The 72,089-nt window shown below is 37.1% G+C and overlaps 2 protein-coding genes and 1 non-coding gene across 3 annotated transcripts; 1 reads left to right on the top strand and 2 right to left on the bottom strand.

The window, feature by feature from the left end:
• Positions 1 to 10,317: 10,317 nt before the first annotated feature.
• On the top strand, positions 10,318 to 12,117 carry LOC142550213 (uncharacterized). The gene is made up of 3 exons (XM_075659451.1): positions 10,318 to 10,584; positions 11,483 to 11,714; positions 11,798 to 12,117. Exons 1-3 carry the CDS (start codon positions 10,318 to 10,320, stop codon positions 12,115 to 12,117), a joined length of 819 nt encoding a protein of 272 aa, XP_075515566.1.
• Positions 12,118 to 30,480: 18,363 nt separating this feature from the next.
• Positions 30,481 to 40,029, bottom strand: LOC142549291 (pleiotropic drug resistance protein 1-like). The gene is made up of 24 exons (XM_075658156.1): positions 39,516 to 40,029; positions 39,285 to 39,405; positions 36,992 to 37,080; positions 36,819 to 36,903; positions 36,564 to 36,723; positions 36,402 to 36,478; positions 36,241 to 36,294; positions 36,069 to 36,159; positions 35,269 to 35,570; positions 34,905 to 35,186; positions 34,126 to 34,442; positions 33,880 to 34,040; positions 33,666 to 33,769; positions 33,417 to 33,573; positions 33,258 to 33,338; positions 33,078 to 33,175; positions 32,663 to 32,995; positions 32,286 to 32,576; positions 32,111 to 32,194; positions 31,899 to 32,032; positions 31,580 to 31,807; positions 31,323 to 31,494; positions 30,983 to 31,237; positions 30,481 to 30,871 (listed from the first exon to the last, which is right to left on the bottom strand). Exons 1-24 carry the CDS (start codon positions 39,845 to 39,847, stop codon positions 30,614 to 30,616), a joined length of 4,266 nt encoding a protein of 1,421 aa, XP_075514271.1. The 5' UTR covers positions 39,848 to 40,029; the 3' UTR covers positions 30,481 to 30,613.
• A 14,956-nt stretch (positions 40,030 to 54,985) lies between these two features.
• Positions 54,986 to 55,092, bottom strand: LOC142550365 (small nucleolar RNA R71). Its single transcript, XR_012821329.1, has one exon. It is a non-coding gene; the product is annotated as a small nucleolar RNA R71 (small nucleolar RNA).
• Positions 55,093 to 72,089: the final 16,997 nt, after the last annotated feature.

Genomic DNA, 72,089 nt, shown 5'->3' on the forward strand with positions numbered 1-72,089 from the left:
GGTCTTCTTTCCATCAGTCTAAAAGGTATGTGTCTTAATAGTAGAATTTCAGGGAGTTCTTCCATAGAGATGGGTATCTCAACCTCTTAAATTGTTGATTCCATAGAAGTATCAGGATCCGAATTTTATTGTTGTATATTAATAGGCTTCAGTTGGTGTACTTCTTCAAACTCTGGTTGCTGACCAGCCTGACTTCCTCCTAGTTCAAAGACAACAAATATTCTTTTTCTTCTTCAGTCTTTGGCATCTAATACCCTTTCCTCTTCAGCTTCATGTTCATGGACCAAAAGAGCGTGTCCATTAAAATTTCTTATGATAGCTGCGTCATATTTGTCAGTCAGGCTATGAACCACAAAATTATCTCTTTTTTATCAGATAAAGAATAGTTTTTTTTAGTTCCATCTCAATGAAATCTCGCCGCTGGAGGGCTTCAGAGATAACTTTTATTTCTGCCCATTTCAGCATATTTTGCTCTTATGCAGCAACCTCCTTCACTTTCTTATCATTTCTAATGACTTCAAAATTAACGACCATTCAGAAGTCCACTCATATTTCAAATTCTGTCAATTTCTCCTTGGCACTTTGATTTACTCACTCCAAGGCGAGATTTATATCATCTTGAAAATTGTCAATTTTTGTTATGTCACAACGATTTCTTTTCCTTTGGCCTTGGAATCTATCAGCGACAATCCAGATTTAACATATGAGATGTCAAGTTCTTTGATTGTGACACCTTTTTATAGTACTAAGATGGGAACGAATGGGATTGGAGCAGGGACATGCGGCGTGTCCACATGTTTAATCAGCTTGATTCTTTTAATCTTAGGCTTTGCAACCTTTTCTTTGGGTTTTGCCGATGGCTTGAACTTGGATTATTTCTTGGATGCACTGAACACTTGAGTAAAATGGACCCTATCCCCTGCAACATTCGCGTCAATATCTTATACCTTTTTTTTATTTTGCTGGAGTTTTTGTCTTGGAAGCCTTGACAGTTTGATTATTGATTTCATTCTTCTTTTTTTTCTCGTTCCTAGTCCTCCTCAATCTCGAGAAAAAAGAGTTCCTCAGCTATCGGAACATTTTCTTTGAATAAGCTTCCAATGTATTCTAGTCCAACAGTTTTACTTTGTGGAGCTTCGTAGCAACCTCCAGCTTGACTTTCATGTGCTCCAGGAGATAGCACAATTGGATGGAAACATTGATATTGGACTTCTTTCTTCACCATGGTTATGAAGATCTTAAAGAGTATATCTGACCAGTAGTTGACATTGAGTTTCAAGACAATGGTCGCATTGGCCATAAAATTTTTTGTAGTAGTTTCATCGGATGCCTCAGCCTTATATAGTAGTGGCTTGCTCACTGTGTATGCCAGCAATCTGTTTTCTGGTTTGAGATCCTACTTCTGAGTAATGGGTTTATCTAGAGGAAAACTAGAAATGGTGAAACTTTTCCTCCAGTGATAATCATTATTGGAAGGCTGAGCAGGAAAAAAATTATGCCCGACCGTTGGCTGGTCGAACAATTTAGCAAACAGCTTATGTGTGATGCAGATGTTTGAATCGCTAACAGTGCACAAAATTGATCCTTGTCCATCTTAGCAGTCCAAAATAACTAGTTCAGAGAAGTTTTGGAGAATTGGAAATTGTAATCAAGAAACTTGTGGAGCCCCGATGGTTCAAGCATTCTGAACATCTTTACCATGGCCTCATCCTTCATGGCTAATGCAGATGCGAAGTTGATAGCAAGAGTGTTTGAAGAGTATGAAGTCATCTGGAAGTAATTTTGGTTACTATTAGAACATAAGAAGACAAGACTGCAAGAAAGCTAAGGAAGATGAAAGCTAGAAGATAATTGAAATGAAATAAAGTTGTAAACTAAGAAACATATATATGATCTGATTTCATAGCCATGACAATCCATGTGTCTGTATATCATTTGTTAATGTTTGAAATTTGAAAGGTCAAAAAGTGATTTTAGACGATTCATATATCCTGATAAAAATAAATATATTTTGGAAGTAGATAATAACCATCAGAACAATAACTACATAATTAATTCAAAATTTTGAATAGATATAAATAATGAAATTTTGGACCGTTATAAAATGAATAGAGTTGACGATAAATTCAAGTTTTCACAATTTGAGACCGGGGCAGTCAGAATTATATACTAGTTTAATTAATTATTTTATCAACTTGACTTTTATTCTCCCTAAATATATGCATAATTTAAATCAATTAAGCCAAGAATATTATGAAAATAAGATAACTTAATGTCGGGTAGTGGCTTAGTAAAATTTTTTGCGGCTTGTTGACCCGTTGAAATGTACTCCAGCTGGATGAACTTTTTCATTACATGATCTCAGATGAAATGATGTCTTATATCAATATTCTTGGTCAAAAAATGAAGAACGGGGTTGTAGGTGATTGTTATTGCACTTGTATTGGCATAGAATACTGAGGATTCAACGGCTTGAATTTCATAATCTCTTAATTGTTGCTGAATTTATAGTAGTTGTGTACAGAATCTCTCAGCGGCTAGGCATTCTGCTTCAACCATTGATATGCCAATTGAAGTTTGTTTCTTACTGAACCAAGAAACAAATTTGTCTCCTAGAAACTTACAGAACCAATAAATCAATCTGTCTCCTAGAAACTTACATGTTCCACTTGTGATTTTCCGATCGATTTTGCAACCTGCATAATATGAATCTAAATTTCCAATAAAGTTAAGAGACTTGAGCCTTTGGAATACCAAAAAGCCACACATTTGAGTATATGTATAGTGACATTATGTGATATTTCTTAGGATTATCTTGAAATCAAGCACAAAAACAAACTACAAGCGTAATATTTGGCCGACTGGCATCTAGATACTAAAGTGAGCCAATCAAGCCTCTATCCATTGTGATGTCTATGGAGAGTCCTCCTTCATCATTGTCTAATTTGATTGATGAACTAATTGGAGTGGCAGCCATAACACAATTATTTATGCCAAACTTCTTTAATAAGTCATTTATATAGTTGGCTTGGTTTATAAAAATGTCTGTATCGAGCTGCTTCCCTAGAAATCCAAAGAAGAATGTTAATTCTCCCATCATGCTCATCTTAACTATTTCTGCTTGATCTTAGAGAATCTCTCATAGTTTAGGATTAGTGGAACCAAATATAATTTCATGAACAAATATTTGCACGAACAAATATTGACCACCTTTAGTGAATCTAAACAATGTTTTGTCTACAGTTTCAATCATAAAATTGCGCTCAAGCAATAATTTAGTTAAAGTATCATAAAATGCACAAGATGCTTGCTTAAGGTTATACAATGATTTATGCAGTTTAAATACATAACTAGAATGAGTATGACTAACAAAGCCTGGAGACTGTTCAACATATATTTTTTCATAAAGCCAACCTTTAAGAATTACTGACATTACATTCATTTGATAGGTCTTAAAGTCTGTTTTTGCACAAAATGCAAGAAATATTATAATGGCCTTAAGTCTAGCTACATGAGCGAATGATTCATCAAATTCTATGCATTGTTCCTCTCTATAGCCATGAGCTACAAGTCTAGATTTATTTCTTACAACAAATCCATTCTCATCCATTTTATTTCTAAACACCGATCTAGTTCCAATAACATGTAGATTAGCCGGTCGAGAACTAGATGTCAAAATTTTCATCTCTCAAACTGAATAAGTTCTTCTTGAATAGCATATATCCTGTTTGAATCACCTAAGGGCTTCATCAATCTTCTTATGTTCAAGTTCTGAAACAAATGCAGCATGAAAATTCATTTATCACTTGTTTTTTAGTTCTAAGACTTAACCTGATGACCAGCTCCACTGGATGATTCTTGTTCCATCGAAAATTTGGTCCAAATGTATATGGATATGGTTGTTGAATAGTTGGATTCTTCATTTGTTTCAGCAAAGTATTCCATTTCACGTATCTCTAGTTGTATATTTTTCAACGGTTCAATTTTTTCACGGGCTTGATTTTGAGAAGCTTCTGCATTGCCGGGTGGACTTGATTTAGGAGTGATTTCAGTCGTTCTTCTCAAATCTACATCATGGTCACTAGTAGAATCAAAATTATTAGAATCCAATATATTGCTTAAATTATGTGTATTGTTACTATTATTATCATGATAGATAGATGATCCATCAAATATTATATGCATGTATCTTCAGCGGTTAGAGTGTTATAATTATAAACTCTACAAGATTTGCTAAGTGAAGAATAACGTAAAAATACACGATCATCATATTTAGCACCGAAAGTGGTTAAGTGTGTTTTACCATTATTATGAATGAAACACTTATAACCGAATATGCGGAAATATTATATTTCTAGTTCTTTGCATTTCCAGATCTCATAGGAAGTCTTTCAATATTTTTTGTTGATCATTGATTTTTTCTGTGTGTAGCATGCAGTGTAGATAGTTTCTGACAAAAACCTTTGAGAAATATCATATTCTACTAGCATATCTCAAGCCAACTCTTCGAGTGTTCTGTTTCTTCTCTCAGCAATATCATTTTGTTAAGGTGATCTTGAGGCTAAAAGCTCATGCTTGATGTCATTATCTTATAGATAGGTGATAAGAGTATGTTGGTAAACTTAGTGCTTCCGTCACTCCTGATCCTATCCATTACAACAAGTTCTCTTAGTTTGTAAACTCCATAGGAGCTTGATTAGCTGGGCAGCGGTCTGATCTTTAGAACTCAAGAATATAACTGATAAGCCTGAATCTTTTATAGATTTTAAGGGTTTTATTTTATCATATTCGTCCTTATTTGATATATTTATTCCTTATTTTGTTCTTATCTGGAGTCTTATATCTTATCTTGTACTTACTTGAATTAATTTTATAATATTTGTAGATTTGAACAAAAGAGGGAAAAAATAATTTTGGAGATAACGTGATTGTACCATAATTTCAAGGGTAACAAAATATTACAAATAAGGAAATAAAAGAATAAATTTTTATTTTACTTCCTTGTAAAACACAATGGAAGAAAGGATAATTAATGGTGAATTTTGAAAATTATGAATTCATTCACGTGGGAATCTACAGTTTATTAAAAGAGATTTTGTGGAAAATTTCTTAGGGTTTCACATGGAAAGTTTTGGGTTTTTAAAAATATTGACTCATTAAGGACACGTGACTAGAGGAGAGAAAAACAATACATGAATAGAGAAGGCAGAATACTACAAAGAAGACAACAAGAGAGATAAAGAGAGAAACTTGGAGGAAGAAATAAGCTGCTAGGGTTTGAGAGAGGAGGAAGACAACTTCAAAGGAGGAGTCACTTCAACAACGCTGAGATTTTCTTAGTTTTAATTTTATGGAATAAATTTTTTAGACTAAGACCATGATAGGGCAAAACAAAACTTTATTTGTGATATGTCTTTTTTATGTGTTTTATTACATTATTTTTGTATGTATTTGCATTGTGTGTGTGTGTGTGTGCATTTCATTTACATTTTTCTCATTTTAGCAATATCATATGCATATGATCGTGGCTCACTCTTATTTGATGAATTTGTAGGCAAAATGGCCGGGAAAGTGAAATCGGATGAAAAGTATTAAAGAAAGAAGAAAAGGATGAGAACTTGAAGCAGACTAGTTGGCGCTCGAGCGGTATAATCTTACCGTACGAGCAGGAAAAGTAATTTCTCAAACCTGGAGACAGTGTTGTTGGCGCTCGGGTGGTAGAATTTTATCGTTCGAGCGGGATTCACATTTGGACAATTTTATGCGCATGATTTCTTTCCATCCGCGCGATGCTCTTACCAATTATGGGGGGATAACTGGAATATGGGCGAGATTAGGGTGGGAGGAACTGAACTTTTTAGCAACCATTGAAGCTTGGAGGAGAGGATTTGCGTGGAGTTGAAGAATTTCGAGATTTTCAAGCACCGTTCTTCTCGTTTTTATCTAGTGTTTATAGTTTAGAACTTCTAGTTTAAATTGTTTTTCATATTTTGTCACGAATTCTAGGAGCTAACTTGTCAAATTTGTTGGGAAATTTAAGGGGATCCTATTCAAAAACCGTGGTTTTAGTTAATTTAACTCTCGACTTTTAATTTATTATTGAGTACGCTATTATTTTCATTGCATTATTAAAGCGTAGTTAACTTTAATAATAATTTTTTATTGCCAGTGAGTTCGAGAGAATAACTTGTGATAGGAATAAGTAGCATGGTCTGTGGATTTACAATTTACATAAAGATATGAAATTAGATACACGTTGATAGTCATATTCTAATTGGTCGAAAGCTAGGGATTTCATAGAACGACATGCAATTCACCTTCGATAAATAATTAAAGAAATTTAACTACTTCACTGTGTTGAATTAGTTTGGCATAGCTCGAGATGGCGTGTTCAATTTTTTAGGAAATCCTGTCAAAAGCATGGATCATTGTCGAGATTAATTAATTAAATTAACAAACGATATGTGAACCAAGATTCCCAACAAATTCATTTTTCATTAAATCCTTAATTAATCATCTTAGATTGTTCATTTCATCATCTAATCCTTGAATCATTGAGTTAATTATTTATTTAATCATTATAGTATCAGTACTCATTCAAATCATCATTGTTAAAGGTTTAATAGTTGGAAATAAAAATTGTGTAATACAGTCCTTGTGGAACATATCCGTATATTTTTATACACTTTACTATTACTTGTCATCGTACACTTGCGATTGTTTTTTAGCATGCAAAATCATATTTTTATTAAGGAATTTACATTGCAAGTTTTGCTCGACCAAATTTTTGACACCGTTGTCGCAGACTGTTAATCCACAATTTTATTTTCATTTATTTACTTTAGCATTATTTATTTTATATTATTTGAATTTACATCTTCACTTTCTTTGCAGATATCTTTTTCAGTGCATGCCAAAGTCCCTTGAATTTGAACTAGATATTCGATCCTGAGATTGAAAGAACTTTTCGTGAGAGAAGACAGCAACAACAAATCAAAGAAAGAATAAAAGGACCTAGACAAGAAGAGGAGCAGAGAGAAGAGGAGAGGCGAGTCGAGGTGCCAAGACGCATACCAATGCTGGAGTATGCGCAACCATCTCTAGATGGAACACGTCCAAGCATAGTGATACCAACCATCAGGACGAACTAGTTTGAGATCAAGCCAGCCATTATTCAAATGATCTAGAATACTGTCTAGTTTGGGGGAACTGTGCTAGATGACCCAAACACTCACATCGCAGACTTTCTTGAAATTTGCGTTACTTTTAAGTTTAATGGAGTTTCTGATGATGTTGTTAGATTGTGTTTGTTTCCTTTTTTTTACGTGACAAAGTTAAAGCCTGGTTAAACTATTTGACTGTAGGTTCCATCACTACTTGGAAGGACATGGCAAAAACGTTTCTCATCAAATACTTCCCTCCATCTAAGACCATGAAGTTGCGGGCATACATCACTACCTTCGCCCAATTCGAGCAAGAGTCCTTATATGGGGCATGGTAGCGCTACAAAGATTTACTACGGACATGCCCACATCACGTTTTGTTTCTTGGGTTAGTAATTCAAACTTTTTATTATGGCTTGCTCACCGCCAATCATACTATGATATATGCGGCTGCCTGCGAGAATTTATTGAGAAGGACCACCGAAGAAGGATATGAATTGTTGGAGGAGATGGCTGCCAGCAGTTATCATCCTCAATCTGAGAAAAACAATCAGAGAAAGAGTGCAGGATTTCACCGTGTAAGTGATTTTTCTTCGGTTGCAATACAATTAGAGGCTTTGAGTTGGAAAATAGATAATATGAATGTTGATGATACGGCCATGAGACTGCAAGAGATTTTCTGTAATGATTGTGAAAGTGAGCACTTCACAAAGGATTCTCAGGCTAGGAATCCTAATTATGTGCAAAATGAGGCACCGGTGAACCATGTGGGGACTCAGAACCGACATAGGAATGACCTATATTCCAACACATTTAATGTTGGATGGAAGCAGCACCTCATGGGGTGGTCAAAACAGTCAGGGTCACCCACAAAGAGGACATTAGTAACTGAAGCAACCGGTGTATTGATCTAAGCCTTGAGAGGAGAATCCACCTTAGAGCATATGATGACTCAATTTATGTCCACGGCTGAAACTAGAGTACAAATTCAAGATGCAGCTCTCAAAGGCTTGGAAACTCAGATAGGACAGCTGACCAAGGTAATTTCGAGCAGAGATCCAGACACCTTGCCAAGAAACACCGAGACTAATCCTAAAGAGCACGTGAATGCCATTGAGTTAAGGAGACGGAAGACTTTATAGTAAAATGAGGACGCAAAAATCCACTCGCAAGAGGAACAAGTAGAAACATCCACTGATCCAAGTGTAAGTCTTCTAAATCTACACCTTTACCCATTACACAATATAGAATTTTTAATCCTCCACCTTTTCCTGCAGCATTGAAAAAACCTAAAATTGATGCGCAATTCTGTAAGTTACTTGAATTATCTAAGAAGTTGTACATTAATATCCATTTTTCTGATGATTTGATGCAAATGCCTAGTATGCTAAATTTTTGAAAGACATCTTAGCAAATAAGAGGAAGTTTGAAGATCATATGACTGTAAATTTAACTGAAAACTGATATGTATTGGTGCAAAACAAGATCCCACAAAAACACAAGGATCCGGAGAGTTTTCCTATTCTTTGCATGATTGGTGATGTTGTTTTTCATGAAGTTTTATGTGATCTTGGTGTAAGTATTAACCTTATGTCTTTGTCTGTATTTAGGAAACTTGGATTGGCAGAGCCTAAGCCAACGAGGATGTCTTTGCAGCTAGCAGACAGATCTATCAAGTATCCACGAGGAGTCATAGAGGATGTATTGGTGAAAGTGGAAATTTTTATATTTCCTGAAGAATTTTGTGGTGCTTGATATGGAGGAGGATATGAAGATACTTTTGATTTAGGGAGATCGTGTCTTGCAACTAGCAAGACCCTAGTTGATGTGTAAGAAGGGAAGCTGAGATTGAGAGTGAGATAGGAAGAAGTCATTTTGATTTTTTTAATGCTCTTAAGCACACACTGCATGCTGATAATTGTTTTAGAGTTGATTCTTTGGATTCACTTGTGTGTAATTTTGTGCAGGATGCTATGAATATCCATTGGAAGTCACCCTTACTACTGAATTGAAGGCGGATGAACTGGATGAATAAAATATGAAATAATGACACACTTTAATGCCAATCATCCATGAAAGAAGCCAGTAAGGATGAGATTAGAGGATTTGGGAGATCGAAGAGACTTGACCCCTTAGTATTCAAGCATTGAGGAACCACCAACACTTGATCTCAAACCACTGAGTTCACACCTAAAGTACGTATAATTAGGCGAGAATAACAATTTGCCTATCATTACTTCTGTCGTTTTGACAGATGCAATGGAGGTCAAATTGTTGAAAGTCCTTAAAGAGCACAAGATTGCATTTGTCTGGGAGGTGGAAGACATCAAGGGAATGAATCCATAGATCTGCATGCACAAAATCCTGATGGAAAAGAAGTATTCACCCCTCGTGCAACCTCAGAGGAGACTCAACCCAAAGATGCAAGAGGTAGTAAAGGGTGAGACTATCAAACTTCTTAATGCATGTATTATCTATCCTATTTCCGATAGTGCATGGGTAAGTCCTGTTCAGTGTGTATCTAAGAAAGGTGTGATTACTGTGATCACTAATGAGAAAAATGAACGTATTCCTACTAGGAATGTTACGGGGTGGACAGTGTGAATTGATTATAGAAAGCTGAATGATGCCACCCGTAAAGACCACTTTCCCCTTCCTTTTATCGATCAGATGTTAGAAAGATTAGCAAGTCATGAATTTTAATGTTTCCTAGATGGGTATTCAGGGTACAATCAGATCACTATTGCACTTGAGGACCAAGAGAAAACCACCTTCACTTGTCCTTTTGGCACCTTTGCTTTCAGACGTATGCCTTTGGTCTTCGTAATTCCCCTGTCATGGATGACTTCTCTATTTTTGATGCAATGTTTGATGAGTGTAGCAGAATCTTAACTTGGTGTTGATGAGGTGTGAGGAGACAAACCTGGTGCTGAATTGGGAGGATTTTCATTTCATGGTACAAGAAGGGATTGTGCTAGGACATAAAATTTCTGAACAAGGGATTGAGCTGGATAAGACAAAAGTGGAAGTCATCAAGAATCTACTACCAACGACATCAATAAATGGAGTTAAAAGTTTTTTAGGGCATGCCGGTTTTTACCGGCGTTCTATTAAAGATTTTTCTAAAATTGCTAAAACCATATCTTCTTTACTTATGAATGATGTGTCGTTTGGTTTCAATTCTAACTGTCTACGGGCATATGAAAATTTAAAGGAGCGCTTGGTGACAGCTAATGTTTTGGTGGCACCTGATTGGGATCTGCCTTTTGAGATAATGTGCGATGCTAGTGATACTGTTGTTGGTGATGTTCTAGGCCAAAGGAAGAACAAGGTATTTCACACCATATACCATGCAAGTATGACTTTAGATGAAGCACAATTGAATTATGAAACAAATGAAAAAAAATTACTTGGAGTACTGGTATTTGATCTTGATAAGTTCCATTCATACCTTGTTTTGTCAAAAGTCATTGTTTTTATTGATCACTCTACACTTAAGTACTTGCTTGCTTAGAAATAGGTCAAACCACGATTGCTTAGGTGGATTTTACTTCTTCAAGAGTTTGACCTTGAAATAAAAGATAAAAAGTGTGTAGAGAATGTTGTAGCTGATCATCTTTCTAATCTTGAGCATATTATCAAAGAATGTGTAAATCACGAGATAGATGATTGGTTTCCTGATGAACATTGTTGGTGATGCAAAATTGTCCATGGTATGCATATTTCGCTAATTTTCTTGTTACAAACTCACACCCCCAAATCTAACATTTAACCAAAGAAAGAAATTTTTTCGGACGTGAAATATTATTTTTGAGAGGAACCATTCTTGTTCAAAATTTGTGCAGATGCCATGATAAAGTGGTGTGTGGCGGCGTAAGAGATATGGAAGATTTTTAGTCATTGTCATGACCGTGAGGTAAATGGTCATTTTGGGCCAACACGAACGATATCCATGGTACTTGAATGTGGTTTTTACTGGACAACTCTTTTCAAAGATGCACGTTCGTTTGTACTTGCTTGTGATAGATGCCAGCGCACATGTAACATTTCTAATCGCCATGAAATGCCTTTGAATAATATTACGAAGTTCGAGTTTTTTGATGTTTGGGGGATATATTTCATGGGACCGTTTCCAACATATTTAAAAACAAATTACATTTTTGTTGTGGTTGAATATGTCTCCAAATTGGTAGAGTCAGAGCCATATGTCCCTAACGATGCTCAAGTGGTACCGATATTTTTGAAGAAAAAATATTTTTAATATATTTGGAACACGACGAGCAATCATTAGTGATGGTGTTACCCATTTTTTCAATAAGCTTTTTGAAAAAAATTTGGGCAAATATGGTGTCACTCATAAGATCTCTACTATCTATTACCCCCAAACAAGTGGTCAAGTTGAGGTGTCAAATCGCAAGATCAAGAGAATTTTGGAAAATGTCGTGGGAGTAAGTCGTAAAGACTCGTCTTTGAGGTTAGATGACGTGCTTTGGACGTATAGAACTGCTTTTAAGACACCTATAGGCATTATACCTTATAGGCTGCTTTTTGGTAAGGCTTGTCATCTACTTGTGGAGTTAGAGCACCGAGCATATTGGGCAACAAAACACTGAATTTCAATTTTACTGGTGCAGGTGAAAGAAGATTGCTGCAATTGGACCAGCTAGAGGAGTTCAGAAATCTAGCTAATGATCTAGCACTTTCATACTATAAAAAGGCAAAAAAAGCTCATGACAGATGCATTGTTGCAAGAGAATTCAAGGAAGGTGAGGCGGTGCTCCTATACAATTCAAGACTAAGGTTGTTTCCTGGAAAGCTCAAATCAAGGTGGACTGGACCATATATGATTATCAAGGTGTTCCTCTCGGGAGCCATAACTTTGAAAGATGGGAATAATGAACCTTTCACAGTCAATGCCCAAAGATTGAAGCACTACTTGGGTGGCGCAGTGTAGCCACAAATTGGAGTCATTCAATTCCAAGACAATCAAAACTGAGAGAGGATATAGTCTAGCTCTAGACTATAAATTGAGAACCAATTTATGTCCCTTCCAAATAATAATAATAATAATTTTTGTGTTTGTGATCGAGTGGTATAACTTTATCGCTCGAGCACGATTGCCTTTAAGTAATATTTTTCCTTTTTCTTTTTCTTACTCTGTGTGAAAACCTACCCAAATTGTTTTTGCTCATATCGCCTACTTCATCTTTACAGCTTAAATCACTCCAAACTTGGCTGCAATCGACGTTTCCCTCACTAATAGATAGGTTTGGCTCGGATTCTACTCTAAAGTACACAATACTCCGGCGAGTAAACCATTCTCAGGCCATTGGCGCACCATCTTTGCCCATTCCCAGCCATCTCAGGTCATTTTTTGTGAATTTCTTGCAAGGATTAAGGAGGAAACATCATTATTCATCATTTTTGGCTTATTTGGCACACTTCTTGTCATCCCCACAGGCTCCAGTTTATGTTTGGCCGTCATTCATCATTTTCCGACGACAGTCTTCACTCTCCAGCACCGCCACTTCATATCTGGTAATCATGCCTCCAAAGAAATGGAAAGGCACTCCCGGTTCTTCCTCGTCATCGTCATTTGATAGAAGTTGTTTTTGAATGAGGCCACAAGAAAACAATTTGATGATGTTAAGATCCATCAAAATCCGATAGCCGAGAAGTATTTTCGTAATCAGTTAGAGGAAAAAAATCTAGGTCTTGTTGTGGGTTTGATTCGGAGGGGATGGGTGAATTTTGGAAGGCAACCCAATGCAGCTGTGGTATCTGTTGTGAGATAATTTACGATAATGCGGTAGAAAGGACAGATGGTAAAGAATTCGTTCAGGGTAAACTCGTATCATTTGATTTTGTTACTAAATACGTTGTTAGAAATGGCCGAGGTAGATGATTCTCGATTTGAGTCATTGGTAGCTGCTCCCGATTATAATACGATTCTCGAGACACTGTATCATCCGGGAGCGATCTGAAAACCATTAGGGGGGCCTCCAAGTTGCTTCAATGAAAAATATTTGAAGGCCAAAAATTCTTTATGGTATCAATTTTTGTCAAGGCGGATGATGTCTGACTCGCATAAGAGCGACGTACAAATAAGGGCGATGCTGATTTTTCCTATAACCGAGTGTTATAACATAAATATGGGAAAACTCATCAATTCTCTTGTTCAAGTGAGTATTCACAATAGTCACATTGGCTTATTTTTTCCCACTATTATCTCTGAGTTTTGTGCAAGAGCGGGAGTTGTCTTCCGAGATGACGAGGAATGGCTACAGCCGATGAAAGACATTTTTGCGGGGGACTCTCAAAATAAGAGTACGAAGCGACAGTATGATTTTCCCACTCGTGAGGGAGATAAAGGTGGATCGAGGACAGCTACACCATGACCACTACATCCACAACCCCGAAGACGGTCTCAAAATGATAATATGAATGATTCTCTAGCTTTCACGGCACATCATGACCACGTCAATGCTCACTTCAATGACCATTTTGCCTACGTGGAGTCTCTGATGCTCACCATGCTCATCCAAGGGGGCGTTGACCCATCGACCATACCACCACCGTCATTGTTCATTTGTCTGTTCCAGTTCCAATATGACTATCAGCAACACGATGAAGTATCCGGGGTACCACCACCAGAAGTTGAAGAGGATGAGCCTTGATCAGGGGAGCTTACTGTTTCCCCTTTCTTTTTGTCGTCTTTGTTTCATTGTGTCGTATGCTCTGCATTAGTTTCTGTGATATGCTTATATGATTAGTTTTTGTTCGTTTAAGTCATATGTTGCAATGAGGACATTGCACACACTTAGTATGAGGGGATCAAGGATTAGTCAGCTGTGTTTATTGCATGTTGTCTTTTTATGGTGAAGCAATAATTTTGTTGATCGATGATGATTTGGATTGATGAATTATAGGTTTATTTGTTTTGTTACTCGTTATTGATACCCCATTTGGTAAAAGCATGAATTTTGGTTTGAATATTGAATTTTCTTATGCACATACAGTGTTTTTCGGTAGTTGTATGAAGGATAGTTGAGTTAAAAATTTTGTGAGGGCAATTAGACAGACATGAAATGTGAGTAAAACTTGAATGAATATCTATGGAAATGAGTGACTAACTAGTAGCATGCATTTGAGTAGAAAGTCTTTGTGAACCTGAAGCTGGAATAACATTTTCTTAAATGTGCATAGAGCCTAAATATTTTTCCCTGGGCCAAATGAACTTACATGCCATATATTCAGAACCTAGGGAGTACACATGAGAAAATTACGCACAAAAAAAGAGGAGACGTAAGGTGAGAGGAGCCAAAAAAGGGAATGAAATTCCATCCCTAGGCTATAAAGGTGGAGATGTACGGAGTTGAGGAGTGTCATATTAAAATTCTGACAAGTGCATAATAAAATTGATGGGTGTACTCCCAATATTAATGATCACTTGATCGTATTTTGACAATACCCCTCTAAACATTATTGTGCAAACATGAAATTCTATTGCATCGTGTTTACTGGTTGCTCACAAATGGAAATGCAACTCAGGAGAGTGAAAACTGACATTGAAATCTTGATTTGGTGACTCACATGATTTGAGAATGTATTTATCTAAAGTGCAAGCTATCAGAACCCACATACTGCATACACGCACATGTTTATATTCAATTAAAAATGTGATGTGGTGATTTAAAGGGGTGTTAATGGATGTTGTGATTTGACTGATGTGATGTACATCAAAGACCCATAAAGGCATGAGACACAAGCTTGTTGCTTCATTATCGAGTTGGTTGTTTTAGTATCTTTACTTTATTTGGTGTCTTGTTTCGTGTCGTTGTCATGTTCCATAACCCATTTTTCTTGAGGGCAAGCAAAAGGTTAGTATGAGTGGGTTGATATATGTCGTTTTTACGTGTTCTATTGCATTAGTTTTGTATGTGTTTGCATTGTGTGTGTGTGTGTGTGCATTTCATTTACATTTTGCTCATTTTAACAATTTCATATGCATATGATCGTGGCTCACTCGTATTTGATGAATTTGTAGGCGAAATGGCCGAGAAAGTGAAATAGTGTGAAAAGCATCAAAGAAAGAAGAAAAGGATGAGAACTTGAGGCAGATCAGTTGGCGCTAGAGCAGTAGAATTTCAATGTTCGAGCGGGAAAAGTCATTTCTCAAACCTGGAGAGAGAGTTGTTGGCGCTACTACCGCCCGAGTAGGATTCACATTTGGAAAATTTTATGCGTGTGGTTTCTTTCCATCCGAACGAGGCTCTTACTGGTATATGGCGAAGATTAAGGTGGGGGGAACCGAAATTTTTAGTAGCAATTGAAGCTTGAAGGAGAGGATTTGCGTGGAGTTGAAGAATTTCGAGATTTCCAAGCACGTTCTTCTCGTTTTTATCAAGTCTAGTGTTTATAGTTTAGAACTTCTAGTTTAAACATTGTTTCACATATTTTTATCATGAATTATACGAGCTAACTTGTCATATTTGTTGGAATTTCAAGGGATCCTACCCCAAAACCATGGTTTTAGTTAATTTAACTCTCGACTCTTGATTTATTCCTGAGTATGCTATTGTTTTTCATTGTATTATTAAAGCGTATCTAACTTTACTATTTTTTTATTGCGAGTGAGTTCGAGAGAATAACTTTAGATAGAACGAATAGCATAGTTCATTGATTTACAATTTGCATATATATATGAAATTAGATAGACATTGATAGTATTAGTAACAGCGTGCATGTTTATGTGCGCTGCTAAAAGAAAATCATTTTAAAAAAAATCGTGTCTAGACATTAACGGCGTACATTAATCTCACGCCGTCAATATTATTATTCACTGCATGCATATTAGCACGCTGCGAAAAATAGGCGCAATTTTTAAATTAGCGACGGTTTTGGATAATCCGTCTTTAATTTAAAAGTTGCGACGGTTTAGAAAAACCGTCACTAAACATAGCGACGGTTTTTCTAAACCGTCGCTGATTTCATATCCGCGACGGTTATAAATAAATTGTCTCTAATAGTCGTATTAACAACTGTCGCTCATTTTAAATCGCTCATTTTTCTAAACCAACAATAAAAAACCGTCGCTATTAGCAATAGCGACGATTTCTACTGTCGCTAATAGCGATAGTTAAACCAAAAACTGTCGCAAATTGTCTATAAATATCCGTATTTTTGACCCATTTTCCTCCACACCACTTCACAATACTTAAAATTTTTCTCTCTTAAAATATTTTAGTTTCGATTATGGGTACGTTTTTTCGTTTCAGTTTTTGGTTAATTTTTTAAGTGTTAGTTAAGATCATGAGTATTGTTATCATAGTCAATTTGTAAGTTTTTTTAAAAAAACTTATTAAACTATAAAAGTAATTTTTTTATTTTAACGAAAAAATTAGCGACGGTTTTTGAACTGTCGCGAAATGTAATCGTCGCTAAATTTAAACCTCGTCGCTAAATTAGCAACGGATTTTAAACCGTCGCTAATTAGCGACGGCGGCAACGGTTTTTTACCATCGCTAATTACCGCCGCTAATTTTATATGTTTTATTAATATTAATGGCGTACATTGTACGTTGCGGATTATTGTATTAACAGCGTATATATGTACGCTGTGGATAATAGTATTAACAGCGTGCACATGTACGCCGCGGATAATCTTGAACTTTCAACAAATTGCAGTTGTGCAGCGTGCAATGTGCGCCGCGGAAAGAGACTTTGCGCACTGCGAAAAGTCATTTTTGTTGTAGTGGGGTTTCATAGAGCGACATGCAATTCAGATTTGATAAATAATTAAAGAAATTTAATTACCTCACTGTGTTGAATTAGTTTGACATAGCTCGAGAAGGTGTGTTTAATTGTTATCAAAAGCGTGGATCATTGTCGAGAATAATTAATTAAATTAACGAGGAGTAGGTTAACCAAGATTCCCAACAAATTCATTTTTCATTGAATCCTTAATTGATCATCTTAGTTTGTTCATTTCATCATCTAATCCTTGAATCATTGAGTTAATTATTTATTTAATCATTCTAGTAGTCAATAATCATTCAAATCATCGTTGCTAATTTATTAGTTGGAAATAAAATTTGTGTAATATAGTCTGTATGGAACGATATCCGTATATTTTTATACAGTTTACTATTACTTTTCATCGTGCACTTGCGAATATTTTTAAGCATACAAAATCATATTTTTAGTGAGGAATTTATACCGGAAGTTTTTCTCGACCAATTTGATATTTGTTTTATTTTCAATATATTATTTTTCTTGATTTTAATTATTGATTGTTGTTAGTTTAATATTTCTTGTTAATAACTCGATCATTATTTACATGTCTATTGATTAATCACGAATTAGAAGATGATTGGTTAAATATAGCAACAAAGACGTCAATCAACACATGATTAAACTGATTAGAAATAATATTCAGTTTCAGTATGCGGTTTTAGGTGAAAACTGAAATTATACAAAGATTTAATGCATTTATATATAACTAAATTCAATTAGAAATAATTTCGTTGTTATATATTTAAATAGGTTTATTAACTCGATGAATCATTTAATAAAAAATTGGGGATTTCGCCATTATTGTTAAGAATTTAATAATTAATTGAATTTTAACACGCATCAATATAGTAGAGTTCGGCACCGTTGTGTATCTTAGTTCTTTATTTGAAGTTGAATCTCTCTTTAATCTTTGAATCTGTCGTTTTTTATTGCAATTGTTTTATTTAATAGTTTAGATTAATATTTCATATATCCTCTTTTTATTTATTTTGTTAACTTAAATTAAGTGATAAAGTCTAGTAATTAAATATTAGTTTTTGTGAGATCGATGCTTGAATTCATCATCCATTTACTAGAACTTGACATAGTTCGCTTGCAAGATTTAATCCTAATCGAAATCGTCGGTCAAGTTTTTGGAGTGGTTGTCGGGGACTAATTTATTTAATATTAAAATAATTTTTTTTCTTGAGACTAGACATTTGTTTTCCAAAAAAAAAATTCATCCGTTTTTTGTCTAATTTATTTTTATTTCTATTTCCTTTTGAGGTTCTTCGAGATAGATCATCGACAAGTATTTACGAATTTTGCCCAACAATACTTGGAACCATTCTATGTTACTTGGGGGAGATTCAATGATTTGGCGATACCATGATTTGCCAAACTACACTCTTATTCGAATTTTCAATATTGGTTTGGATGAGGCAACAAGAAGTGGGGTAAACTATGGAGCTTTAGTCAACTGGTAGTCATTTGTTTAATAGAGATTACAATAGTATGACGCACTTGTTAATTGATATAGCTGATTTAGACTATCACTAACATTGTGATCCTTCACTACAGAGTTGGAGTCATCAATATCCTCCACAATTATGGCCCCATTTTGTGAAACCAAATTTTTGATCAACAAGAAAAGTGTAGCGAACATTTACATGGAATCATGGCTCAGTTGGAAAACATGATCAATAATTCAACATAGATAAGTAAGAAGTTTTTAGAAATTCACATCAACTCTATGTGTTTCATAGATGAGTAAATTGAGCTCCTAGTGCAACCAGTTTCTAAAATCCGTCAAGAGAATGAAGCAATTTTTACCGATCCATTAATGCCCAATTAGGTATGGGTGAATGATGACAACTCAAACAACAAAGATTTGGAGAGTGATTCAAATAATGTCGATGAATTTGATCTTTCACAATTATTTGAGCTAGAGGAAGAAGAATTCTTCGAGGAATCCCTATGCAAAAATGAGCCAAAAGTGAAATTGGAAGATGTAGAAGAATACAATGCGAACGATTTGAAACCATATATCGTCTTAAAATATATTCCATAAGTAGATTCTTATTTCCATCAACGCAAAATCCAGAATATTACATCCTCTACGAGATTTATCGTTGATTAAATTGTTCTTCCCTTAAAAATCAATTTATGTCGAGTGTTGCTGGAGCGACGAGCTTACAATGTCAATATCATGCCAAGCTTGTGGACACACATAATCAAGACCCATATGTAATATTGTATGATACTTACTATGGGTGGAAGCCGCTCTTTGATGACTGCTTCTCCATACTCAAGCTATAGACAATAAATTTAGAGCTTACTGGGAGGCAACCCAGTGTTCTCATTCAAGTTTTTTTCTTAGAAGCATGCTACAATTTTTAGTTATTGGGATAAGGACAAACGATGACCCTATCCTAAAGGAGAAGAAGCCAAGTTAGTATTTTCAGTGAATCCTCCTATTAAGTAGTCATAAGGAAGTGATCTTAGCAGCTAGTTGGACAGTGGCCGCCCCGTGGCTAATAGAAGCTAAGCGCTTGAAAAGCGCGCTAGGTTGAGGAATAAGGGAAAAAGGCTTTCAAGAAGAGATTCGCTCCTAGTAGTTTACCAGATAAATTAATAATTCCTTAAGTATTTTTATTTTTTTATTTTATAGGTGTTGAATTCTCAACAATGACTTGATTTGTACCCAGAGAAGTTGTCAATATAAAGGATTATCATTTGAGTATTTCTAGAAGCATCTTCTCCAATGATTATTCAAAGTTACGACAATGTCAGAGAAGTGTTTTTGCTATTTATTCTTTTCTTGTTTTTATTTTAACATAGCATGACATTGAGGACAATGTCGATCTTTAAAGAGTGGGAGGATTGTTTGTTTTGTTTTATCTCACAACACTTAGCATGTCTTTAATGTTTAATCCTCGAGCATTGATTTTTTTTATGATTTCTCTTTGGGAAACTGTACTTGTGATTACTTGAGACACTAATTGACTTTAAGGATTTTTTTTATCACTCAAGAGATTAATCACGCTTAGAATTGATTGATATAAAGTGTAGTTGTAGCTGAAAGATTTGAGCATGAAGTAGTTTTGCATAATATTTCGAGACATCATATTTGCATTTTAAGTCATACTTATATGAGTTAATTGTGAATTGACAAAAAGTAAGCTCAAGAAAATAATGAAGGAAAAAAAAAAGAAAAGATCCAATCTAGAACTTTTCTGATTATCCTTCGAGCCAAAAATACGGAGGAAAATGACTTATGGTTGATTTGGGCATGCCTAGGACCGTTAGAGTCTTTTAAGCCTACCCAATGCATCATTCATAACCCTAATATCCCCTTTTGAGCCTAATAAATCGAATGGAGTGTGCCAAAGGAGCAAAATTAGCCGCATTTGTATCTCTTCAAAATCCAACGTCAACTACGAATTTTAGCTCATACAATATTCCTCTACCTTAATTTTGAAAGAAATGAACCTCTTTAGCGCTTTCAAATTTTCAATAACTCCCATGTGTTGACAATAGATAAGAAGAATTGGAGGAGTTTGCGAAAAAAAGGTAATGTAGAATGTAAGGCCCAAGAGTATATCATTTTAATCCGAGATTATTTAATTGATGAATTGATGTGATCATGGAAGGACAAGCTCCGAGGAAGACATGGGGAGAAGCATGGGATACGTGTGGAGGCCAGAAGACATCGTGCACATGCACGGAGTCTAGGCGCGCATATGCGTGAGCAGGTGAAATCCTAAGTGCCGAGACAGTAAGTCTCACGCATATGCGGGAACATTGGACGCGCATATGCCCGAGAAGTGCTGAATGAAAAAATGTGACACATGTCTTGCCATGCATATTAACATGTACTCAAACCTCCATCCACTTCAGAAGTTGAGCAACAAGAAACGAGACCTCCATGCTTAGAATCCTCAAGCTTCTTCATCTTTTAGAAATTTGTCTGTGCAAGATTGGACCATCCGATTTTCGATCCAAGCATAGTTCCCTGCTTCTCTTGTCAAGAGCTTCGAAGGGATGTAAGTTTTCTTACTTTCCTGCATGGTTCGAAATTTAGGTGTTGGAGAAATCATAATTTGATTGATATTATGTGTTCTTGAGATTATGGTAAGCATGTAATCGAAACCGGATCGAAGAACGGACAGTGTATGCAATTGTTATCATTTTTCAGCCTATGTTTGAATGGGGTTGTACATATTTTGGAATTATAGTTTGTATTTGTTGATGGTTTTGAGTGGTTGATATTCATCTATTGTTGTTTGAGTTGCCGGGTATCTCGATATTGCGCCGTTATGCCGTCGAAACGTAATTAGATTGAGATTGATCATACCATGTCTTGCTTTGAGGTGTATGTTGATATTGTGCCTCTCGAAAATTTCATTCCAGATTTGGTATTGAAGGCTTTGAACTTGAGAATTCAACTTCGAAACCGGTAGAAGAACGAACAAAGCAAGATTGAGATTGGTTGCGTCAAACCAAAAACCGAGAAAAAAAGGTATAAATCAATGTTAAACCGGGATAGATAACTCGAGTAAGATATGACTTGAGTTCCCAAAACCACATACTAAATTGTTATTGCTTTGATGTGTTTGAAATTCTTGAGATTAATATGCTTAGTCTACTGAGTTATAGAAAAGCATGTACTATGAGATAGACATCTTGGATGAGTCTTTGGTAGAGGTGCCAAGTCACTGGACGTTTGGTTTATATTGATGCGCTTAGGAGAAAGATCGACTCCTATTGTAGACACTCGATATAGTGTGCCGAAGTCCGGGAATAAAGACGTACCACCACCTCGAATGGGAGAGTAGGTGGGAGACTTGTTACGTTCTTATTCAAATCGGGATCCCTAGATAAGAGTCGAGTCAAAGATTAAGAGTTAAAGAGTTTGATTTAAAGCGTTTAATTGATCCATTTAATCCCAATAATGATTGGAGAAAATGAGTTAGCGTCCGGGTCCCCACAACAGGTGTTATCAGAGATGTATGTTCCTTAGACTGAAATAGAAGCGAGTGAGCGGAGTACATTGAGTTTTCTTTCTTGCTTCTGTGGTACTAGACTGTGATTTATTATAATGTTTATTTACAAACGTTGTATGCTAGTATGACAGCATGTTTTACTGCTTTAGAAAGTACATGTTTACCTTATTATCTGATTTGATTGGAAACGTGTATTATTGGAGAATGAATCAGAACCGATTCTTGATCAGAAGTATGATGATCAGAGGAGGACTGAGACAGATTTGCTAGATTTGATTACTAACCATTTTGATAATCAGATATGCCTCCTCGAAGGGCCGCAGAACTAGGGTAGTACTTTAAACAATCCGATGGATGTTACAGCGACACCCATGGAAACACTGTTAACGAGATTTCAGTCATTCAAATCGCCGACTTTGAAAGGCACTGAGACGTCTATCGATTGCGAGAGCTGGCTTGATGATATTGAGATGTTGTTTGATTCCCTTGACCATATAGATGAGCGTAGAGTCAGACTGATTGGGCACCAGTTACATGAGGTTGCAAAAAACTGGTGGCTCACAACCAAGCGAGCTTTGGAGCATCAAGGTACGGTGATTACTTGGAAGATCTTAACAGCCGAATTTTATCAATGATTTTTCCCAGTATCGTACAAAAAGGACAAGGGGGCAGAGTTTTCTAACCTGAAACAGGGTCATCTGAATATTGAAGAATACGTGGCCAAATTCTCTACCTTGCTACGTTTTGCTCCTCATGTTGCTGATAATGATGAAGCGATGGCTGATCAGTTCATCAATGGGCTGAATCCTGATATTTTTACACTAGTAAATACGGGGCGACCAAATAATTTTGTTGATGCCTTGAACAGAGCAAAAGGAGCTGAAGCGGGCTTGATCAAACAGCGAGGAACTTTGTATGTTGCTCAAACAAAGAAACAGCCACAACCTTCAGCCCAGTTCCACCAACCACCTTCTAGATTTGATAGTGGCAGTAGCAGCAGTGGGAAGAAGGATAATCTGAAAGCCCGAGGAAAACAGTTTAAGAAATCTAGAAGCAGCTCCTCTAGTTCCAGTGGTTCACGACAGACTGGTTCTGGCCAGAATTATACAGGGGTCTATTGCAGAACATGTGGAGGAAGACATCTAACAAAGCAATGCAGAGGAGTGCTTGGTAGTTGCAACATCTGTCGACAGCCGGGATACTTTACCAAAGTCTGTCCACAGCGAGGTTCTCAACGATCCCAGGGAGCAGGATCATTTGGATCAGTGGCTCAGGCTGATAGACGATCATCTTCTGTTCACTCTTTCCAGCCACCACCTGCCCAGTCACAGCCGAGGCCAGGAGGAAGCCAGACTGTTAGCCAGCCTCCGAGACAGCAGACCAGGGTGTTTGCATTGACCGAGGAACAGGACCAGGAAGCACCTGATGATGTGGTTGCAGGTAACTGTTCTCTTTGTGGTTACCCTGCTTATGTATTGATAGATACAGGTGCATCCCATACTTTTATCTCTGAGCGATTTGCATTGATACATGATTTGCCTGTTGAGTCTTTATCTACTGTAGTATCTATCTCTTCACCTTTGGGGAGAGGTCTTATATCAGTGAATTCTGTTAGACATCGTATGCTGCAATATGATTGTAATGAGATAGAGTTAGATTGTATTGTACTCGGGTTGTCTGATTTTGACTGCATTATTGGTATTGATATGCTAACCAAGTACAGAGCTACCGTAGATTGTTTCCAGAAAATTGTAAGATTCAGACCTGAGATGGCTGATGAATGGAAATTTTACGGTAAGGGTTCCAGAGCTCGAATTCCTTTGGTATCTGCTTTGTCTATGACTCGATTATTGCAAAAGGGAGCAAATGGATTCTTTGTGTATTCAGTAGATGTACTGAAGTCGAGCCCTTCATTGGCAGATTTGCCAGTGGTTTGTGAGTTTGCTGACGTCTTCCCAGATGAGATTCTGGGTTTACCTCCAATCCGAGAAATAGACTTCAGCATTGAACTGATAGCAGGTACAGTACCTATTTCAAAAGCTCCATACAAAATGGCACCAGTTGAACTGAAAGAATTGAAAGATCATCTAGAGGATTTACTAGCCAAGGGTTACATCAGACCAAGTGTTTCTCCTTGGGGCGCTCCAGTATTGTTTGTCAGAAAGAAAGACGGTTCAATGAGACTCTGCATTGATTATCGGCAATTGAACAAGGCTATGATAAAGAATAAATACCTTTTACCTCGTATTGATGACCTATTTGATCAGTTGCAGGGTTCTTCTGTTTATTCCAAGATCGATCTGAGATCTAGATATCATCACTTGAGAGTTAGAGATTCTGATATATCGAAGACAACTTTCAGAACCAGGTATGGCCACTATGAGTTTATAGTCATGCCGTTTGGTTTAACGGATGCTCCAGCTGTGTTTATGGGTTTGATGAACCGTATATTTCATAAATATCTTGATGACTTTGTGATTATCTTTATTGACGATATTCTGATTTATTCGAAGAATCTGATTGATCATGCTGAGCATCTGAGAATTGTATTGAAGACTTTGAGAGCTGAAAAAATGTATGCAAAGCTATCAAAATGTGAGTTTTGGCTGAAACAAGTTGTATTTCTGGGGCACATTATATCTGGAGATGATATTTCTTTTGATCCTAGCAAAGTTGAGGCTGTGATCAATTGGCCTAGACCGACATCAGTGCCAGAGATATGCAGTTTCATGGGTTTAGCTGGCTATTATCGTCGATTCATCAAAGATTTCTCCAGTATTGCTAAGCCGATTACTCAGCTGACCCAGAAGAATGCCGTGTGAATCCAGTTTTCTGGAGTTGAAAAAGAGATTAACCAGTGCTCCGGTGTTGACTATCCCGTCAGGTATTGGTGATTTTGTTGTTTATTGTTATGCTTCTCACAGGGGACTAAGTTGTGTTTTGATGCAACGAGGACATGTTATTGCTTATGCCTCGAGACAATTAAAACCACATGAGACGCGCTACCCGATTCATTATCTTGAATTAGCTGCCATCGTGTTTGCATTGAAAACCTGGCGACACTATCTATATGGTGAGAAGTTTGAAATTTATTCTGATCACAAGAGTTTGAAATATCTATTTTCACAGTCAGAAATGAATATGAGGCAACGGAGATGACTTGATTTGTTGAAAGATTTTGATTGTGAAATCAAATATTACCCGGGGAAATCAAATGCAGCAGCTGATGCACTGAGTCAAAAGGTATGTTCTTTATCCCTATCGACAATTGGTGTCTCGAATTTGATTGAAGATTGCTGTCTTTCTGGATTGGTATTTGAGACAGATTGTAAACCTCTGAGATTTTGTACCATTCAAGTTGAACCAGAGCTGATTTCAAGAATCAAAGAAATACAGAAAGCCTATCAGAATATTCAGAATTCGATTGCGATGGTCAGATCAGGGCATCAATCAGAATATCAGGTTCATGATAATGCGTTATATGTGAATAATCGTCTTGTTGTGCCAGATTTTTCAGACTTAAGACAACAGATTTTGACAGAAGCACACTGTAGTCGTTTTAGTATTCATCATGGTGGCAGAAAGATGTACAATGATCTGAAGAAATCGTTTTGGTGGAAACAGATGAAATCAAATATCGCAGATTTTGTGTCCAGATGTTTGAATTGCCAACAGGTGAAAGCAGAAAGAAAGAAACCAGGAGGTCTGCTGCATAGCTTATCTATTCCAGAATGGAAATAGGACCACATTTCCATGGATTTTGTTACGAAGCTACCACGATCCTCCCGAGGTTGTGATGCGATTTGGGTCGTTATTGACAGATTGACCAAATCAGCGTGTTTCATTCCATACCGAATGACGTATAGACACGATCAGATGGCAGAAATTTATGTCAGAGAAGTGGTTAGATTGCATGGAGTGACAAAGTCCATTGTATCAGATCGTGACCCTCGATTTACTTCGCACTTTTGGCACAGTTTGCAACAAGCTCTAGGTACGAAATTACACCTAAGTACTGCATATCATCCTCAGACAGACGGACAATCAGAAAGGACTATCTAGATATTGAAGGATATGCTTAGAGCTGTAGTGCTAGACTTTGGCACTAGTTGGCAAGATTCCTTACCACTTTGTGAATTCTCATACAACAACAGTTATCAGACGAGTATAGAGATGGCTCCGTTTGAAGCTTTGTACGGCAAGAAGTGCAGATCCCCTCTCTACTGGGATGATATCTCAGAGGTACCTAAAATTGGGCCTGACATGATTCGAGATATGACTGAAAAAGTAAAGCTGATTCAGCAGAGAATGAAGACAGCTCAGGATAGGCAGGACAAATATGCAAATATTCGATGTCGACCTTTAGAATTTGAGCAAGGAGACAGAGTATTTCTGAAAATTTCCCCTTCAGAGGCGTTGTCAGATTTGGCAAGTGAGGGAAGTTGTGTCCACGTTATATCGGTCCGTATGAAATTCTTGAGAAGATAGGTAATCGTGCCTATCGACTCTCTCTTCCTCCTGCTCTATCTGGAATACATGACGTCTTTCATGTGTCTATGCTATGGAAATATCTTCCTGATGCTTCTCATGTTCTTCAGCCTGATGAGGCCGAACTCGATGAAACTCTGAGTTATTTTGAAAAACCACTTAGATCCTAGATCGTAAAGAAAAGCAGCTCAGAACGAAGACTATTCCGCTAGTGAAAGTGCAGTGGAGTCGTCATGGCATTGAAGAAGCTACCTGGGAGAATGAATCAGACATGAGACAGAAATTTCCAGAGTTGTTCCACTGATGTGAGTTTCTTATTTAGCTTCAGTTATATCTTATTATCTTATATAATTTGATTGCCTGCGATTTCGAGGACGAAATCATGTCTGGCGCGCATATGCGCGAGACGAAGCGCGCATATGCGCGAGCAGGTGAAATCCTAAGTGCCGAGACAGTAAGTCTCGCGCATATGCGCGAGAAGTGCTGAATGAAAAAATGTGGCACATGTCTTTCCATGCATATTAACAAGTAATAAAACCTCCATCCACTTCAGAAGTTGAGCAACAAGAACCGAGACCTCCATGCTTAGAATCCTCAAGCTTCTTCATCTTTTAGAAATTTGATTGTGCAAGATCCGACCATCCGATTTTCGATCTGAGCATAGTTCCATGCTTTTCTCGTCAAGAGCTTCGAAGGGATGTATGTTTTCTTACTTTCCTGCATGGTTCGAAATTTAGGTGTTGGAGAAATCATAATTTGATTGATATTATGTGTTCTTGAGATTATGGTAAGCATGTAATCGAAATCGGATCGAAGAACGGACAGTGTATGCAATTGTTATCATTTTTCATCCTATGTTTGAATGGGGTTGTACATATTTTTGAATTATAGTTTGTATTTGTTGATGGTTTTGAGTGGTTGATATTCATCTATTGTTGTTTGAGTTGCCGGGTATCTCGATATTGTGCCGTTATACCGTCGAAACGTAATTAGATTGAGATTGATCATACCATGTCTTGCTTTGAGGTGTATGTTGATATTGTGCCTCTCGAAAATGTCATTCCAAATTTGGTATTGAAGGCTTCGAACTCGAGAATTCAACTTCAAAAACGGTAGAAGAACGAACAAAGAAAGATTGAGATTGGTTGCGTCAAACCAAAAACCGAGAAAAGAAAGGTATAAATCAATGTTAAACCGGGATAGATAACTCGAGTAAGATATGACTTGAGTTCCCAAAACCACATACTAAATTGTTATTGCTTTGATGTGTTTGAAATTCTTGAGATTAATATGCTTAGTCTATTGAGTTATAGAAAAGCATGTACTATGAGATAGACATCTTGGATGAGTATTTGGTAGAGGTGCCAAGTCACTGGACGTTTGGTTTATATCGATGCGCTTAGGAGAAAGATTGACTCCTATTGTAGGTGGGAGAGTAGGTGGGAGACTTGTTACGTTCTTATTCAAACCGGGATCCCTAGATAAGAGTCGAGTCAAAGATTAAGAGTTAAAGAGTTTGATTTAAAGCGTTTAATTGATCCATTTAATCCCAATAATGATTGAAGAAAATGAGTTAGCGTCCGGGTCCCCACATAGAAAGGGAAGAAGATTGATGAAAAAATAATGATAAAAGAAAGGAGGAGGGAGGAATGTTGCATGGTGTGGTGATTCAAAGGAAATAAAAGGGAATGTTGTCAAGGATTGAAAAAAAAAATGAAGAAGAAAAAAAAGCTGAAGGAAGATGAAAAAAAGATAGAGTACGAAGATGATCAAAGCTGGAGTATTGCGAAAAAAAACAAGCCGAAGGAAGGGAAAAAGATGGGAGAAGATAAATAAAAGTAGGAGGAAAATAGAAAAGGGTGAATGACGAATATAATAATAAGCTGAAGAAATGAAATAATGATGGGAGATGATGAAACTAGAAGTAAAATGAAAAAGTTAGATAGCAATGATGAAATTCAATGAGGACAAAAAAATAAGAGGTGAAAGATTGTATTGTATGATTAAATTGTTTATTTTGTCTCGTATTTAATCTCCGTACTTTTATTGTAGTCGTGAGTCGTGATCTAACATTATAAATTTGAAACGACCTATTGACCAGATCATAATCCTCCAACATTTAGTGGAGAAGAGTATGAAAGATGAGCTTATGAAAAGATTCGTTAAAAAAATCAGAAAATATGAGCACCACTTGAACTAAAACATATTTGAGGTATATGATTTTTTATTTCCACACTACATGTCCCATTATCTTATTTTTTCTATTGAATTATTGAGTTTTGAAGTTGCAACAAAAGCGAATTTTATCATTTTCGAACTGTGATTCTTTGATCTACTGTGACGGAATTTGGTAGGATACAAAGTGTTGATTGTGTCATTTTTTGGAAACCATTGAATATTTCTCGGTTATATTTTTATTCTCTAATTTGTTCGAGGACGAACAAAATGCTAAGTATGAGGAGGATTGATAAACCTGAATCTTATACATATTTTAAGAGTTTTATTTTATCATATTCGTGTTTATCTGATATTGTTATCCCTTATTTTGTATTTACTTGAAGTCGTTATCCCTTATCTTATGCTCATTTGAATTCAGTTTATAATAATCTTTAGATTTGAAAAAAGAGGAAAAATGTCTAATTTTATAAATAAAGTGATTTTACAAGAATTTCAAAAACAACAAAATGTCACAAATAAGGAAATAAAATAATAATAAAAATTTATTCTACTTCATTTTAAAAGACAATGGAAACAAGGATAAAAAAAAAAAGAATTTTGAAAATTTTGGACTCATTCAAGTGGGAATCTACCGTTTGTTTAAGAGATTTTGAGGCTAATTTATTAGAGTTTTCGTGTAGAGAGTTTTTGGGTTTTTTAAAATCTTGGTCCCTTAGAGAAGATAAAAGCTGGAACAAAACTTCACGTGAACAGAGAAGAACACAACAACAAGTGAACAGAGAAGGCAGAAGACTACGCAGAAGATAGTAGCAGAGAGGAAGAAAGAAACTTGGAGAAGAAGGAAGCTGTTAAGGTCCGAGAGAGAAGAAAGACAACTTCAAATGGGGAATCACGTCAACCACGTTGATATTTTCTTATTTCTTCCTAGATTTTATTTTTAAGAATTCAAACATTGTGTTTTTTCTTAGTTTATATTTTATCGAATAAATTTTTTTAGACTAAAACTATGATAGGACAAAACAATACTTTGTTTGATGTTCGTTTTACTTTCAATATATTATTTTTTTGATAATATGACTGATTGATTTTGGTTTAATATTTCTTATTAATAGTCCGATCAACTATTTAGAACGGTTTATTTTAAACTTTCGCTCAAGGGAAAGTTTTCTCGTAGTGAGATATATTTATTTTTTAAAACTAAATTTGAGTGATTATAATTGCTAAATTTTTGTAAAAAAAATTAAAATGTTATATCGTACTAATTTTTTTTTCTTACAAAAATTAAAATGTTATATCGTACTAATTTTTTTTCTTCCGATAATAGTGATAGTCTTTATTACATTTTTCGCTTCTCAAATGATCTTATGTTTTAATTTTATTTTATCTTTTGAGTAGGACTCCAACTTTAATATTAGAAATACTAGAAATAAAACAACGCCTAACTTTGCTACAATAAATCCTACTATATATATAATACACTCTCACAAATTTCACATAATTATAGAATAATTCTTTAATAATAGAAAATTTAATTTTTTCAATTAATGGTGGAAGACCCGCACCAACCCGCAACCCAAACGAGCTGACCTGTTTTGATCTACATTCAAACTGGTTGCTAAAATAGTAAACCGACCAGCCTTTTTTATTAGGGGTTGGCCGATTCGACGGGCCAAACACAAAATGACTGCTCTACCTACCGTTTTAACAGCAAGGGTGAATACAAATTGATTCAAAAGGTTGGTTGGCTTCTTTTTCTTTAAGCTAGATCTAATGTTTTAAGAGTTGTAAATTAAAAATACTGACGTTTTATGAGTTTTTCGGTAGTAGATGCGATCCAACTCGATTACAAATTAATTTTGGATCCAATATAATACCAAGAAATCGGTGTTCTATTATATATTCTATAACTTGAAATCAAATGACAGAAGAAAACTACAAATTAAATTGATCCGAAAACAATAACAAAAGGCACTGGCTTATGCAAACAAAGAAGCAAAGAAACACCTATCGCCTTTGGAAATTCAAAGCCTTGACACAATATGCAAAAACAAAAGCAAACACAACAACAAATCCAACAATAACACCAGCAGCCAAGCCAAGAAGATCATGCCTAAACCCAAAATAATCTCTCACAAAATCTTGGACTGATTGTTTCGTGTCAAGCTGATCCTCCAAGTCCCCAAATTGAGACGCAACCAAGCCGTACAAACTCCACGCCACTGGATTCGCCCAATGGTACCATCTCCACCATATGGGTGTCCTCTGCACCAGAACAATGAACAAAACAATCAACATTTAGCAACTTTGCAGGAATCCTAGGCACGTGCACAAGTAACACACATCATTTAGCGAATAATGTTTGTTGAAACGTACCGGTCTGGGGATTATAAACCCGGAGAAGAGATTCCAAAATGAGTAAAATGCGTACGATACAATATTTGCAATATTCACGTTTGGAGTCATCGCCACAGCCATCATGCCGTAGAATGTGAAGTACAGTATAGTGAAGGACATGAAGAAGATGTACCAAAAGAATTTTGCTGCTGTCCACTCGAATCCAATCATTGCATAAACTATGGTTCCATAAATAGTAGCTTGAATTAAACCATATGGGACTTCAATTAAAGCCTGTTGGGAAAAAAAGATCAGAAGAAAATGTCATTTTTATTATGTTTTTGATTCAAGTTTCTTGACTATTGAGTTGTCTAGTAACCTGGCCGAATGCATATGGCAAAGCTGAATACAATCCAGCAGCCTTTTCTCGGTAAAAAACTGTTCGTTCAACAGACACGACAGGTTGCACAGACGATGCAATTTGCACCCCTAGAAAGAAAACGGAAGCGTACATAGATCCCATAGCGTTGAAAATGTTTTGTTGTGTTCCCCTGTCATGTGTAGCTTTGTAAATGAAAACAAGAATCTAGTTCATGAAAATAAAATGATATTTGAAATAGTTCCTTTCACGATTACCTTTTGCTACCAATATCCCAGAACATGGAACCGAAGATGATTGCTAAAAATGTTGAGTACACAAGCCTCACTGCAGAATAAAGAGGATTGCGCCAGTATGACCAATGTTGTTTCCATAGGCAAGCTACGCATTGTGTGAAAAAGGGTTGAGAATATTGAGTAGGAAAACGGAGATCCTGAGAACCAGGACGCGGGGTGCTCAACTCATTTATCAAAGTTTTGTTCCTCCTGAAAATTTCGTTCGAACTGCTGTTGAGTTTCTTGATATTACCCATGGCTATGGAGGTTAATCTATATGGTGATTTGTGAACCATTTTACCTGTAAAGTTCCGTGGTTTTGTACAGTTCAGTGAAATCAACTTCATGGATCATTTCTTGAGATGAAGCTGTCATTTCAAGCATCCAGGTTGCTGGATTATAACCATCCCTGATTTTTTTTACTCCTGGAATTCTCTTTTTAAAAGAAAACAACACACTCATTCAATTCACTGAAAAAAGGGTTTTATGATGTCATTCATCCTGCAAACTCACCTCAAAGTACTGGACCAGATGGCATGAATGACGACCTAATGGCCCAACATATATCTCTCGGCCCCCTCGTTTCAACAGCAACAGCTATAAATATAGCAAAACGAGCAATCTCGTGAAAATCAACCAAGCAGTACCTACTCAGAATCATTTAACTTATGTATATAAAGAATCTTGCCTCGTCAAAAGCTTCGAATATGTCGATGCTAGGCTGATGGATGGTGCACACGACTGTCCTACCTGTGTCGACTGTGTTTCGGACCGTTCTCATAACTATTGCGGCAGCTCTCGCATCCAGCCCTGATGTTGGCTCGTCCATGAAAATTATAGACGGGTTTGCTACCAGCTCTACAGCAATAGTTAACCTCTTTCTTTGCTCAGTTGAGAGACCATTGACACCAGGTAAGCCGACTAGTCCTTCTCTCAACTGTGTCAGCTCCACAAGTTCCATCACATTCTCAATGAACAACTGAAATACAGGAAAAAAATGTCAAGTTCTTAAAGTATGAATAGAATCGTTACAGCTCATACAAAAAAGATTTTTTGATGATGTACCTTTCTGGTTTTGGAATCTATATCTGAGGGCAAACGAAGCCAAGCTGAGAATAGTAGCGACTCGTAAACTGTAACACAAGGAGAGTGGATGTCGTTCTGTTCACAATAACCAGAAATCCTAGCAAATGTTTCTTGCTTCTTAGGATAACCGGAAATCATGATACGTCCTTCGATATATCCACCTGTTTTTCGACCAGCCAGGACATCCATAAGTGTCGTCTTACCGGCACCACTCACTCCCATTAGAGCTGTGAGTACACCGGGCCTAAAAACACCACTCACACCATGGAGAAGAACTAATCTTTCTCCACTAGCTCCCTGATCTATCATTTCCTGCAGCCCATGTTTGCCTTAGATCTCTAACTTTCCTGTAAATGTAAAAACTTTTTGGTTTCCTAAATCACCTATACGTTACCTGAGGCATGTCGACTGAGTATGTGACCTCATCAAACGCGATAGAATGTGGTTCGAATGGAAGAGTAAATTCTCTTTTCGTTCTCTGATCTTCTCTATCTGAGATTCATTCAGCATTTCATTGATATCTTACAAGAATATGAATCAAGTCATCAGGTAAATCTTGGATAACATAACTCACTAATTGTTTCAGTTAAAGCGCCCCTCTCGTTCTCATTTTCTGCACTATTTTCAGGCAGTACGGCTTGTGGTTTCCCTAGAGCTGCAAAAATCATACCATACCACATATAGTATCAGCAAGTAAGGATCATATGATGGCAAAGAGACTAAAGATACTAACGGTTAAGCCAGGTCAGAGCGAGAATCGAACAGAAGCTGTACAGTAATATCCAGCCTGCTAATGCCCCTGCCCCAATCCAGTACCAGTACGATTCGGGGAAAAACCCGAGACCTTTTAAAACCTGGACTCCCAATGATATATTTGAATTTGCGGGAACCTAAGAAATTTGAGAAAACCTCGAATATCAGCTTGGCATGTCTGAGACCAAGAACAGGAATGTATCTCATTCATAATTGGATAGTAAAAAACCTGTCTCCAACTATGCCCTCTGAACTCGTTAACCAAAATTGCATTGTCAGCATACATCATTGGAGATATGTAATAACCCCATATCCACCATTTCTTGATGCTTTCTGGAAAACGTTGTTCAAAATGAAAGGTAACAAATAATTTAGATTATTTTTAAGCATCAAATTTCCAAGTTAAATGCTTAATCCGTTCAACATGAAAGCACTGTTGATACCTCGTGCGAGGACAAAACCACTCAAGGCGAACATTAGAAGCAGTACAAAAAACCCGTAAGTGTTTGCTATGATCATGTTCCTACCAACCGCCCCGATGAGTCTAAACAAAGCCGATGCCGTTTGAACCTCAAGTAAGAGCAACAAGTAGAATTTCAAAAACCTGTGACAAATTAATGTCGTCAACCTTTAGATTTGTTTTGCTTAAAACCTCCCGAACGGCTAAAAAATGTGTTGCTAACTTTTACCTCCACGCGTTTGAGTCATAACCAATTTCATAGTAAGTTAAAGCCACAAGAACAGCTATTTCAACTGAGTTAACAGGGATCGAAAGGATCCAATTTGGAAGAGCATAAGTCCATGCAGGGTAAAAGCAAAAATCCCTTTGCTTGTAAAAGACAGGAAGCCTTTGAATAATCAGGGCTAGCTCTGCCATTCCATTGAATGTAGCAATGGTGACAACAAAGAACAATGATCCAGAAAATATCCTTCCGTCTGCTACGTCATCTCGTGGCATTTTAGGTCGTAAGAATACCGTCATTGCAAGGGTTGCCATTATAGTCATCTAGAGGTACATTCAAGAAATCAACAGTGAATAATACATCATTCAATATTTGGTATACTGACATGATACACACTCGAATAATCACAACACAACTCTTCTCAATCTGATGCCAAAAAATTGATGCCTTTGGGTAAAATATCATATTTGGGGAGTCATTGTAACCAGTCAGACCTCAACATGAAACCAAGGGCATTAAACCTTGAGTTCTTGAATGCGTAAAAAAATTACAGCATAATTTAAAGGTTAAGAAACCAAAAAATTATAAAAAGAAGTGATGATTCTATAAAGGTTCAAAAACTGAATTACCATGTCAAGGTTTGGTTTCGGCAATTAACACCAACTTGTGTAGTTACTGATGTAAATTTAACATATATTAAAACTAAGAAACCTGGAAAACGCATACGGTTTAAAAACATTTCGAGTGAATTTTTTTGCACAAAGGTGCCCATCAAGCATGCGAACCTGGAAGAGCTTGAAGATGTAAAGAAATGAGTTTCTCTGCATGAGCAAGATTTCTCTGGATGTGCAAGCTTTTAAAAGCTCCATTTTGCTGACACCATAGTCTTTAGTTGCCAATGCAGCAGGGTGGCTTCTATTTTTATCAAAAGGATTTGCTAATTCGGCTCTTAGTTTCTGCCCAATCTCAGACACCTTAAACATTTCAGCAAAGTCTTTAACACTAATAAACCTATAAGGCTTCTCATTATTTGCCCAATATTGCTGCTGATCTTTCTTTGATGTTACCTGAATGGAATTAAAATAGAAAATTAATAGCCAAACTTTGTAAATGGCCAAACAAGTAAATTTTCTTCTTCAAGAATCCTACTTCTTGCAAGAAATCTGCCACCCCCTTTCTTTCAGGGCATTTGAAGCCCAAAGATTGGAAGAACTCAAGCACTTTTTCTCGGGGGCCTTGATAAACAATCTTTCCTTCAGACATAAGGATTATATCATCGAACAGATCGTAAGTCTCTGGTTCAGGTTGAAGAAGTGAAATGAGAGCTGTCCCATTGAGGATATGGATGGATTGTCTGATGGAATTCACCACTTGGAATGTCGTGGAACTATCTAATCCTGTCGATATTTCATCCATGAAGAGTGCTTTTGCTGGTCCAACCAACATCTCACCTGATAATTTTTGTTAAAGAAACATAATAAAGAAAATGTTTGAAAGCAACAATTGTCTATGTTGCCACAGGAGGCTGTTTTGTGTTTGCTTGTCCATGTGAGGCAAATATGGTATTTAAGCCGATATATGGTCTAAAAGATTTTTCGGGCACTGTTTCACTATCTGTATCATTCGTACATTAAGCTATTGGCTCTTAATCCAACAATTGATGTCAAAGCGGATGATTTCTAAGACTTGCACATTATTTTAAATTATCTGGTAGGTTTTTGTTTGGGGGATCAACAAATGCTCATGTGATCCTAAAGCAGATAAAAAATGCACATCATCAAAAATATGCTCATACAATCCTTGCGACTATCTATATCATGTAATAACTGAACGTTGTGTTTCAGCTGCTTTACGTTTAAAGAAAATTAGCTGACTTGTTGGAGGTCAGACAAATAGTGAAATCTCTAATAATCGATGTGTTCTTGGAAAGAAATGGTAACTCCATTCACCTGTTGTGACTCGTTTTTTCTGCCCACCAGAGATCCCCCTTATCATGTCACTTCCTACAACTGTATCAGCACAAACATCCAATCCCAGTACCTGAAAATTTGTTCTCAAATCAACTTGGATAATTTCTATATTATCCCACTTGTTGAAATAAAATAATTGAATTTAAGCTACCTTAAGAATATAATCTGTGACTACACTTTCTTCTTGGCCTTCTATAGCTGCTGCCTACATGATCCATGGAAAATAAACAGTAACTAAAGATTCACATTCAAACAAAAATTTTACTAAAAAAATAGTTATCGCATTTTTTTGATGATATGCAAAATTCTTACTTTCATATAGATATCCACATCAGGATGAGGCTTTATATTTGCTTCCTTTTCTCTTCTCGATAACTCTACCAGCATGTCTGCAGAATTGTCACCAGATCAGATGTAACTTTTGTACCGATTGTACATATACAAAGTCAAAAAACCGAAACTAAAACGACTAACCGTGACTACTCCCAACTCCTTGGCACCTCGCAGAAAAGGCCAAGGTTTCTCTTACAGTCATTTCCCCTAAATGAACATCATGTTGGCTTATATACGCAGCTGTTCTTTGTGGTACAAATTCTTTCATGCTATGCCCATTATATGTTACCGTTCCGGAGAACTGATCATCAAGAAAGGAAAAATGATCAACTCTTCCCTTACATTTCTCCTGTTAAATACATGAAGGAATCGAACAGTATAGGATGTCAACTTAACCTTCAAAGAAGGATCAAGCACTCCAGCCAAAGCCAACAAAAGCGTCGTCTTTCCGGAACCCGGAGGACCTAAAAGAAGTGTCATTCTGCCAAAAAAATTGAGTGAAGGGAGGGAAAAACAGAGAGACAGTTGACGTAAAGGAAGTGGAACAAGTTTTCTCCTGGCCAATTTACCGGCAAGGCTTCAAGATTCCACTGACATCTTGTAGGATCAATAGTTGTTTCTTGTTGCTAGGAAGTATGCGAAGATAGTTTGAGAATCCCTTTAAAAGAGACGCAATTTAGATAGAAGCCCGCGTAGCGAACTATAACATAACAATGATCGAAACAAAATTTTAAATTTCATAACTAATTTTTTTTTTAATTTTTTTTTTTGAGGATTTCATTACTAAGCAGAAAACAAAATTCTTCTCCTTGTTTGGTTTATATTTTATTCTCTAATTTTCTTAATTTTTCTATTAATGCAAAGTCTAAATCACTAACTTCATATTTATATGTTCATTTAATTTGAAATTTTAAAAATAAAGTTCCAACTATTTTTTGTTATAAAACGTATATGTTTATTTAACTTGAAATTTAAAAAATTAAGTTCGGACCATTTTTTTTTTTTTGTTATAAAATGTAGAAAAGATATTGTATGTTTAAAAAATATTAATAGTATTCCACTTTCATGTTAAAAAATAAATAATAAAAAAATATGTAAAAAAAATATTTGAATTTTTATTTGAAAGAATGAATATCTATGTATCAATTAAATAAATAATATTAAATAAATTAAAAAATCTATAATTATTAATTAATAAAAGGAAAAAATAATGCTTAGTGATATAACAATCTATCAATTAAATAAATTTACTTTATTTAAGTTGAAGTTTAAAAAAATTAAGTATGAACCTCTAATCACAAATTTATATGTTCATTTAACTTGAAGTATAAAAAATTAAAAACATACATTATTCATAAATAAATCAATCAAATTAACAAACATTACAGCAATATTATATGATTATGTCCATCTTAATAATTCGACGAAATCACAATACATTATTATTATTATTATTACAAAAAATAAAGAACTAAAATTATTCATATCATCACGACCTCACAATTATTTCAAATACAATAAAGTATCAACATCCACAAAAATTTATTCAAGGTAAATTTATAGATTGAACCCATAGGCAAATCAAATATTAGATATTTAACCATGTATGGAATAGTATCATAGATAAATATAAAAAATGAGATAAAGACATATTTATATATTCATTTAACTTTAAGTTAAAATTATTAAATACGAACCATTTATTGTTATAAAAATAGAAAATATATTGTAGGTTTAAAAAACACTAACCACGAATCTATATGTTCATTTAACTTAAATTTAAAAAAAATTAAGTTCAAATCACTAACTACAAATTTATATATCCATTTAACTTGAAGTTTAAAAAATAAAATTTGAATCCTTTTGATTATAAAACGTATATGTTTATTTAACTTGAAGTTTAAAAAATTAAGTGCGAACCATTTTGGTTATAAAAAGTAGAAAATATATTGTAGATTTAAAAAAATATTAATAGTAGTCCACTATTTCATGTGAAAGAAAGCATGGTAACTTTTGTTCAATTATAAATAAATAAGCCAAAAAAAATATGCAAAACAATTAATAGTATTCGATTTTTATTTGAAATAAAGTATAGTTATGTTTAAATTAAATTTTAAAAAACTATCAATTATTAAGTAATAGTGGGAAAAAAAGAAATCATAGTAATGTATCAATTAAGTAAATAAATAAATTAGGTAGTTAAAGTCATATAAATAAATAAATAAAACATTAATTAAGCAATACTGAAAAAAAAAAGTAACTAAGTAAATTCACAAATCAAACTCATATATATAGATTATACAAAGTAGTAAGTATTTCAAATGCATCAAGTATTAGGTATATTTAAAATCCATCATAATTAACATGAAATACTATATAAACATGCAAAATGTGAGTTTATGCTCTTATTTTCTTTAAAACTACAAAAATATATTTGAAATCGATGATTCATCGATCAAAATGCAAGTTAAATAAAACAAATTTTCATTTTCAAGGGTTTTTTATTGGTTGTTCCTTTCAGAAATCAAAACTTGGGCTTATTTTTTTCGTCAGTGTTGAGTATTACTCGTGTACGTCTAAATTAAAATACTTCGATAAAATAAGATTAAAAATATCCAACTTAAACCAATAAATTTTAACTACTTAAAATTATCAAATTAAAGTCAAAAGAGACCAACTTATAGGATGATTTTGACATATTCCCTTCTCAAACCGGACTCGATTTTTATTAATACAATAGTTCAGTTCCAAAAAAAAATATCTTGAGTTACTTGTTCTTGTTTCATTTCTTACCACTAAATATAATTGTATAGATTCAAAAATCTTTGCGACCTGCTGATAAACATGACAAGTTTTGATTACCTCGAAGATATTTGCGAAGAAATTGATGAAAGAGGGCAAAGCTCTACTTCCTACATGAGCTTCTGTTTCAACATTTAGGTGCTCAAATCTCACTTCAATTGTAGGCAATTCTATTCCAACCCTACATACAAAAAAACCACACAGCATAAGTGGAGAATATATATATCATCATATACAATATAATAACATTCTTGTCACTAAAAGCTAGTTTTCATGGTTCAACGTACGTACCTATCGATCCTATACTTGAGTTTCATCAAAAACCTCTTGTTATCGTCCTCCGTAGCGTTTACGAGCCTGTCGAGCAATTTCTTCCTTTCCTGAAATCCAAGATCGGTTACATCTACCTCAGTAGGATCACCTCTTGATCCAAGAAGAATGCCTTTCCGCAAACGATCATACGTCGGGAGCTTTTCGAGGGCGGCCCATTTAAGGGCCTCTTCATCATTTTCGTCCCTTGATGAACCAGAAAACAATTCCAAGCCGTTGCTGTTTCTCCATGCTGCTGAAACATTTCTCACGACACTGTTGCTGGCTCTTTGCAAACTAGTGTTTATTTCCATTCAGTGCTTAAGATAATAGGAAGATCTTAATAATTTGAAAACAAAGAAGAAAAAGAAATCTTATTTATTATTTTATTATTATAGATATGGATTAATCAGCAAGAATTGAAGAGAAATTCTGAACATGATGAGAGAAGAAAATTAAATATCTTGGACTTTGGAAGGCTAGAGTAGAGTTTGTCTCTTTTATGTAATGTATGTTTCGATGGTGAGGTATATATAGAGTTTGTCTCGTTGGCTACGTTAAATACTAATGAAAACAAAACCGATTTACTGTTTAAATTTTGTTTAAAAATAAATTAGTTATATTTTTTTCAGCCAAATAGTGTTTTTATGTACTTCTTCTGGATAATTGAGCTTCGCGTATGAACTGCAAAAGAGCATTGTTAACGAGAGCTAGCGGGCTAACTGCATCACTATCCCCTATAAAAATAAAGAAAGAAAAAGAAGCACACTAAGTAAAATTATTAATATTTTAGGCCTCGTGCTTTTTAAAATCAAGTCAAAAAAAAAAAACACCCTATTTGAGGGGTAAATGTGCCTGAGTTTTTATAATATATGAGTGAAATGTGTTTGATTTTTAAAAAATAATAAGATGTTAGCCTATTAATAATTTTTAAGAATTTTATGTCTTTTAGACTTTTCAAAAAGATGATGTAATTATCCCGAAAACTAGCATGATTAAATGGCTAGTTTTGAGAAACTTATATGGAAATAAAACAAAATTTTGAAAACATCAACTTAAGACTTAGGTTGATGTTTGAATGGAATTACAGAAATTGATTTCATTTGAGGAATGATTTGAACAATGAATTTCAAATAACATTTTATTTTTTTTAATCGAAAATGCATCATAATTACTATTAAAAATGATTAAATAATTGATATAGATAAGATTTGAAATTCTCTTCAATTTTATCCTTCCATAAACCCCCAAAAGAAATCTTTACGAGTTTTTTTAGGTATATGTGCTCAGGTAATTGTTTTGATGCTATACGTCTTGATGTTGTAAATAGTCATTTGCGTTCCTCACGAGATATGTTTGATTTTTGGATAGTTTTTGACTCTAGTAAGAGCTTTTTTCGATACGGAAATTGAAATAATTGGTCAAGTGCTCACTTATTTTACTAACTCGAACATCTTCTCATAGTCGAGTAAAGGTGTTTTAAATAAAAGAAAAAGATGGATATTGTGAAAACCTGTATTCAATTCAGTCTTGCAATATTTCACGTATTTCAAATAAATTTGCAAAATGTGCTCTCTTCATTTAATCATCATTATTCTAAATTGAATTGGCCGAGTTGTAAGAGTACTATAAAAGAGGATTAAAGGTCATTTGACTCATTGTTAAACAGCTCGATCATAGCCGAAAAAAATACAAGCATTCAGCCTTCAAATTCGAAAATTTAAATGGGACACATGCTTGTGATTTGGAGGAGTTGTAACAGCTGATTTAAGGTACATTAACAACCATTATTGAGTGTAACAACTTCTAATTCAGGTGATCATTTTCACCTATAAATAGTGGCCAAAGATTGAAGGGAAAAACAACCAAAAAATCACCAAATTCTTGCAATTTTCGAGCATCAAAGTATGTTATAATTCAAACGTGAAGTGCTGCGTGGATTAAGATATTTCAGTGGCATTTTGAAGCCAACATTTTGACCATTTTGTTGCAATATTTTGCTAACCACAAGTGTATGATGTCAAGTTTTAGTACTTAGATAAGCACATATATTGTTCCCAAAGGGCGAGTAATTTAACAATATATTAATTACCGTAATCAGAATAGTCCAACTTTATTTAGAAAATTAAATTGAGTTTTGATTATTAAATATAAATTGAAATTAATTATTGAAATTAAATCAAGCACAAAACGATTTAAAATCAATTAGAACAAGAATTTAGATGTGCGATATCACTTGGTCTTCACAGTATTAAATTATCATTTATATCTATATTCATAAATTCTTCTTATTTACTACACAAGAATTCTCAAATATTTCTCCTCACTTTCCCAAGTGAAACGTATGAATTAATTATATAATATCGTTTTCAATATCTCTATTAAAAATTAAACAGTAAATAATTTCATTAGTAAAATAATTCTTTTAATGGGTTCGATGGAATTATAGGTCTTCTGAAATCTATAAATACCAACAATAAATTTTTCTATGGTCCTACTCAAAACCTTCTCTCCCGAGTGATAGATCTCAAACAATTATGATACTCGAGCTATTGATCAAGTGATTGAAATCAGTAAAATCCGTAAAATATAAATAATCCAAGAAGAATTTTCATATATAAATCAATAATTCATAAATATAGATTCGACAAAGCTATGTTGTCCTCTTCTTGATTAAATAAATTGGTTCATGACAAAAAACTACAAAACTAATTCATGTTTCTCAACATCAAACTAATTGACCAGAGGAATATTAAGAAGAAAAAGGATGACAGATTGAATCCGAATTTACGACTCTGCCCCCGGCAGATTTGCGCTTCGTATTCGCTCTTTGTTATTCTTTCTTCACATTTCTCGCTCTCGATCTCTTTTCTTTGTAGTATGTGGGTCACCTCCCCTGTTAGTAGCTAGGGCTTCGTCCTTTTATATCCCATGAAAAGCCCGTAAATTTTAAGAGTTTTGGTTTTGTTGGTCTGCGTGGCACGCATGTGTGCACCTCTTTTTTGTTTTTGTGGTCATCTATGTGCACATATGTGCGTCTGTTCACCGCGGGCGCATGCGTGGCTCTGTTCTGCTCATGTTGGTCGGCTTCGGACACGTGGGTGCATGTCTATGTGAGCAGGCGCGCCCTGGTTCTTCCCAGCACTTCCTCATGCTTTCTTGTATGCTTCATTATTCCATTTTGGAATTCATTTCACTTCACCATTTTCATTCCATTTCCATCATTTTTGGTTGCAAGTGATGTGGTTAAGCTTGATTCCTGCAAACGGCATAAAGAACTACCAAAACACTTAAATATGCTCGAGATTATCATAATCCATGCCAAATCTTAGGTAATTTAAGTGCAAAACATGCACTTTATCACATTTCGAAGTATAATTATTCTACTCAGTTTTAAACTCCATTCTCGGTCCATTTTTGTAACGTCCAAAAATCAGTCTATGTAAACCACATGCATGCTAACTATTTAAATTGCTTAATTGATTTTAAATGCTAAAATGATGCATATTATATGATTGAAAGTTTGATAGCATGATTTCATGAAATTTAAAGATTTTATCAGGATATTCGATAATAAGCCGGGGAAAAGAGACCAGGAACGACCAAAGTGAAAATATATTTTGATAAATATTTTTAAGCCTCGATAATATGATTAAATATGATTAAAATTTTCTAAAAATTCCGGAGTCCAAATTATTTTATGTGTCGAGCCCTAAATTATCCGGAAAGCCGGTTTTAGTCAAACAAATGACTTTTTAAGGCAAAAATTATTATTTTTGAAAAGGAATTTTTGTAAACTTTAATTTTACAATTAAATAGGTCTTAATATGCTTAATTTATGAGATTATTGGGCATAATTATTCCTAAACTTAAAGCCTAAAACCCTAACTTTTTAAACACTAAATTTCGAAAATTATAAAATAAAAACTAGGGCTTTTGAAGACTCCTAGCCGCCGAAAATCACACATAAGACACACTAAATTTTCAAAAATTTGAGAGCAAAAAATTCAAGGATTTTTGTCGCCCGTTCGTTCTTCTTCGCAATTCACGCCGACGATTGAATATTCAAACGTTCTAAATACAAAGACACGTTTCTAAACCATATTTTTGCACCATTCAATCCATAATATCCAATATTTATGTTTTTGCATGAAAACATTTAAGTTCAAATTATTTTACGCATAGACGTATATTTTTCAAGGTTTTGACGTTTCTATGCGTATATGAATTGTGCTAGACATTCTAAGGGACAAGCTTCCATTAAGACATGTTTATGGGATGGGAAAAGAGTCTTTTAACGGAATAACAACTAGGGGAAAGTCGAACCTAGGGTTTGCTAGGATCTTCTTGGGATATAGTGGACGGCTGGACCTGGTGTAACGTACCGTACTTTTCACTACTAAAATTTGCGGAAGAATAAAAAATTTTTCTTAAATAAAACGTGAGCATTCAAAATTCGATAAAATAAACTGTACGTCTCAACAGAGATCTAAAATAGAGTTTGACAAAAGTATTTTAACATTTTCATAAAGACTTAAAAACATGGCGGTCCTCGGGTTTAGCCTCCCGCTCAGTCTAAGCCTGCTCCTTGGTCCTCACTTCCTGTCTCCTCGTAAACATCCTCACCTACATCGATCAAGTTTAGTGAGTCTAAAGACTCAACACGTATAAACTGGAAGTAACAATTACTACATAATAAGATCACATGCAATTTTAAAATAAGGCATACATACTTTAAATTTGAACTCGCAAGATAAAACTTGAACATACGTACATACATGCTTAGACGTGCCATAAACTTTTCTTAAATATGCTTGCATACTTGAACATACTTAAACATACATGGCTTCATCATTTTGCGTAGAGGATGTTTCAAAGCAAGTGACCCATAACATAATTCGCCTGATCAGACTAAACCACAGTACTGGGATGACAGGGGCGAACCCACTGCCACATACATGAGATCCCCGTTCATGCTTTAACGGGTAGATTGGTCCCCGTTCATGCTTTAACGTTTTCCAATCCTGATCTAAACCATTTCATGCTTTAACGGGGTGGAGAGGTCCTCGGCCACGTTCACCGACTTCCAAACCCATTCATAATTTGATCACAAGACATTTGGCATACCACAAAAACTTGAAAATAATTTTCTTGCACGTCGCATACTTACTTGGCGTTGAGGGATTCGTTGGACTTCGATTGGGGCCGTTGCTGCACCTACTAACTTGAATTCAAATGCTTAACTTGCATAACTTAGACGTAAATACCATGCTTACTTCCGGACTCATCCAATTCCTCGGGGCGTTCTAAAATTCCCATTACTCGGCCTTGTAAATCATTGTACTAAACCATGACATCAGACCTCAAAGCATACTATAAAACTTTTCCCAAAATAACACACACACGGACCCCGTGCCAAGGTCCGGCTCCGGGTCCGTGCCCGTGCGGTGAAATGTGTCGTGAACAAAAGGGGAGACACGGACCCCGTGCTCTGGTCCGTGTGTGTACGCAAACTTAACACCGAGAAGAAAACAAAGGCACGGACCCCGTGCTCTGGTCCGGGTGGGGGTCCGTGTCAGCTCGCAAAAAGGACACTCAAGAAGGAACGAAGACACGGAACCCGTGCCCGGGTCCGTGTACTCTCGGTGGACGTGAATTCACGAAAAATCTATACACGCCAAACTTAGCATCCTAGACTCGATTGTACGGATCATAAACTGACACCCCGAGACCCATCTTAGCATGCAATAACATCGACCCAACTTCGCACAACACCCAAAGCATCGACGTCCACCCTACGACACATACAATTCAAAAACGTGGCAATTGACACCAAATCAATTCCTACAACTTCTAGTGTATTCGAGTGCCTATCGATACTAAACGACATATCAAATAACATCCCAACATCATACTACGCATATCTAGACACAGCAACGATCACCCGTCGATTTCCAACGAAGCCTGCAACAATAAAATCTCATGAACACATCAATACATAATTTTCTGAAAAACGAAGTTTGAGCAGTTCCAACGAAAACGTATAACTCACTCAATTTTAATCCAAATAATTCGAATTTACTGTCAAATCGAAGGTTATCAAAAAGTTTTACAATTTTTGTGTTGAAAGTTTTCTCAAAAACGTGACAAAAAATCGCAGCATTTAAAAGACAGCAAAAATCAAAAATTTTAGATCTAAAATGATTTCAAAAGTGTTCTAAACATAATTGCTCAAACTCCTACGCATCGCACATGTATTTTTACACATAAATAACAACACAACGCATAATACGACGAGATCGATGCAGCAATAACAGAATATACGTTCCTTTTGATATTTAAAACTCACGATACGGCGATACCGAAGCGGAGACTGAGCGAGGCTTGATCCGGGACGATGGTGGCTCGATTTTCTTCGAAGAAAACCAACGAAATTTGTTGGAAAATCTAAGGGGGAAGGGCGGCTGCTCTAGGTAATATGAACCCTAGTATTTTCTTTTAAAATGATGAGATAGAAATATGAGAGATGTGTGTGTGTTATACGTGCAGGTGTGTTTAAATAATTGTGTGTGCGTGTGTTTTGATAACAAGAAACTCAATTGTAACGTGTGTGTGCATATTAGTGGGGTAATTGAGGCTAATTTAAAGTTAATCAAACACTAACTCACTCAATTTCCTTAATTGAAATAAAATACACACTAATTTTATAACATTCTCCTTTAATAAAATAAAGTCCACAAAAATGCTAATTTTAAAAGTTTTAAACTCTTAAATCACTAATTACATAAATAAGACTTTAAAATATTAAAACTTAGTAAATCCTTTAAAATACCCCATCCTCAACTTAAAATAAAAATAACATGTTTTAAATTGCCAAAATCGTCACCGGTCCCTTCCTCGATCCCGCCTATAATAATCGCCTGAAACATGAAACTTGAAAAACATTTTAACGTGCATCACATGAACATAAATAATTAGAAACAATGCATTTAAATAAATCATGCATGGCTAAAACTCAATTTAAACTTAAATAAATGCTTTAATAATTAAATAAATGCATGGATTATACGTGTACTGAGTTTGGACACTACAGTTCCTCCCCCACTTATAAAAATTTCGTCCTCGAAATTAAATCTTACCGAACAACTCCGGATAGCGGATTCTCATATCTGCTTCGGCTTCCCAGGTGGCTTCCTCCACTGATTGATTTATCCACCGAACTTTGACCAATTTGGTCACTTTGTTTCAAAGTCTCCGCTCCTGCCTGTCTAGGATCTGGACGGGTCTTTCTTCATATGATAGGTCTGGAGCCAACTGCAACGACTCATAACTCAGAACATGCGAAGGTTTAGCTAAATATTTCCTCAGCATCGAGACGTGGAACACATTGTGTACCCCGGCCAGACTCGACGGAAGGGCAACACGATAAGCTAGTGTCCCAACTCTGTCAAGGACCTCGAATGGCCCAATAAACCTTGGACTAAGCTTGCCTCTTTTCCCAAATCTCATAACACCCTTCATGGGAGCTATCTTTACAAAAACGTGGTCACCTACGGCAAACTCGATGTCTCTCCTCCTCTTATCAGCATAACTTTTCTGACGACTCTGGGCAGTCTTCATCCTGTCTCGGATCTTGACCACCACATCTGCAGTCTGCTGAACTATCTCCGGACCAAGTTCTGCTCTTTCACCAACCTCATCCCAATGAACTGGTGATCTGCACTTCCTTCCATACAACGCCTCGTAGGGAGCCATACCTATCGATGATTGGAAACTGTTGTTGTATGTAAACTCCACTAGAGGTAGCTTCGATTCCCAATTCCCTTGGAAATCGATCATACGCTCGCAGTAAATCCTCCAAAATCTGAATCACTCGCTCAGACTGGCCATCTGTCTGCGGGTGAAAAGCGGTATTGAAAAGCAACTTCGTTCCCATGGCTGCATGTAGACTCTTCCAGAAGGAAGATGTAAATCTCGGGTCCCTGTCGGACACAATAGAAACTGAGATCCCATGCAATCTAACTATCTCCTTAATATAAAGCTCCGCGTAGTGCGTCAGGGAGAAGGTCGTCTTCACCGGCAAGAAATGCGCTGACTTAGTGAGTCGATCTACTATAACCCTAATAGAATTGGATCCCCTGACTGACCTTGGCAAACCAACCAAAAAGTCCACTGTAACATTCTCTCATTTCCACTCTGGGATAGGGAGTGGCTTAATCAATCATGCTGGCCTCTGATGCTCTGCTTTCACCTGCTGACAAGTAAGGCATTCAGACACAAATCTGCGGATGTCTCGTTTCATCCCTGGCCACCAATACAGAATCTGCAGATCCTTGTACATTTTGGTACCTCCTGGGTGAATAGAATACGGAGATGCATGTGCCTCTGTCAGAAGATCCTCTCTGATCGAATCAACACTAGGCACCCACATCCTACCTCTGTATCTCACAATACCATCTGACACTGTGTAGAGTACACTACCCTTGGCCTCATCCTTCAACCTCCACTTCTGCAACTGCTCGTCTGAGGGTTGACCCGCACGAATACGGTCTAGCAAGGAAGATTGGACTGTCAGATTAGACAGCCTTGGAGCTCTGCCCTTGCGGTAAACTTCTAAATCAAGCCTCTGAATCTCAGACTGAAGAGGTCTCTGCACTGACAACTGTGCTACAACTGCCACTTTCCTGCTTAAGGCGTCTGCGACGACATTAGCCTTTCCCGGATGGTAGCTAATCTCGCAGTTGTAGTCTTTCACCAACTCTAACCACCGTCTCTGTCTCATGTTCAGTTCCTTCTGCGTGAAGAAATACTTTAGACTCTTGTGATCGGTAAATATCTGACATTTCTCGCCGTACAAGTAATGTCTCCAAATCTTCAATGTAAAGACAACGGCGGCTAATTCCAAGTCATGCGTCGGGTAATTCTTCTCGTGCACCTTCAACTTCCTGGAGGCATAGGCTATAACCCGACCCTGCTGAATCAACACTGCGCCTAACCCGAGCTTAGATGCATCGGTGTATAGCACAAAATCACCTTGCCCCGTTGGCATGGCTAGCACTGGTGTTGAAACCAGAGCTTGCTTCAAAGTATCGAAGCTTTTCTGACACCTGTCACTCCACACAAACTTAGCATTCTTCTTGGTCAGCGAAGTGAGTGGCACTGCTATAGAAGAAAACCCCTGAATAAACTTACGGTAGTAACCTACTAAACCCAGAAAACTGCGGATCTCTGAAGCGTTCTTCGTTTCAACCCATTCCTTATTGCTACTACCTTAGCTGGATCAGCCTCGATACCACTGCTAGATATTACATGACCCAAAAACGCTACCTTCTCCAACTAGAATTCATACTTACTAAATTTTGCAAACAACTTGTGTCTCTGCAAAATCTGCAACACTGTACTCAAATGTTGAACGTGCTCCTCATGGCTCTTCGAGTAGATAAGAATGTCGTCAATGAACACTATGACGAACTGATCTACGTAGGGCTGAAATACTCGGTTCATCAAGTCCATAAAAAATAGCTGGAGCATTAGTCAGTCCAAACGGCATCATTAAAAACTCGTAATGTCCATATCTAGTCCTGAATGTTGTCTTAGTTTTACTTTACTATGACCTCGAATTCTGACTTTTCTCACAATTCCCAATATTAGAAATGGAGGTTCAAACTTATCGTATCTTACTTTCCTTATACTATACCCGTAATGTTCATCGATCTATTACCTTGGCATTTATGCAGTTCAACCTAAAAAATCTTAGCACCAAAAGTTACTGATCAATTTCTATCCGTGGTACTACACTCAAAGTTAAACCCTATCTTAACCCCGTAATAATATTGACTTAGGATCGTTGAATCGAATCTTTACCTTATGACACCAAACATACGTAACTTAGCTATTTATAAGTACATCCCAAATAAAGATTGTTGTTAATCTTAAATTTCGAGTAACGTTAATCCATAAAACCCCAATATATACAATATCGATATTCTGCTTAGATAATAAAACATTACTAGCATCAAACACATGCTTAAACTATTTTCTTCCCAATTACATTATAGTTGAGGCCTATGACACTTAAACCTTTCTCATTGGAACGAATGTCACACTTTGACGTATCCTCAATACTTACTTTATTCTAACGCATAAAGCTTAATAAGTTTCCCCTGTTAATGATGGACTAATTCTAATAAATCAACTTCACTTATAATCCACATAATTCTAGAATCCTCATATAAAGATTTTAGATTTCTTACTCGATAAAAATCTTAATATTCGACCATTGGTAACCTATGTTGAATACAACTACTTCCCTTTTGTTTTTATTTCACCCAATATCCCCGAATGATCACCTATTGCATAAACTTGAAATTAAAACTTACACAACCCAAGTAATCTTAGATAAACTAATTCCAGTACTCATATCCACTTAATCATAAGTTTCTTAATGACTTGCAAAGATTCGTCAATACAAGGTGCATGATAGGGCCTCTTGCCACGCCTGTCGACCCCAATGTCCATCTGGTCCTGCCCTGCCGCCAAAGCTCTCGACACGACAACTGTATAAGTCGTAGGACCAGCAACCCTGACACCAGGGCGCAAGATCGATCGCAAACAATCCATAAAATGCCTCAGTTTCTACCAGGCATCGTTAACAATTAGGGGCACAAAGTGACACCCCTTCTCAAACTCCCTGACAAAGTCTGCCACGCTGATGTCTCCCTGTCGCAGCGACATGAACTCCCTGGTCAGGCGGGAGCGTACTTCTTCAGTGAAGTACTTGGAGTAGAAAACCTCGTTAAAGCCATTACACGTCAGTATTTGTAAGTTCACTGACACTGACGCGCCTTCCCTCCAAAGCCTGGCGTCTCCAGTCAACAAGAAGGTGGCACATCTAACTATGTCTGCATCCTGCAGCTCTATAAACGCAAAGATTACCTCGATGGACTTAAGTCATCCTTCAGCTATCATCGGGTCAGTAGTCCCCGAGAACTCCTTAGGATTCATCCTCCTAAACCTTTCGTACACAGCCTCTGGTCTGGAACTCGCCCCTGTGTCTACTGCAATCTGGTTCCCCGCAAATTGTGCGAAGAACTGAGTCATACCTGCAAGCATCTGTGCCTGCATCTCTGGCGGTGGAGGAGGAGGAGTGTCTCTCCCCTCCTATCGAGTCTCTCTGTCCTCATCCCTTGCTTCCCGGTTAATCATGCGTCTAGGAAGCATACGGTCCCAAAATTTTTCCAACACATAAACCCAACATGCATGAACATACTACTAATATCATAAGATGCACGTAAATCGAACTTAAAACATGGACATGCTGAAATCATGACTTAATGCTTAATACATAACATAATTCAAAACTTTTAAACTTACAGACTTGAGGTGTGGCTTCGTGAGCTTCTAGCGACTGGCAGTAGGCGTAACCCTTTACAAGAACCTGGCTCTGATACCAAATGTAACGTACCGTACTTTTTACTACTAAAATTTGCGGAAGAATTAAAAATTTTTCTTAAATAAAACGTGAGCATTCAAAATTCGATAAAATAAACTGTACGTCTCAACAGAGATCTAAAATAGAGTTTGACAAAAGTATTTGAACATTTTCATAAAGACTAAAAAACATGGCGGTCCTCGGGTTTAGCCTCCCGCTCAGTCCAAGCCTGCTCCTTGGTCCCCACCTCCTGTCTCCTCATAAACATCCTCACCTACATCGATCAAGTCTAGTGAGTCTAAAGACTCAACACGTATAAACTGGAAGTAACAAGTACTACATAATAAGATCACATGCAATTTTAAAATAGGGCATACATACTTTAAATTTGAACTTGCAAGATAAAACTTGAACATACGTACATACATGCTTAGACGTGCCATAAATTTTTCTTAAACATGCTTGCATACTTGAACATACGTACATACATGCTTAGACGTGCCATAAATTTTTCTTAAACATGCTTGCATACTTGAACATACTTAAACATACATGGCTTCATCATTTTGCGTAGAGGATGTTTCAAAGCAAGTGACCCATAACATAATTCCCCTGATCAGACTAAACCAGAGTACTGGGATGACAGGGGCGAACTCACTGCCACATACATGAGATCCCCGTTCATGCTTTAACGGGTGGATTGGTCCCCGTTCATTTTTTAACGCTTTCCAATCCTGATCTAAATCCGTTCATGCTTTAACGGGGTGGAGACATCCTCGGCCACGTTCACCGACTTCCAAAACCATTCATAATTTGGTTACAAGACATTTCGCATACCTCAAAAACTTGAAAATAATTTTCTTGCACGTCCCATACTTACTTGGCGTTGAGGGATTCGTTGAACTTTGATTGGGGCCGTTGCTGCACCTACTAACTTGAATTCAAATGCTTATCTTGCATAACTTAGACGTAAATACCATGCTTACTTCCGGGCTCATCCAATTCCTTAGGGCGTTCTAAAATTCCCATGACTCGGCCTTGTAAATCATTGTACTAAACCATGACATCAGACCTCAAAGCATACTATAAAACTCTTCCCAAAATAACAAACACACGGACCCCGTGCCCAGGTCCGGCTCCGGGTCCGTGTCCGTGCGGTGAAATGTGTCGTGAACAAAAGGGGAGACACGGACCCCGTGCTCTGGTCCGTGAGGGAGTCCGCGTGTGTACGCAAACTTGACACCGAGAAAAAAACAAAGACATGGACCCCGTGCTCTGGTCCGGGTGGGGGTCCGTGTCAGCTCGCAAAAAGGACACTCAAGAAGGAACGAAGACAAGGAACGAAGACAAGGAACCCGTGCCAGGGTCCGTGTGCTCTCGGTGGACGCGAATTCACGAAAAATCTATAAACGCCAAACTTAGCATCCTATACTCGATTGTACGGACCATGAACCGACACCCCGAGACTCATCTTAGCATGCCATAACATCGACCCAACTTTGCACAACACCCAAAGCAACGACGTCCACCCTACGACACATACAATTCAAAAACGTGGCAATTGACACCAAATCAATTCCTACGACTTCTAGTGTATTCGAGTGCCTATCTACACTAAACAACATATCAAATAACATCCCAACATTATACTACGCATCCCTAGACGTAGCAGCGATCACCCATCGATTTCCAACGAAGCCTGCAACAATAAAATCTCAAGAACACATCAATACATAATTTTCTGAAAAACGAAGTTTGAGCAGTCCCACAAAAAACGTCATAAATCACTCAATTTTAATCCAAATAATTTGAATTTACTGTCAAATCGAAGGTATCAAAAAGTTTTACAATTTTTGTGTTGAATGTTTTCTCAAAAACGCGACCGAAAAATCGCAGCATTTAAAAGACAGCAAAAATCGAAAATTTTAGATCTTAAATGGTTTCAAAAGTGTTCTAAATATAATTGCTCAAACTCCTACGCATCGCATGATAGGACTCGTTTTTACGTGTTTTTAGTGTTGATTTTGAGTCGCATTCATGCATCATATTAGTTTGTTTAGTTTAATTTTGCATCTTTTTAGCATTATTTAGCATTTGACTGACCTCGTGTATTTTGTGGTGATTTTGTAGGAATTGAACCAAAGAGTGGGAGAAACTTTGGCATAATGTCGAAGAGGATTCGCTAGGGTGGTCAAAAGTGACCGCCCCAGCGAGCATTGTGGTCTGGCCGAGGATTATTTTGCGCAAGTGTCTCGCTAGGGCGGTCAAAAGTGACCGCCCCAGCGAAACCAGGGACATGCTCGAGGAAGCTTATTCGAGGACCTCTCGCTAGGGCGGTCAAAATATACCGCCCTAGCGAGAAGCGAGATTGAGAAAGATTTGTTTCCAAATTTCTAGGGACTCTATCCTACACCATAACCTAACACACGAGAACAACAACCATTTTTCATCTTTTATCAGACTTTTCATCATTTTTCTTGGAGAGGAGGCTAGGAGCAAAGGAGATTTCGAAGACCTCGAGATTTCCACGCGTCGTGGCCGTCATCCATCGTCATCTTTAGTATTTTCATTATTCAGTATTTTATTTCTTACATTGATTGTTGGTTTTTATCATGAATTTCAGTAGCTAAACTCTAGATTTGTTGGGATTTGAGGGGATCCTACCCCGTACTCGGTGTTTAACATTATTTCTCGACGTTTTCATTAGTGAATTGTTTATGCTATTGTTCTTTCTTGTTTCAATCGAAGCTTAGCTAACTTCCTTTGATTATTTCATGTTGTTGATGAGTTCGATAGAATAGTTAACAATAGGATCAAATAGTATAAACTACGGATTTACAATTTTAGTAGATATACGGAATTGGGTACGTGTCGATAGTGATAGTTCACCCGAATGAAAGCTAGTGGATTCCATAGAATGTAATGCAATCTTGAACTGTTAAATATTTGAGGACACTTGAGTACTGCATGTTTTTGATTAGTATTAATATAGCTCGACAGAGTATATTAATTAGTCTAGGGAATTCCGTCGAACGCACGAGTAAAAGTCGAGTGTAATTATTTAAACACGAGTGGTAGGTGAACTGATAATTCCCAACTAATTCATTTCTCATTTAATTTAATCCAAATTAATCATTGCGTTCCTGAACACATTTTCTTTGCAATTTAATTATTTTAATTGTTTACTTTACATTAGTTTAATCATCAACTCAATTTATCGTTGCTAAAGAAATTTTACTTGAAAATAAAAAATAGTGTAACGCAGTCCTTGTGGAACGATACTCGTATTCAGTTACGTTTATTATAACTTGACTATCGTGCACTTGCGATATTTAAATCGAGCTTTCATTTATAAAATAAATTTTGGGATTATTCACCGTGCAAGTTTTGCTCGATCAAGTTTTTGGCGCCGTTGCCGGGGACTGTTGATTCACAATTTTTTATTTTCATTTAAATTCTTTAGTATTATTTATTTTATTGTTGTTTGATACTCTCATTGTGTTGCAGATTTTTCTTGTGGTGCATGCGAAGATCACTCGAGTTTAAGCTTGAGCCTTTTGACCCCGAGATCGAACGCACAGCTAGACGTCGACTACAGCAGCAAAGAGCGAAGGAAAGAATGGAAGGCGATCAACAAAGAGAGGAGCCAAGGCGTATACCGATGTTGGATTATGCACAGCCGTCTCTTGATGGAGCACGTCCAAGCATCGTAAGACCAGTCATCCGAGCTAATCAGTTTGAGATCAAGCCAGCTATCATTCAGATGATTCAGAACACTGTCCAATTTGGGGGAAGTGCACTTGACGACCCTAATTCTCATATAGCTGACTTTCTTGAAATTTGTGATACTTTTAAGTTTAATGGCGTGTCTGATGACGCTGTTCGTTTGCGTTTATTTCCATTTTCACTGAGAGATAAAGCTAAGTCGTGGTTAAACTGTTTGCCTGTAGGGTCTATTACTACATGGGAAGATATGGCAAAGGCGTTCCTGATCAAGTACTTTCCTCCGTCGAAGACTATGAAGCTCAGAGCCGACATTACTACTTTTGCTCAATATGAGCAAGAGTCACTTTACGAGGCATGGGAGCGCTACAAGGACTTGTTGAGGAGATGTCCACACCATGAGCTGCCTCTTGGGTTAGTTGTTCAAACTTTCTACTACGGTCTGCTTACTCCTAACCGTACTATGATAGATGCTGCTGCCTGTGGTAACTTACTGAGAAAGACGGCGGAGGAAGGATATGAGTTATTGGAGGAGATGGCTGCTAGTAGCTATCATCCTCAGTCTGATAGGCAGAGACGAGGTGCTGGAGTTAATCAAGTTAATGATTTGTCGGCGGTTTCAGCACAGTTAGAGGCTTTGAATAGAAAGATTGATGGGATGAGCATGAGTGGGTCGGCTATGCATCTGCAAGAAATTTTCTGTGATAAGTGTGGGGGTGAGCATGATGTGCAGGATTGCCAAGATGGCAATCCATTCTATGTGCCTGAGGGAGCACCGGTAAAACATGTGGGATTCCAGAACCGTCCTAGAAATGACCCTTACTCGAACACATATAATCCGGGATGGAGGAATCACCCAAACTTTTCATGGGGAGGTCAAAACAACCAACATCGCCAACAAAGAGGTCCACCATATGTGATGCACCAAGGATTCAAGCCAGAACCGTCTCGGGAGGAGAAGTCCAATTTAGAGCAAATGATGACTAAATTTATTTCTGCAACAGAGACGCGATTTCAGAACCAAGATGCATCCATAAAGGGGTTAGAGAATCAAATTGGACAATTGGCTAAGCTGATTGCTAATAGGGAGCAAGGAACTTTACCAAGCAACACGGAAACTAACCCAAGAGAACATGTGAAGGCGGTGGAATTGCGTAGTGGAAAAACACTCGGGTCTAATGAGGAAAAGACCAAGCACGGTGAGGATGAGGTGAAAAATCGAGGAGGTAAGTCTTCTAACTCTACATCTACACCTATTGCACAGAATAAAATTGTTATCCCTCCACCTTTTCCTGCAGCAATGAAGAAAGCTAAATTAGATGCACAATTTGGTAAATTTCTTGAGATATTTTAAAAAATGCATATTAACATTCCTTTTGCTGATGCTTTATTGAATATGCCAAGTTATGCAAAATTCTTGAAAAATACCTTAGCAAATAAGCGGAAGCTAGAAGATCATATGACGGTGAATTTGACCGAAAATTGCTCCGCTTTAGTTCAAAACAAGATGCCTCCGAAGCAAAAAGATCCAGGGAGTTTCTCGATACCTTGCATTATTGGTGACATTAATTTTCATAAAGCTCTATGTGATCTTGGTGCGAGCATTAATCTGATGCCTTTTTCTGTGTTTAGGAGACTGGCATTAGGTGAACCCAAGCCAACTAGGATGTCGTTGCAGCTGGCTGACAGATCTGTCAAGTATCCACGTGGGATTATCGAAGATGTTCTGGTGAAAGTGGATAAGTTTATTTTTCCTGCAGACTTTGTGGTACTTGACATGGAGGAAGATTTAGAGATGCCTTTAATCCTAGGGAGACCGTTTCTGGCTACAGGGAAAGCACTGATTGATGTTGAGGAGGGGAAATTGAGACTGAGAGTTGGAGAAGAAGAAATTATTTTTGATGTTTTCAATACTCTCAAGCACACAATGCACAATGATAGTTGCTTTCGTATTGATGTCTTGGATTCGCTTGTTTGTGATTTTGTGCAAGATGGATTGAAAGAACCATTGGAGGCCACTCTCACTATTGAAAAGCAGGAGGACGAGCTAGACGAGGAAAAGATGGAGATGGAAGCTCATTTGAATGCCATTCCACCTTGGAGAAAGCAAGTGAGGCTTAGACTAGAGGAATTGGGAGGCAGAAAAGATTTAATGCCTCAAAAGTCAAGCCTAGAGGAGCCACCTACTTTGGAGCTCAAACCATTACCTCCACATCTCAAGTATGTATATCTAGGAGAAAATAATAAATTGCCTGTTATTATTTCCTCTTCTTTGACAGATGATATGGAGAGTAAGCTCTTGGGAGTCCTCAAGGAGCATAAAGGAGCGTTCGCTTGGAAGGTTTCGGACATAAAAGGGATAAGTCCTTCGATCTGCATGCACAAAATTCTGATGGAAGATAAATACTCACCTCTAGCACAACCACAAAGGAGACTCAATCCAAAGATGCAAGAGGTAGTAAAAGCTGAAACAATTAAACTTCTGGATGCAGGTATTATCTATCCTATCTCTGATAGTGCGTGGGTAAGTCCTGTACAATGTGTGCCTAAAAAGGGTGGGTTTACTGTTATTGCTAATGAAAAAAATGAGTTGATTCCCACTAGAACTATTACGGGTTGGCGTGTATGCATAGATTATAGAAAATTGAATGATGCAACCCGTAAAGATCACTTTCCCTTGCCATTTATCGATCAAATGATTGAACAATTAGCAGGTCATGAATTTTATTGCTTTTTAGATGGATATTCGGGATACAATCAAATCACAATTGCACCTGAGGACCAAGAGAAAACTACTTTCACTTGCCCTTATGGTACTTTTGCGTTTAGGCGTATGCCCTTTGGTTTATGCAATGCACCTGCAACATTTCAAAGATGCATGACCGCTATCTTTCATGACATGACTGAAAATTTCCTTGAAATCTTTATGGATGACTTCTCTATTTTTGGCTCCTCATTTAATGAATGTTTAGAGAATTTGAACTTGGTGTTAGTTAGATGTGAGGAGAGCAATTTGGTGTTGAATTGGGAGAAGTGTCATTTTATGGTTCAAGAGGGGATTGTGTTAGGACACAAGGTATCGGAGAATGGAATTGAGGTTGACAAAGCCAAGGTGGAAGTAATCAAAAACTTACCCCCACCTTCATCAGTAAAAGGAGTTAGAAGTTTCCTAGGGCATGCTGGTTTTTATAGGCGTTTCATTAAAGATTTTTCCAAAATTGCTAAACCTTTATCCTCTTTGTTGATGAAAGATGCTGAATTTAATTTTGATTCTACTTGTCTGCATGCATTCGAGATACTCAAGGAAAGCTTGGTGACAGCACCTGTTCTGACTGTCCCTGATATGGAGCTACCATTTGAGGTGATGTGCGATGCTAGTGATACAGCTGTTGGTGCGGTGCTGGGTCAAAGGAAGAACAAGGTATTTCATACCATCCACTATGCAAGTAAGACTTTAAATGATGCTCAATTGAATTACGCTACTACTGAAAAGGAATTGCTTGCTATAGTATTTGCTTTCGACAAATTTCATTCATACCTTGTTCTGTCTAAAGCGACTGTGTATACAGATCATTCTGCCCTAAAATACTTGCTTGCTAAGAAAGATGCGAAACCTAGGTTAATTAGGTGGATTTTATTATTGCAAGAATTTGATCTCGAAATTCGAGATAAAAAGGGTGTGGAAAATGTAGTTGCTGACCACCTGTCTAGGCTTGAGCATGTTAGAATTAAGGGCAGTGACGATGATATTGATGACTGGTTTCCTGATGAACAATTGTTTGAGGTAAATGCGTACCCTTGGTATGCCGATTTTGCAAATTTTCTTGTCACTGGCACACCTCCACCTAATTTATTGTTTCACCAAAGAAAGAAATTCTTTTCAGACGTGAAATATTATTTTTGGGAGGAACCGTTCTTGTTTAAGATTTGTGCAGACTCCATGATAAGAAGATGTGTGGCGGAGGAGGAAACCAATCAAATTCTGAACCATTGTCATGACCGTGAGGTAGGTGGTCACTTTGGACCCATACGGACGGCATCTAAGGTACTTGAATGTGGCTTCTATTGGCCAACTATTTTTAAGGATGCTCGTTTGTATGTTCTCAATTGTGATAGATGCCAACGCACAGGTAATATTTCCAACCGTCATGAGATGCCTTTAAATAACATTATTGAGTGTGAAATATTTGATGTGTGGGGGATTGATTTTATGGGTCTTTTTCCTGCGTCTTTTGCAAAGAAATTTATTCTGGTGGCAGTGGAGTATGTATCTAAATGGGTGGAGGCAGAGGCTTGTGCCACTAATGATGCACAAGTGGTGTTAAAATTTTTGAAGAAACATATTTTTAATCGATTTGGTGCACCACGTGCAATCATAAGTGATGGTGGCACCCATTTTTGCAACAAAATTTTTGATAAACTGTTGGGCAAATATGGTGTCACCCACAAGGTTTCCACTCCATACCATCCCCAAACTAGTGGACAAGTTGAAGTATCCAATCGAGAAATTAAGAGGATTTTAGAGAAGACGGTTAATGTGAATAGGAAGGACTGGTCCATTCGGTTAGATGATGCTTTGTGGGCGTATCGTACTGCTTTTAAAACACCTATAGGCACTACACCATATAGGTTGCTTTTTGGTAAAGCATGTCATCTACCAGTCGAATTAGAGCATAGAGCATATTGGGCGACCAAAGCACTAAACTTTGATTTTGCTCTTGCAGGTGAAAAACGATTGCTGCAGTTGAATCAGTTAGATGAGTTTCGGGGAAGAGCTTATGATCTTGCACTATCTTACAAGGAACGCACCAAACGAGCCCATGACAAACACATTATAAGAAGGGAATTCAAAGTGGGTGAAGCGGTGTTGGTATACAATTCTCGCTTACGACTCTTTCCGGGCAAGCTAAAGTCAAGGTGGTCAGGACCATTCACTATAGCCAAGGTGTTCCCATCGGGTGCAGTGGTGTTGCATGATGGCAAGGACGGGACATTTACTGTGAACGCTCAAAGATTGAAGCACTATATCGGTGGCACAATTGAGCCACAAATTGGAGTCACTCGGCTCCATGACAGTCATTGAGGACATGGGTGAAGAGTCGAGCTCTAGACTATAAATTGAGAACTACTTCTACTCCTTATTTTGATTTTGATTATATTTTTTTTAGTTATTAATCGCATCATTTGCATTTAGGTAGTTGCATGGCATTGCATTCAAATTTTTTTTCCCGAACACTTCTCGCTCGGGCGGTCAAAACTGACCGCCTCAGCGGGTACTCATTTTTTTTTTTTAAAAAAAAAGAAGTCTTTTGTGAAAACGTCTCGCCAGGGCGGGAAAAATATACCGCCCTAGCGAGTCGCGCAGATTAAAAATTTTTCTCCCCGAGAACTTCTCGCTCGGGCGGTCAATTTTGACCGCCCTAGCGAGTCGCACAGATTAACAAAAAAATTTTTTTCCCGAAAACTTCTCGCTCAGGCGGCCAGTTTTGACCGCCCTAGCGAGTCGCGCAGATTATAAATACTTTCCTCTTCTCTTTTCCTCCCCACTTCGAACCCTACTACTCCCCTCCGATTTTCGGCACCCCCCCTCCATCTTTTGTGCTCAATCCTTATTATTTGGTGATTTTTCAGGGCAAAGACTCAATCTTGGTCCATACACTCCACGAGGAAGCATTTAGGCTACAAGATTTTCTTCTCCGGCGGTCTTTCAAGCAACTCCGATCATCTTCCACATATTCCGGTGAGCTTCTCCGGTGACCCTCAACAATTTTCCGGCGGTTGGATACTTTGTGCACTCCAATCTCTACATGGCACCCAAAAGATCTAAGGTAACTCACGGTGCTTCTAGTTCTTGTTCCACTCCATCTATGTTTGTGAATGAAAAAGCTAGGGAGAGATTTGAGCATGCTAGACTACATAGGAAACCAATCCCTGAGCGTGGATTTAGCTCGCTTCTTATCGGTCAATTTTCGGAGTCCCAAATAGAAAGAAGAGGGTGGAATACCTTTGTAGCACAACCGAATGCAGCAGTGGTTCCGGTTGTGCGTGAATTTTATGCCAATGCTCCGGAGGGAAATGAGTCGAAGGCATTCGTGAGGGGACATCTAGTCACGTATGATCCCAAGACGATCAATGATATGTTGGGTTTACCGTCGGTGGACGATTCGGTGTTTCAGGCGTGGGTGCTTAACCCGGATTATGATTTGATCATTCGCACACTCTGTTATCTGGGCACCACGTGGAAACAACCGGGGACTTACACGGTCTTTCTTGAAAAGTTTTTGAAAGTGGAAGGGGCATTGTGGTATGCATTCTTGTCTAAGAGATTGATGCTGGTCGGTCATACGAGTGATGTGCAGCGTGAGCGGGCGGTTGTTCTCTATGCCATCTGTACTGGGATGGTGATTGATGTGAGCAGGCTCATTTTCGGACAGCTTAACATGTGCATTAATAGCAGCAATTTGGCTTTTTACTTCCCGATGATAGTGACTGAGCTGTGTGCCCGAGCGGGGGTGATATTCGAAGATGATGATGAGTGGTTACCGCCGATGAGAGCCATTGATGAGGCTCTCTATAAATCAAAGAGGGAGAAGAGACACGCTGAGCTGCCCGAGGAGGTATTTTTCGATTATGGGATAGCAGCTCAACCACCTCCGGCCTTAGGACATGCACCACCACCCCCGCAGCCACGCTGCCATGCCATGCGAGATCGCGTCGCCGAATTGGGCGCTTGGGCCCATTATCAGACGCAGTACCAGGCCGTTAATCAGGCACATATTCAGAACATCGAACACCTGGTGCAGGGGATCTCAACTCATTTGGGCATCGACACTTCCGGACGGCCACATACACCCGCATACCCGCCACCCTTCCAATTTCAGTACAATTATCATATGCCCCCAGCAGCTGAAGAGGGAGTTCCACCGCCGGAGAATGAGGAGGAGGATGATTTCTGATCAGGGGAGTTTACTGTTTCCCCTTTCTTTTTATTTTGCATATTCTATCTTTGCATTTAAATTCATGAGTTTTTTTTTATGTTTTTAGTGTTTGTTTCGTTTTGTGCACTGAGGGCATTGCACAACTCTAGTATGAGGGGGGTAGATTGTTATGTTTGCTTAGTTAATTGGTTTTAAATTGTTGCATTTTTTTTATTTGGTGTCGTTTATGGTGAGAAGACATAGTGTATGAGCCAATGATGATGTTGAATTGATAGTATACAAAAGTATTGATTGGGTCACCTCATGAATGGTACTCTTGATTGTTAAAGCATGAATTTTGGCACAAAGTTGAACTTTTTGAGCACGTATGTGTGGGGACTAGAATTTTGTAGGAATAATGGTGAAATTTGAAGGTTTTGTGTGGTTAACTTGAAAGGCATCATTTATGAGTTGATTTAGCATGTAAACCCGTGAAAATAAGTCACTAATTGGGACCTTGAATGAGAACATGTGATTTGCCTTGAACTTCACATATACCCCCTTTTCAATGCACTGAATTAAAATATCATACTCCTAACCAGCTGTAATCCAAAGTATATATTCTTAGCCTAGGGAGTACACGTGTGAAAATTGTGCATCAAAAAAAAATATCGAAAAAGAAAAAAATTGGTGGAGATGTAAGGTGAGGGGGAGCCGAAATAAAAGGAATGAAATTCTATTCCTGGGCTAAAAGTTGGAGATGTAAGGAGACGAGGAAAGTCAGACGAAAAGTCTTGACGATTGCACAATGAAAATGATCGGTGTACTCCCGACTGTTAGCCACTTGAGCTTATTTTCCTTCTTTTCGACACCCTTCTCTGCACTTAAGAATCGAATAAAGTTCAAATTATGGTTAGTGATAAATGGACACGGGGGTGCATGCTAGTGAGACTTGTATTGAAGTGCTAATTGAGTGACTCGCATGATCGGATGATTGATCTATTTGAAGTACGAATGACTAGACCCATCATGACACACACACACGTTCAAATTAGTGTCGAGATTTATGTGTAGATGAGAATGAGTATTCGTTTGTGATTTGACTTGATTATGATTTGTATGTGGGAAAGTTCACTGAGGCATGAGCATAAAAGTGTTAACTCACCATTGACATTTACTTGTGTTGGTTATTTCTTGTTTGAGTATTTTGTGTTTGTTGTGTTTGTTTAGAATCTCGTGCTTTAATCTATTTTGCTCGAGGGCGAGCAAAATGTTAGTATGAGGGGGTTGATAGGACTCGTTTTTACGTGTTTTTAGTGTTGGTTTTGAGTCGCATTCATGCATCATATTAGTTTGTTTAGTTTAATTTTGCATCTTTTTAGCATTATTTAGCATTTGACTGACCTCGTCTATTTTGTGGTGATTTTGTAGGAATTGAACCAAAGAGTGGGAGAAACTTTGGCATAATGTCGAAGAGGAGTGGGAGAAACTTTGGCATAATGTCGAAGAGGATTCGCTAGGGCGGTCAAAAGTGACCGCCCCAGCGAGCATTGTGGTCTGGCCGAGGATTATTTTGCGCAAGTGTCTCGCTAGGGCGGTCAAAAGTGACCGCCCCAGCGAAACCAGGGACATGCTCGAGGAAGCTTATTCGAGGACCTCTCGCTAGGGCGGTCAAAATATACCGCCCTTGCGAGAAGCGAGATTGAGAAAGATTTGTTTCCAAATTTCTAGGGACTCTATCCTACACCATAACCTAACACACGAGAACAGCAGCCGTTTTTCATCTTTTATCAGACTTTTCATCATTTTTCTTGGAGAGGAGGCTAGGAGCAAAGGAGATTTCGAAGATCTCGAGATTTCCACGCGTCGTGGCCGTCATCCATCGTCATCTTTAGTATTTTCATTATTCAGTATTTTATTTCTTACATTGATTGTTGGTTTTTATCATGAATTTCAGTAGCTAAACTTTAGATTTGTTGGGATTTGAGGGGATCCTACCCCGTACTCGGTGTTTAACATTATTTCTCGACGTTTTCATTAGTGAATTGTTTATGCTATTGTTCTTTCGTGTTTCAATCGAAGCCTAGCTAACTTCCTTTGATTATTTCATGTTGTTGATGAGTTCGATAGAATAGTTAACAATAAGATCAAATAGTATAAACCACGGATTTACAATTTTAGTAGATATACGGAATTGGGTACGTGTCGATAGTGATAGTTCACCCGAATGAAAGCTAGTGGATTCCATAGAATGTAATGCAATCTTGAACTGTTAAATATTTGAGGACACTTGAGTACTGCATGTTTTTTATTAGTATTAATATAGCTCGACAGAGTATATTAATTAGTCTAGGGAATTCCGTCGAACGCACAAGTAAAAGTCGAGTGTAATTATTTAAACACGAGTGGTAGGTGAACTGATAATTCCCAACCAATTCATTTCTCATTTGATTTAATCCAAATTAATCATTGCGTTCTTGAACACGTTTTCTTTGCAATTTAATTATTTTAAATGTTTACTTTACATTAGTTTAATCATCAACTCAATTTATCGTTGCTAAAGAAATTTTACTTGAAAATAAAAAATAGTGTAACGCAGTCCTTGTGGAACGATACTCGTATTCACTTACGTTTATTATAACTTGACTATCGTGCACTTGCGATATTTAAATCGAGCTTTCATTTATAAAATAAATTTTGGGATTATTCACTGTGCAAGTTTTGCTCGATCATCGCACATGTATTTTTACACATAAATAACAACACAACGCATAATATGACAAGACCGATGCAGCAATAACATAATATACGTGCCTTTTGATATTTAAAACTCACGATACGGCGATACCGAAGCGGAGACGGAGCGAGGCTTGATCCGGGACGATGGTGGCTCGATTTTCTTCGAAGAAAACCAACGAAATTTGCTGGAAAATCTAAGGGGGAAGGGCGGCTGCTCTAGGGAATATGAACCCTAGTATTTTCTTTTAAAATGATGAGATAGAAATATGAGAGATGTGTGTGTGTTATACGTGCATGTGTGTGTAAATAAGTGTGTGTGCGTGTGTTTTGATAACAAGAAACTCTATTGTAACGTGTGTGTGCATATTAGTGGGGTAATTGAGGCTAATTTAAAGTTAATCAAACACTAACTCACTCAATTTCCTTAATTGAAATAAAATACACACTAATTTTATAACATTCTCCTTTAATAAAATAAAGTCCACAAAAATGCTAATTTTAAAAGTTTTAAACTCTTAAATCACTAATTACAAAAATAAGACTTTAAAATACTAAAACCTTAGTAAATCCTTTAAAAAGCCCCATCCTCAACTTAAAATAAAAATACCAAGTTTTAAATGGCCAAAATCGTCACCGGTCCTTTCCTCGATCCCGCCTCGAATAATCGCCTGAAACATGAAACTTGAAAAACATTTTAACGTGCATCACATAAACATAAATAATTAGAAACAATGCATTTAAATAAATCATGCATGGCTAAAACTCAATTTAAACTTAAATAAATGCTTTAATAATTAAATAAATGCATGGGTTATACGTGTACTGAGTTTGGGCACTACACCTGGAGCTCAACCAAGCTCAGTCAAGGCACTGGGATGGCAGTGTCCTAAGTCTAGGGAGAGTCCTAGCATTATTGGACTCATGGGTGTGCAAGGGCAGAGGAGCCACGACCTTGGAAGGTGTTTTAGGGCTCGGTTTTTGGAAGATAGGTGTGAAGGTGGTCCCCGGCGATAGGCTAGGTACAGTGGGGTTCAGGGCGGTCCTAGGCAATGGGCTAGGTCGGCCGCAGGGTGGTCAGGCGCTCGTGGGCTGGTGGCTCGAAGAGGGTGGCCGCCGCAAGCATGGGAGATCGAGGACTGTGCGCGTGGGTCTGGGCGCGGCTTGGGCTGGTTCGGTGCTGGTCATGAGTGGTTCAGGTTGGGTCCAGGAGGGTGTGGTAAGGGTTTGATCCATGGTGGCTTGAGGGCGGCTCGGGTTTTGTGGGAAAACATGGCTTGAATTATGGTATGGGGTTCGAAAATGGCTTGGGAAAAATAGGGGACTCAAACCGTGGTTCACGGGGCTGGTTCATGGTTCACGAGGGTAGTCTGAAGATGAAAAGTTTAAGTTTAAAATTTGGGAAGAAAATATTAAGTTTTGAATTTATTCAGGTTCTAAACGCTTCACGGTTTAGTTATTAAGTAAATAAATCGAAAGGCTCGGGTTTACGTCTAAGAAATATTTTAGAAGTCAAATTTAAGCTTATGATGATTTGGGATATGCTCGAGTCAATAAAAGTGAGAAAAAGTCAAAATCGTGAATTTTGGAGTCCATGGATAAAAATGGTCATTTAAGTCCTGGGTAGTAAGAAAGTTATGGCGGTGTCCCGATGAATCATAATACATTTTAAATGATAATTAAAAATTTTTATGATGAAAATATGGTATTTTACGATATATGCTAAAGATGTCTGATTTTTCCTGAAAAATGTTATTTTACGAGTTTTGAAAGATACGATGTTTTATGAATAAAAGGAAAGTAAAATATTTTGAAGGATGTGAATTGACTATGACAAATATGATATGATATAATTGGAGATATCGTGAGGGAAAAGACCCTAGAGGGAGCCCGTTTATGGGAGAAGGCCCTAGAGGAAACTCGACGATCGTATTTCCACTTTTGGCCGAGGACCAGTGACGAAAGTTGCTGACACCCCCGCCCCCATGTAAAATGGTGAGCTAAGACTGACCAATCGACCACATGATGATACGATTACAGCTAGTCACTTTCAAGGAACAAACTTCATCCAATATGATATACGATGATGGAAAGCTTTACGATTTAATGATTTATGATTATTTACGCTTACAAATTTATGCTAGCTTATTTTAAATAAAAGTATGATTTTAATACATGTTCATGTATATATATTATTTGCTACGTATGGTCAGAATGTGTTGAGTTATTAGACTCACTAGGTTTGGATGGTTGCAAGTGAGGACGATTTTGATAGAGGTGCTGATGTTTGAGTGGATCGAGTCCGATAGTACACTCCCGAGAGACTTTATTTTCCGAACTTACTTAGTATTTAAAATTTTTACGTAAAGATTTTGAGGATCGTTTATTTAAAGATTTTATGCTTTATTTTGAAGTATAGTTTTGGATTATTTTAAAATTTGACGTGTGATTTTGATGGTTGAAGATTTATGGATTTTTGTGCATTTAAGATTTTTAAAGGTTGAGTTATTTTAAATGAGTGTTTCGAATTTTATGATTACAAAAAAAATTAGTAGGATTTTAAAGTTAAAAAGTAAGAGACGTTTCAATTTCGAAGACATTTCAGTAGACAATGTTTTGTCTAAGATCGAGCCATTTCATCAGTCGTATTCGAGGGCATTACAGCAGCTCAGTTCAGAACTGTGTAGCAAAATCCTTCAAGCCAAATTTTTGTCATCTCGGAACTTTGCAAAACCAAGTTTGAGGCATTCCAGCAGCTTTCGTGTTCAACTTTTCAGTTTGTTTTCCCTCATTTTTGAAGATAATCATCAGATAAGTGGAATCTTGGTACTTTGATCTTTTTATAAAATTTGCACACTTATTTATATTTTTGTAAATGAGCTTATATATATATATTTTAAAATATTGATGTTCTTTTTTTTGAAAATTCGGTCGTACACTGATATAGATGGATTTTATGTGTTTTTCATATTATGTGATGGCTCATTGTGTTGCACATATCGTTTATATTGCATGTATTTTGTGACACTTTGGCATATATTATGTTTTCTTATTGCTCATATGTCTCGTGGGTGAAAATGCAGGCAATTCGTTAATTAACTGAAGAAAAGTGGTCGATTTGCGAGAGACCTCTGCCCGGGCCAACACTTTTGTAAGGCCCGAGAATTTGATTACCGTAATCTGAACTGAGTTGGGTGTATTTACCGTAATCGGAGATTATTCTGGGATGATTTCTTGATTAATTGAAGTAATTATAGACGGAACGGAGTGGATCGGGAATGAGAAAAGACGTGAATATATGTGCAAAGGTGTGTACTCGCGCACATGCGCGGCTGGAATGCGCGTACATGCGCGAGCATGGCAGAGCAGTTGGCGCATATGCGCCGGATGGAGGCGCGCATATGCGCCAGAAGTTGTGAAGTAGCGCATCGAGACCAGTAGGTCTCGCGCATATGCGCCGGTTGGGGTCGCGCATATGCGCGAGTCATGCAGAACAAGAACATGCCACGTTTCTATCATGCACGAGTTATGTATATATATATATATATATACAAACGTAAATTTGGCAAGAAGAAACGAGAAAAGGGTCGAGGAAGTTTGCCAAAAATCCCTACGCCTTTTGTGAAAGATCCGCCCGTCTGAATTGTAATCCGACTTCAGTACTGTGTTCCTATCAACGCAGGCTACAACTGGACGTAAGTTTTGTTACGTTTTGATATGTCTTGAAATTATGATATTGCCAGAATTGAATGGAATTCATATATGATGTTCTTGACATGTTAGACATCATAGAATCGAAGTCAGATTAAGAAACGGACTGATTATGGAATTATTATGATTTTCGGAGTCGATTTGATTAAGATTCGATATCAGATTGGTGTTGTTATTGAAATTATGAATTGCACCGATATTGATTATGAGTTCTGGTATTATATCTGTGGTGTTGGAATTGACGGGGTTATTGAGACTGTATTTTTATGCCTGTCAAAATATCATTAAATTGATATTGATCAGATTCGGTATTGACTGAGATGGTATTGTGATATCATATGTCGATGGTCATTGATCCGATTATGTTTTGATTTGAGTATTGATCAGAACAGGTTTTTAACTGAGTTATATACTGATGTTGTATCTATTCGATTGTCATTATCAGATTGGGTATGGACAGAGTTGACTTCGATACTTCGTCTTCGTCGGACCGAGAAGATAAAGGTATAAATTAATGTTGAGTTGGGATTGCACAACTCGAGTGAGGATTGGCTCGAGTTTTCCTAAATCACATACTTTACATTATGATATTGATTTGATTGATGTACTTGTTCTCTTGATTTATAGACAGCAGGTATTAGACGAGTAATCTTGTGACAGAAGTGCCTGATAGTGGTGGGATCGCCATGGGCACATTGCACGATGTCACAAGATAGTGTATTGGCGATTGTGCCAAAGTCTGTCACCGGATGTTTGGCTATCGATGTGGATAGAATTATAACTTCTTCTATTACTGATGATCGATATTATATCGATGTGGATAGAATTGGAGCTTCTTCTATTACTGGTGATCGGTACCGTATCGATGTGGATAGAATCATAACTTCTTCTATTACTGGTGATCGATATTATATCGATGTGGATAGAATCGGAGTTCTTTCTATTACTGGTGATCGATACTATACCGATGTGGATAGAATACGAGCTTCTTCTATTACTGGTGATCGATACCCTATCGACGTGGATAGCACTGAAGTCTTTTCTATTACTGTTGGTCGATATGGGAATGCTAACTTCTGGAAACCGGGATCCCTAGACTAGGATTGAGTCTAGTCTTAAATGTGACGTCATGAGTCTAATTGACAGTTTATATTGAGTTATGTTAATTATGTTCCTGGATATGGTACATGATGAGTTATGTTCCTGATGATGGTACATGTTTAGAATAGGATTTATTCTTGATATGGATTTATATTCTGATTTGAATACATGTTAGACATATCCGTTATATGCTTTTATATTGTGTTTATGATTGCATGTATACATGATTTATACTGAGAATGTAATTCTCACCGGAGTTATCCGGCTGTTGTCTTGTTTGTATGTGTGCATGGCAACAGGTGGGATAGGATCAGGGTCAAGAAGAGAACGAGGATGGACTAGATAGCGTGGAGATCCGGGCTTCGAAGCAAATTAGGATTCAGCACTGATATATAGTTGAACCTAGTTGAATTCTTGTAGATAATACAAGATTTGTATGTTTATGTTTAATATGTAATTTGAATTGAATTACATTACGTTTACGCTTTGTATTTTAAAAAAAAAAAATTAGACCCTGTTTATTATAATTATTTGAATTATTCCTAAAGACGATTAAGGAATGAATTAGCTTCCGGGTCCCCACAACTTTGGTCCGCCCGGGCGCCTGCAATGTGTGGAAAAAACTTATGTCCGCCCGGGCGCAGTTGATTTTTTGGAAAGATTCTCGGTCAATTTCTTCCCTTATTTCTGAATGGGGATGATATGGAAAGGGATTGTGGACGAATTGGGAGGTATTCGGACATTATCCAGCAGCCACCACAAGTCTTGGAGAGGATTTTTGCGCTTGGAATGGAAGATTTGAATATTTCCGAGCACCGTTTTTTGCATTTTCCGCCACGACTAGTATTTCTTATTTAGAATTTATTGTTTAAACATTGTGTTGTTTATTTTTACTATGAATTCGAGTAGCTAACTTACATAATTGTTGGGATTTAAGAGGATCCTACCTCGAACTTTGATTTAATTAATTCACGTGTTGATTTTGTAAGGTCCAAAATTAAGAAGACGTAACCCAACTGCATGCAAATTTAAGAAACATAAAAAATGGCTAAATAATTGATTTTAGTTGCTAATTGATTATGTGACATACATGCTTATATGTAAAATATGATTTTATTGTCATCATGTATAAAATTGTATTTTTAAGGATTATTCAAGTGACGATCGAGGAACGGGGACCGAAAGCTGAAACGTAAAATATTTTTATTAAATAATTTTTTTAATTATTTAAAATATGAGTGTTGCTTTTTCATATTTTTGAAAATATAGGGGTTTTGAGGTGATTTTATACGCCAGGACGTAAAATTTATCGGTGTTGGTTTTTCAACAAAAATACGAACTTTTTAGTAACCCGACTATTAAATTCACAAACTTATTTTATCAAAACCATTTTAATGATTTAATTAAAGTCTAATTAAGACTAATGGGCCTAATTTGTTGGCTTAATAGGCCTAAGCCTAGTTAGTAATTTAATTAGTATTTAATATGTTAAAAACCTACACTTTGCAACTAAAAAAAAAAAAACTCACGGCCACACACTCCATACAATATCAAACTCTCCCCACCACCCCTTACACGATACACACATACACACCACAAAGTTAAAGGATTTTTGTGAGGTTCAAGGGAATTCAAAGCCAAGGTTCTTGCCCGTTCTTCGTCGTCAACGTTAATTCGTGTGTTTAAAACGCAAAGGCACGCCATACATCTCCTTTTCTCGTCTATCACATCATAATATCGTTTTAAACATTGTTAATATGGAAAACATGATGTTTGTGTTGTTATTTTCGAAATATTGTCCATGCATGATTTATACTTATGAAGTGTGGTTCGAAATCATGTCCTTTTTGCGTGAAGGGGCTGCCATGATATTAAGTGATTATCAAGCAAAGTTCTTATATGAATTAGAGTCTCACACACACACCCAACTCACGGCAAACACAAAAAAATCGAGGGAAAACCGATATTGCTGTCATGGGGTTTAAGGGATCGAGTTTTGTCCTTCACGGCTCAGCTGGGCATCGGTGGTGACCAGGGGCTACCTAGGGCCGTGGGGGAGTCTAGGGGAGAGTCCTAGCCAAGCTATGACTCTGGTTTGAGGGCTGGGAGGAGTCCTGATACACAAGGACTCCTACCCGAGATTCTGATGCAGAATCGTGCAGAGGGCGCGCGGCTTGCAGGGGAGTGAGGGCTCAGTCCAGGGCTGGGCTAGGGCGAGTCCTTAGGGTCCTAGATGAGTGCACTATATGTTGGTTCAGGAGCTGGGGTGTTGGCTAGGTCCTAAGTGCTCATAGCGTAGAGTCCATGCAAAAATAGGATTCTCGGCCACAGCTTGCCTCGCGAGGGGTGAATTCTGTCCAAGGCTAAGGATGGTTTCTAAGTGATCTAAGGGTCCAGTAGGGTACTCTAGTGTGTTGGTCAGGGTTAGGATCAACATGGGTCGGGAGTGACTAGAGAAAATCGAAAGATGGCTCGGGGTCGAAGTTTATGTGTCATAATTGGGTTTCTAAACTAAAATAAATTGAAAAACGGATCACGGGGGTCGAGTCGTGGTTCATGGGGGCTAAAATAATATAAAAATACTAAATTTTGAATTTATGAATTTTATATTAAAGTTCGGGATTTTTCGAGATTAAAACACCGTCAAAACAATTAATTAAAGATAAATGAAAAAGTAATATTTAAGCTAAATAAAATTATGGGAAAATTAATTTAGACTTAAATAATTATTTGGGACATGTTAGAGTAAATTAATTCAAGAAAAGTCATAATCGAGGAATTTTACGTCTAGGGATAAAACGGTCTTTTTGCACCTAAAAATTAGTAAACGTCATGGCAGTACTCTAAATGATGTTTTTATGATATTATGATTATTTTTAAATGTCTATGGGATTTTTATGACTTAAGGAAAACATTTAAAAGACATGTTGCATGCTT

Source organism: Primulina tabacum, chromosome 6, assembly GCF_025594145.1.
Source record: "Primulina tabacum isolate GXHZ01 chromosome 6, ASM2559414v2, whole genome shotgun sequence".
Taxonomy (NCBI): domain Eukaryota; kingdom Viridiplantae; phylum Streptophyta; class Magnoliopsida; order Lamiales; family Gesneriaceae; genus Primulina; species Primulina tabacum.

What these genes read in the sequence shown, in the direction of transcription:
- LOC142549291 (XM_075658156.1), bottom strand. Translation starts at nt 39,847, where the DNA reads ATGGAAATAAACACTAGTTTGCAAAGAGCCAGCAACAGTGTCGTGAGA. An exon ending in GAGGGCATAGTTGGAGACAG is followed by an intron (nt 33,574 to 33,665) that starts GTTTTTTACTAT and finishes CAAATTTCTTAG; the next exon opens with GTTCCCGCAAATTCAAATAT. An exon ending in ACTCAGTCGACATGCCTCAG is followed by an intron (nt 32,996 to 33,077) that starts GTAACGTATAGG and finishes CATGGGCTGCAG; the next exon opens with GAAATGATAGATCAGGGAGC.
- LOC142550213 (XM_075659451.1), top strand. Translation starts at nt 10,318, where the DNA reads ATGAATGATGTGTCGTTTGGTTTCAATTCTAACTGTCTACGGGCATAT. An exon ending in AAAAATTACTTGGAGTACTG is followed by an intron (nt 10,585 to 11,482) that starts GTATTTGATCTT and finishes TTTTTCAATAAG; the next exon opens with CTTTTTGAAAAAAATTTGGG. An exon ending in ACCTTATAGGCTGCTTTTTG is followed by an intron (nt 11,715 to 11,797) that starts GTAAGGCTTGTC and finishes TTACTGGTGCAG; the next exon opens with GTGAAAGAAGATTGCTGCAA.